Source organism: Ictalurus furcatus, chromosome 19, assembly GCF_023375685.1.
Source record: "Ictalurus furcatus strain D&B chromosome 19, Billie_1.0, whole genome shotgun sequence".
Classification (NCBI taxonomy): domain Eukaryota; kingdom Metazoa; phylum Chordata; class Actinopteri; order Siluriformes; family Ictaluridae; genus Ictalurus; species Ictalurus furcatus.
In genome coordinates this window covers 3,032,409-3,085,889 of record NC_071273.1, presented here as the reverse complement: position 1 = coordinate 3,085,889, position 53,481 = coordinate 3,032,409, and the positions used below count along the sequence as shown (strand labels likewise).

At 42.6% G+C, this 53,481-nt stretch overlaps 2 protein-coding genes across 12 annotated transcripts; one reads left to right on the top strand and one right to left on the bottom strand.

The window, feature by feature from the left end:
* Positions 1 to 20,726: 20,726 nt before the first annotated feature.
* nrf1 (nuclear respiratory factor 1) lies at positions 20,727 to 33,253 on the bottom strand. 7 transcript variants are annotated; one of them, XM_053650730.1, is made up of 12 exons: positions 33,115 to 33,252; positions 31,675 to 32,273; positions 30,292 to 30,532; positions 29,672 to 29,786; positions 29,457 to 29,583; positions 29,227 to 29,370; positions 27,986 to 28,144; positions 27,566 to 27,772; positions 27,056 to 27,157; positions 26,783 to 26,940; positions 25,880 to 26,004; positions 20,727 to 21,448 (listed from the first exon to the last, which is right to left on the bottom strand). In XM_053650730.1, exons 3-12 carry the CDS (start codon positions 30,503 to 30,505, stop codon positions 21,288 to 21,290), a joined length of 1,512 nt encoding a protein of 503 aa, XP_053506705.1. In that variant the 5' UTR covers positions 30,506 to 30,532; positions 31,675 to 32,273; positions 33,115 to 33,252; the 3' UTR covers positions 20,727 to 21,287. The 7 variants fall into 7 exon arrangements, with proteins under 7 accessions (XP_053506705.1, XP_053506708.1, XP_053506710.1 ...); XM_053650733.1 differs by having other exon boundaries at positions 31,675 to 31,764; XM_053650735.1 differs by lacking the exon at positions 31,675 to 32,273 and having other exon boundaries at positions 30,292 to 30,528; positions 33,115 to 33,253.
* A 2,095-nt stretch (positions 33,254 to 35,348) lies between these two features.
* Positions 35,349 to 53,119, top strand: stk38l (serine/threonine kinase 38 like). Of its 5 annotated transcripts, none has more exons than XM_053650725.1 (15): positions 35,352 to 35,671; positions 36,422 to 36,561; positions 40,326 to 40,377; positions 40,524 to 40,646; positions 42,250 to 42,333; positions 42,485 to 42,608; positions 42,817 to 42,971; positions 43,132 to 43,234; positions 43,349 to 43,465; positions 43,565 to 43,626; positions 43,696 to 43,831; positions 47,990 to 48,113; positions 50,553 to 50,648; positions 51,266 to 51,357; positions 51,626 to 53,119. In XM_053650725.1, exons 2-15 carry the CDS (start codon positions 36,434 to 36,436, stop codon positions 51,763 to 51,765), a joined length of 1,536 nt encoding a protein of 511 aa, XP_053506700.1. In that variant the 5' UTR covers positions 35,352 to 35,671; positions 36,422 to 36,433; the 3' UTR covers positions 51,766 to 53,119. The 5 variants fall into 5 exon arrangements, 4 of the variants coding, with proteins under 4 accessions (XP_053506700.1, XP_053506701.1, XP_053506702.1 ...); XM_053650726.1 differs by having other exon boundaries at positions 35,353 to 35,671; positions 43,714 to 43,831; XM_053650727.1 differs by lacking the exon at positions 43,349 to 43,465 and having other exon boundaries at positions 35,353 to 35,671.
* Positions 53,120 to 53,481: the final 362 nt, after the last annotated feature.

Genomic DNA, 53,481 nt, shown 5'->3' with positions numbered 1-53,481 from the left:
ATATTTACTCAACACTATACTAATATTTACTCAACACTATACTAATATTTACTGAATAATATACTAATATTTACTCAACACTATACTAATATTTACTGAATTATATACCAATATTTACTCAACACTATACTAATATTTACTGAATTATATACCAATATTTACTCAACACTATACTAATATTTACTCAACACTATACTAATATTTACTGAATAATATACTAATATTTACTCAACACTATACTAATATTTACTGAATTATATACCAATATTTACTCAACACTATACTAATATTTACTGAATTATATACCAATATTTACTCAACACTATACTAATATTTACTCAACACTATACTAATATTTACTGAATTATATACCAATATTTACTCAACACTATACTAATATTTACTGAATTATATACCAATATTTACTCAACACTATACTAATATTTACTCAACACTATACTAATATTTACTGAATTATATACCAATATTTACTCAACACTATACTAATATTTACTGAATTATATACCAATATTTACTCAACACTATACTAATATTTACTCAACACTATACTAATATTTACTGAATTATATACCAATATTTACTCAACACTATACTAATATTTACTGAATTATATACCAATATTTACTCAACACTATACTAATATTTACTCAACACTATACTAATATTTACTGAATAATATACCAATATTTACTCAACACTATACTAATATTTACTCAACACTATACTAATATTTACTCAACACTATACTAATATTTACTGAATAATATACCAATATTTACTCAACACTATACTGATATTATTAGTCCTTTTTTATTATTTTGTGAACGGTAAAAACAACGAATAAAAATCTGTGGAATGGTGTCTTGTGTTCTGAACACGCATTGGTGTGTGATTAGTTGCTGGTTCCTATCTGAGTGTAAACACTCGGTTTGAGAGTCCCGGTAAAACCCCAGCCCCGGCTCGTGGGCTGCCGGCTGCGCTGCTCCTATTCCGGATCTACTGCGGGAAATTCAGCCGCTTCTCCGCAGTGTTTCCGCTCAAATCCCCTCTGTGTTCCTCCGACATGACCTGAGCCCACTTAGAAGTGTGTTTCCATGAGCCTAAAGAATGTGAAGTGTAACCTAGAGCACAATCAATACAGTCTCTGATCCCCTTGATCAGGTTGTTGAGGTAGGACTTCAGGGCTGAACTGTGACCCGAGTCAGAAGGGGTATCAACTGCCGGAGATGTCGGGTCTGTGTGTCTTTGTTCAGCTCTCCCTCCGTATCACGTAGCTCCGATATCCTCAGCAGGTGGTAAAGGTGAGCATGTCCCGAGCACGGAACCGGACCCGACAGAGCTAACGAACTCCATCTTTAAATATTGATAGGCGTTCCTCATCTCCTCGCGGCTCCACTTTCACAGGTGATCCGCAGCTCGTGGCTCGGGTTCCCACAAGTTAATACCTCCGCGACAATTTCCACAAAGACCTAAACAGGCTCATTTTCGTCGTCGATGAAACAACAATGAGCCCCTGGGATTGATTTCACCGTCGCGCTCATGTTTGTAAAGGTGTAACCTGACCCCCATACCCCCCCCCCCTCCCTCCCCCACCCCGGTAACCGCACTCGAATAATTTGGCATTATTGTTTCGTTTTCTTTCCACGACAGGGCTGAGTCTCATTAATCGACAGCAGGTAAGTGGACTCGGCCGGGCCAGCAGAGAGGACTGTGGGTAATGTTTACCAGCATATATAACGCAGCAAAGTGCACACCAATTATATGTGAGTTTAGGTGAAGTGCTCGGTGTGTAGTGACCATCACTCGGGCTGAAGGAGCACTGAGAGAGTGTGACGTCGCCGCCTGAAAGAATGTGGAGGTATTACCGCGGAGGCTGTCGGGACAGACGCGCAGTACGGTGACGTGTTGAACAGAACTGCAGCACTGAGTTTACTCTAGATACTGGTACACTGTTCACTGTAGTGTGTTTCTACACATGGACAGACAGAATACACTGCACCGTTCAGCTTACACTACTGTAAGAGTAATCTGTGTGTGTGTGTGTGTGTGTGTGTGTGTGTGTGTGTGTGTGTGTGTGTGTGTGCAGTATGCATCATTTTAATATGAGTAGTGTAAGATTGTGATGAGGTGTGTGGAGGGAACAGATCTGACGTGTTCAGTCGGTTAAGATTAAACAGGGTGTATACTGAGTGCTTAATGACGTCACGCTTGTTAGCTACTAATAGTGTTGTTTTTTTTTGTTTTTTTGTTTTTTTAAACGCATCATAACGGACAGTTTAACAGCAGAGTCTGCGATCACACAGTGTGTACTGCTGGAGACATTATCAACCTTCATGAACGCGAGAAAGAAAGAAAAAATAAACACTCCTCAGGCCTACTAATGAAATAATTCAGTATTCAGTAATTAAGTGTTAGACCGCGGGCGTAAATCAGAGCATCTGAAAGGTGAGTTCCACCTTAAACCGGTGTGTGTGTGTGTGTGTGTGTGTGTGTGTGTGTAGGAGGGGGGAGTAGAACCTGACCTACAGTGACACCGCAAAATGCATGCTGGATTATTCCTTCGGCTTTATGCTGAACTACTAATGAGCACTTCTACTGGAAACACAGTCTCAGACCAAACGCACGGTGCGGGGTTTATTCGCCGCTCCGAGCGCGCGCGCACGTGAACATGGAGAGGCGAGGGTAGAGCCGTGACCTGAAACACCAGGACCCCCAGCCCGTCGCCTAGGCGCGCACACACACACACACACACACACACACACACACACACACACACACACACACACACACACACACACACACACACACACACACACACACACACACAGAGAGAGAGAGTGGAGGAGAGAATGAGCGCTGAGGGAAGGGGACAGAGAGAATATGAGTGGGGAATCAGTGCAGGTGTTATCTGATACCCAGGAAGTCAGTGACGACGCTTTGACTTCTTTGTTCATTTAAAATCCACAATTGTGCCTGGGAGAACTCGGGAATAGTGTGATCCAGACCAGGTAAGAATCCTTGTGTTGTGTTCATTTAAAAAAAAAAAAAAAAAACAGAAGAAAAGAAAAAGACTTGATCTGATGTGAATTCGTTGTGTCCTCGCAGCTGTGTTTTATCATCATGTTTTAAAGTAATCCAGCTTTGATTATCTTCTCAATCTCACTGATCTCCTTCTGATTTGGGCCCGCAGTGCATCTGTGTATTTAAACGGGTTTAAAACCGGCATAACCTTTAGACTGGAAGAATTAAACTCTTTGTAAGAAAATAAAATAATAATAATAAATAAATATACAAATAAAATAACAAACATAGCATATGAGTGTGTCTCTAAGAAGCAAAAGATATAGGGTCTTCAGTAAAATAAAAAAAAAAACAATAAAACCCCAAATCTCGGCATGTGCTGCGTTGTGCGTTGTTAGATCGGACACAGATCTACCTGCGTGTTCAGCTGTACACACGCATTTCCACAAACAGTCCAGTACAACGTGTTAAAAGTCTTCTTTTCCCCCCCAGATCATTAATATGCGTTAACCTCACAGCAGACTTGTTTATTTGTAGATGTAGGTTTTATATATAGCATGTAGATTACACTGTGAAGCCTTAAACAGTCTGTTTATTTATTTGTTTTAGTAAAGAAATTAGTTTTAATAATTCGCAAATTCACTGTGTGCATGGGCAGTATGGAAGAAAGAGTGTTTATTTATGTGTTTATTTATTTATTTTGACTATGCAGCCAGGATATCTGGATATCTTGTTCAGTATATACCTGAGATGGGAGGTGAAACTGAAAGAAAGCTGAAAGAAAGGATACTTTTAAAAACGGTTTGAAAAGACCCCTGAAGATCCTTTAGTCTGGGAACTGACTTTAGACTAATAGACTACTAGACTGTTAGACTTTAGTCTGGGAACTGGTAAGACTTAATCAGACAAAATGCGATTAACTGAGATGCTTTCCAACAGCCAGTGAGGTGAGCACACGTTGCCCCAGGGTACACAGAGGCTCTGAGTTTACATGAAGATGTTTCAAGACAGAGCTGTTATTTATTACCTTTAGCTCTAATAGATCATAGAAGATGATAAAAGAGCAGGTCGACAAAACTGGAATAATATGAGCCGTCTGTCATGTATACTAGTAAAACAGTTCAGATAAATATTTAGCACTTAAGTGGTTCATTTCCTCTAATTATGCACCGTTTGTGTAGTGATAAATTTGCATCTTAATGCAAATCCTTTGCCTATTTCACTCTCGATACTTTCTAATAATGTAATGCCGCGAAACATGTGGTTTGAACGGTTATGCGAGTGCTCTGTGCAACTTTTCACAAGATGCAACTGTTTTTCTTCATTCATCAGATCTAATCGTAGTTCGTCAACAGAAGAAGAAGCCCAGCCTTTAATCATGTAAAGGAAAATTTCTCAAAATGTATAAGACCATTTAGCTCTTTCCAGCTTTTCAAATAAGCATTTTAGTGGTATTGATTATTCCAGGAAATGGTTGGAGGAGTCATGTTCAGGGAGCCATTTGGTAATGTGAAAAAAATCACTTAGAACATCAGTTTGAGCCGGAATCAATGGGGGCTCCATCTCCTGCAGGAGGAGTGGAAGCAGGAATTAATGGCTGCTACTGAGTCCTTCAGGGTGTGGCCGGGAGAGAGGGGGGGGGGGATTATACCCTATATATCATGTTTTTTCCTCACAATTCATATACAACTATTTATTTATATGTGTACTATTACGAGAAGGATAAGGGGTTTAGCATCCTTGATGTGCCAGACTCAGCTAACGCATGTATGTTAGTATGGTGGCTTTTTTTGGTGGGGAATTACTGGTCAGTATTTAGGTCATGATTCCAGGACACATCCCAGGGATGTAGATCTTAAGAAGGAAGCTTTACTCAGGCCCATGACCGCATTTGAAAGGCACCCAATACACGACTGGCCGAAATATTCATTCCCTTTTGTGTCGCCATACTGAGACCATATTCTCAGTTTCGTTATACTTTACGTGTAACGAACATTCATGTACTTCCTTGTGAACACCGTGTCGCAAGAATCTTAAAGAAATGTTCATATGACTTCAGCTCAATCAGCTTAACAGCTTAATCAGCTCTTCAGGTAATTAAAAATGTCTAGTTGAGTAAATCAGGACAGATCATGTCAGCAGTGCCCTTATGCTGTCATGTTTATTTGCCATATGAGATAAGATTTTATTTTATTTTTAAAATGTGACTCTTCTTCCTTTAGCTGTTGTTCTTATGTCTGATGGTCCAAAGGTAAGATGATCGCGAGCTGTATTACGAAGCCATGTTTCCTTAGCTTCTGCTTCTTTATTGTCTCTTCATGTTCAGGTCATTCTGACCTAAAAAATAGCAATATGAAATAACATTGTTTAATGCGCAATAGAAATAAAGGTTACTTAATCTGCCTCAGATTCCCTCTATCTCACATATACACTTCCACCTGAGCGCATCTGCCTTTAGAGAGGTCCTGCAGTATGGGAAGAGGTTTTATAGATCCTTAATTACTATATACAGCTAAAAAGTGACATGACAATTAAATATTTAGTTTTGGTTTATTTTAGTTGTGTTGCTATAATGGAAAAAAAATAGATGACCTTGGTGTATGGGACATGCATATGCTGGGTAGAGACCAGAACGTGAAGGTTGAACATTAAATTGGTTTCTTTTTCTCAGAGTTCTTCTCATGCTTCCTTCAGGACCCTTCACTGGTTTTTTTTTTTCCTTTTCTTTTCTTACTGACTCTACAGATGGACTGGCTGACAGATCTACATTCTTCATGTTGTGCACTGGGGTAATGCTGACTCCTGTTCTGTGTATGGCACTGGTAGAATTCACTGTGAAGGCACACTATCAGTGAATTACCATAGGGCCATAAACAGAGCAGAGAAAGAACCACTGGATGATCCCTGCTGAAAGTTTTCCCCCCAGTGGAAACATAGAGCTCTTCTCAACTAAGCTTAATGCCTTTATATAACTCTCTTATCCTGGCCCATTTTGGCACTAGCACATTTTTGCTTCTTTATATATCCATCGAGCAATTATGTGTAGTGCCAATATAGGAAAAGATAAAGTGCAGCATGATTTTGTCCTCCAAGGGAGTTCATTCCCAGTGTACTTGAGCAGGAGACAAAAGGACAGTGACGTGACTGTATCCCCCTTCAGCCTTCTTTTAGTTTTATTTTATATCGAGCGTAACATAAGACATGACATCTGCTGAGATGAACTAACGGCTCGTGCTGCTTAGGTGAAGGTCAGTTTATTTTCAATGACTTTATGCAAAAAAATAAATAAATAAACATAGTAGTGTTTTCAGTGAATGATGTACACTGTGTTATGGTTCATGTTTACTGTGATGAATTTTCCTTCGTCTGTGCTATTTAAAACGATCGTTGGAGACTTCTATTAGATGACCATCATAATTTTGTATTTTAAACTGCTTCTGTGTACTTTCAATACATTTAATCTCTTGAGGTCAGCCATGTTTAGAACAAGTATCTCAACCGTGTTCTGCGCTTTCGTTTCTGCATTAAAATCACTAGGCCTGTATTCGTTCTCCAAGTTTGTGGACCTGTTTCATCCATGTTCTTCATTTTAAGTGTCCTAGTATTATAAATACGGATATCATTTTCGACATTGCATGCTTTTTTAAGTATGGATGTCATATGTTTCTCAGCTTCAAGCTTTTAGGAAGACACAGGTAGCTCTCTGGTGGTATTTGGCAATAGTAGAACTCACACTGGTAATGTAAAAAAAGGATCCGGTGGTTCTAGACTTGCCAACTACTGCTTTAGTGCTCCAGCAGACTCCCCGGTCTTACCTTAGTGCTCCAGCTAAATCTGTACTACTGGGTTGGGAAAAGATGGTGTTTAATGTGCTGTGTTTTCTGACTGTATATGCTAAATATCTGGAGGGCGGAGCACTGTTGTCCTAGAGGGGGGTTTTTTTCCTGAGTGAATGAAAGTGTGGCCTGGACTCAAACCTTCCTCAGTCTCAAAACCCCTGAAGCCTCCCTGAATATTTCACTGCACAAATGGCAGCCCTTAATATGGATCTTCATAGGTCATGTATAGTGATATTTGTATTGTCAGCATCATACGTAACAATACTTGTATCCTTGCAGTAATATTTGTATTATAATTTGTGATAATATGTGTTTTATTATAGAATCATGACAGAAATTATTATTTTGGACTGAAGAGATAAAAGTTGTACTGTCTTTGCTTGTGATATTTGATTATAAATGCCCCACATCTGTCTTACGCATGCAAAATGACTTGACCATGTTTTATTAACAAAAGACATTTTTGTTAATGAAATGAAAAATGAGATTTTAAAAATCCACCAAACAGGCACTGGTGTTGTGTTAAAGCAGGTGATGCTTACGGATGATACTGAGGAATAAACACGTTATCGCTTATGTGTTTTACATGAATAAATGTCTACAAAATGAATACAACATGTGTGAAAAATGAGATCATTTGATTCTGACTATCCATAACCAACATGCAGCACATGTACATGCAATCACCCTGGGCCAGAGGTGTGTTATATGTGCGTAGTAAGGAGTTAATACTACTCAGACCTACCATGTTGCTACAGATTAGTTTAGTTAGTTTTGTGGGAATATTAAAGAATAACAAAAAACTATCAAGTATATGTGATATAGCTTATGCTTTTTAAACTTTTTGGACAGATTTTCTTTACAGGAAAGTGTGACTCAAATTAACAAAAACGTTGGCATTATTTTATTAATCCAAGAAATTTTCATAGACAATCAAAGGCATGATAAAATAACTTAAATTCCATGACCGTGTATTAGTGTCTCATGAAACGTGCGTGGGATTTAAACTTTTTAATCTATTTACTATTATCAATGACACTGGATCAGTGCAATTTTATAGTCTGCCAAATAATTTGGGTGGAAGCCAAATGTTTAAATTAAGACACTAATCAGATATTTACATCTAGGTCTATACATGTAGCAATATTCAGGCAGTATATTTGACACCTATTCTTGGCTGCAAATTTAATTAGATGAAATCCATTACCAAAGGTGAAGACCCTGACAGTATGCTTCTGACCAGCTTGAATGGACCTCAAGACCAAGTCCACGTTCTACAATAAAAATGTTGTGTTTTTTTTTGTTTTTTTTAAAAAAAATCACATTTATTTTCCTCTCTGCCTTCACATTTTTATCCAATGAATTTATATCAGTCATCAATGGATCCAGAATAAAAGAATAAATATTTTACTGTTCAGTTCACTACCTGCAGTTTCAGCAGAATATATATATATATATATATATATATATATATATATATATATATATATATATATATATATAATTCTATAATATAATATATAAATCTTTTCATTTTCAGCTTTCTGACAAAAGAAATAGAATAAAAACCCAAAATAAGTTATTGAACTTTAGAGAAATAAAAATAGCTCACGGTTCTTTCTTATCCATGAAATGATAATTAAAAAAAAAAAGAAAGAAAGAAATTTGCTGCAGAATGAATAGTTCTGACTGTGCCAGTTTGCTAAAAGAAATCCACACCACAGTAGCTGACACTGCTAATACCAATAAGCCATCTGGTGATTTAAATCGGCTGTTACGCACCGGCCAGTGTTTACATCCATATTAATAATTCTTTTCACAGTAATTCTGCTTCAGATTGGTTAGGTCTAGCCCGAATAAGTAAAACACAAGACTGATGGATGATACAACAGAATTTTTAAATAAAAGATATTTATAACTGCTTTTAGTAGAAATATGTGTATGGGCATGCATCCTTAATTGTGTATTGTTACAGCCCTTTTTGTTCATGTGTAGAAGCAAAGTCAACGTCGGGAGGGTCATAATATAAACCAAAGACACCAGACACCAGATTAGTCGTTTGGGTGCAAACATATTGAAAGATGGTATTGAAAGGAGCTTGCTGCAGGAGAATAAGCAGCAGGGTGAGTAACGCTCAACGTCTGAACATTTTACATTAATGTCTATATGCCAAGGGAAAATGAAAGAAAAAGACAATTCTCTCCTCTCTAAACAAAAAGAGGGATAAAAAGGCTGGAGTCGTCCGTCCCCCCTTCTTAAAAAAAAAGCACTCACCCCTGCAGTCACCTGGCAGCTCCAATAGACACGATTATGTATGTAAAAATGTGCATGTCTGATATCAGAGGAGGTACGTACAAAGAAGCTGATGTGAAATCATTGACATATTTACACATGTGCAATATACACAATCATTCAGTTTATACTCCATTCCAAAAGCTAGCCTAACGGTGGATTAAACAAAGTTCAGTAGCTGGAATATTGTGTATAAGTAACAAAAGGGAGAGAAGCTAGTGTTATGTTGTATTATCCAAAGTTTAAAGGATGTCATAAGTCTGAAATCTAGCACTAGGACTTTCAGCAGGACTGACATGCTGGGCTCGAAGCACGGCCTCCGCTAACACCAACAGTCTCCCTTTTATACTCTTCTAAGCACTGACGTCACTCGGGCCAATCCCCATGCTGGATCAGGTTCTCTCCTGGGAAATCCTAAATGCGTAGAGACAGAAAGAGAGACAGAGAGAAACGTGCATGCGCACACTCACACACACACATACAGAGAGAAAAAGCCAAAAATATGCTTAGGGAGATTATTATATATCATTAACATGCAACATTTTACAAATCCAAGTACGGTCGATAACAATTTCATCACTGTCAGCAAGGTTTAGCAAAAAAAAAAAAAAAAAAAAAGGGGGGGGGTCATGCACCAGCTTAGGATGTTCACTGACTCATATCTGCTCTGATGAGAGCATCCTCAATCACTAGCTTCTCTGCAGCTCCACCTTTTAGACTGATTGTTCTGTAAAGAGGCTTGTTTAGCTGACATTACCATTATATACTTCTTTTTTATTTGAGTGTGTGTGGAGGGCGGGGGATTGGAGAGGGGAAGGGTATCCCCTCCCATTTTCAGCTTAATTTGGTCTTGGCCAGTTCCCACCTGCCAGCCAGGTATCCTCAATCATGCGACGTGCTCTCCACCCTCTTCAACATGCACAAGATCACAGATGCCCACAACTGGCTAGTATCAAACCAGCTTTCTTGTATGCAGGAACTGCTTCTCATTCTGATTTGAACATGGGCTGAGAACCGTATAACACGATTTACACATAATCACGGGCCATATAACATTTATTTAAGTCCTCCTTCATTGTTAGCAGCATCAGATTCAGGTGATCTAAACTGTAACGATGTGTAATAATCAGATAAAAGAGACTGTAGACTGGAGAGATGTTTGAAACATATTGAGAAATTCACTCTACACTGAGTGAGGCTTGTATGAAGCAGCTGGTTTTTCTGTATGATGAGGGCTAAAACTATATGTGGGTCATTGCTAATGTAGGTGAAAGAAGGATCTGCAGATTAAAGTCGGTAAATCTGATTTTGCCCAAATCCAAGCTATACGCTTGTCACGTGATTTGCACTGTTATAACCGTTCACTTTTTTTTTTAAATGCATTCGCACATTTTAACTATGCAAACACAGAATATTCTTAAAGTCAAATTCGAACGAAATCCAGTTTTAGAGTGCTACACTGTACATTTGCTGTTTTGCACATGATAGAATAAACAGTAGTGAAAGATAAATGATTATCTATCTTTAAATGAATTATTATTCATCTGTAAACGTATCTTTACCAGTTCTATCAAGTAACATGAGATTTTTGGTTTGTTCATAGCATTTTGCTTGCTAGTTGCATTTGTACAAGCATTTTGTTCTCTTTATGCAAAATTCAAGCTCTGGCAGGTAAAAATGTTTACGTAAAAAGAAAGGTTATGGCAGATGCCACTTGAAACTTCATCTGCTATAATTGGTTTGTGGGAAATCTCTGTTGATGTGGCCTTCTCCAAATGGGCTGCAGAGCTCAAATTACTCCCCTCCCCCAACCCCATCCAGCCCCACCATTTCTGACTGTAGAGATCCGTGTATAAGAGTGTGAGAAAGAGCAAGATGTAAGCAATGCTGATATAGTGAAAGCGATAGATCTAAACAACGCATGAAAAACATTTCATGAACAAAGAAATCGAAAGGTTTCTTGTTTGTGATTTCCAATGATAATGCGTTGCCTGTCCTGTAATAATCAAGTAATCATTAAGAGACTGAGATTAGTGGCCACCTGTTTCACATACCGCCTACAGCATAGACGGGATCAAGCACATTTCCTTGTGAGAGCATTTTCTAATGCGACGCACGAGTTCCTGAAAATTCTCAAGGAGTTTAAAACCAATTTTATAATGAGAAAATTCCACCATTAAAGAAAGCACCGTGTTATTATGAGCCACAGATTCCGTTCAGATTTTCACGTCTGTAATCTATCATTTTTTTGTAAATACTTGTGAGAGCAGTAAATACAGCATTAAACAGTATTTATCTTAATATATTGTATATAAATATAGAGAGCGAGCAAACGAATAAAGATCCTTCATATACAGTCAAGAGTTCCTATTAAATCAATCCTTTGAAAAACAGCATTGCGTGGAATTTCTTAAATAAGCACACAGATATGCATCTGTCTTCTTTTATCATAAAAAAATAGTCATAGTGGACTGTACAGGTTCATTATGTAAATGAAAATGATGAACCGGATCGTTTTTCATTAGCCGTTTAGCATGCCTTGCAATAGTTGTACTGTTCGTCTTCAGACTTTACTGTTGGCTTTCCAAAGAAACATTTCTAATGATCTGCAGTGTTGTAATTGTTGCTGTTAGGATTGATCTTGTTTCTATCATATTTTATACAAATGCCTGTCCCTCTGAACGTGGAGGTTATTATGGGATTTAATGAGCTACTGATAAAGCATTCATAAATCCGTGAATGTTCAGGCCTTAAGCTCGAAACTTGAAGACGGCCTAAGTACGTGAGATTATTGGGGTAAAAGCAGGCACAGAAGGATTAGAGTGTATCACTGCTGTGTGCTGCTAGGGAGGGCTATCTCTTGTGATAAGGAATATGAAGACTATACATGGCCTTGGGTATTTTGGAAGGGTTTTGCAGAAGGGAGGTATTTTTTTTTAAGCAGAACTGAAAAGGTGGTGACTTCAGACTGAAATCTTGGCTGTATGCATTGGAACTTTAATAAACCCATCTACATTTCTTAGGTTTTTGTGCATGTCATTTCTGAAGGTTTATGGGAAAGCCTCAGGAGTTAGTCTCGATCTTTCAGTCAAGGCTGAAGACCTATTTGTTCAGACAGGATTTTTGTTAATAAGCTTTTATCTTGGGTAACGCCGCAGATCTTGCGGGTTCATTGGCGTAGGGAGTTTTGGTAAACTATGATGTTTGGATGCTGTCTCCCCCACCATTGTCACTCAGGTTTGTTAAGGGTTAAGTGGCTGGCCTCCCATCAGCGCAAACAACAGTAAACAATACTATCTCTTCCTGCCTAGATCATATCTGGAGTTGTTTCAGTTCATCGAGAGGAGTAGAGCTCAAGCCTGTGAAGACTGTCTGTGTGTGCTCTGAATGAATGGTGATGCAGCCCTTGGAAGAGATGTCCTTGCGCATGCAGTTTGTGCATTGTGTGGTCATAGATCCTCTCTGAATGAGTCCAGGTGCAGCATGTTTGAGTTTGTCTTCATGAGTATGTGCAGTTTGCGTGCTCAGTCACGTCCTGGGATGTCATTTAGTGAACGAAAAGCAGCTGAAAGCAGCTGTTTTGCCAACAATTAAAAGTGAAAGTAAACTTGCACAAAAACTGTGGGAGATATGGTGCCTTCTCTGTGAGGTCCATCAGCAGAGTGTCGGAACAGAGAGAGAGAGCTGTGAGCCTTCTCTTCGGCGTGACGTTCAGTCTGAGTGAGGCATGGTAATCAGCCTGAGAGAGCGAGACAATATTTTTTACGTCCTTTTGAATGTTTTACCTGTGTAACGTAACAAAAGGGACAAATCTGCAGACAAATCCATTAATAAAAAATAGAAAGAATCACAGAAATCTGACTGCCTCGAAGAGGCCATCCAGCAAAAGTCAGTGAGCAGACAAGAAAGCAAAAGTAAAGCAGCCACAAGGCCAAGGGTAACACTGAAGGAGATTGGGAGATCCATCGCTGAGACGGGAGAAGCTGTTCAAAGGACAACCATAGCTAGGACACTCCAAAAAGCTGGGCTTTATCGAGAGCGATGAGAAGAAAGACATTATTGGGAAGAAAAAAAAAAGCCATATGAAATCCCATTTGAGAGAGTCTTAGGTTCTCTGGTCTGCAAGAATCCCGAAACTGCTGATTACCCTGAGAACACCACCCCTACAGAGAAGAACGCTGGTGGCAGAAGCATCATGCTGTAAGGATGCGTTTCATCAGCAGGGACAGGGAAACTGGTAAGGGAATTAGGGCAAGACGCCGGATAATCTGGCATCTCCATGAATATCTTACAGACAAATGTTTGCAATAACACTCTCTATCCAGACAAGTCCTATGCTCTCAGTACCTAATCTTGTAAACTTGCAGGGATACACTGTTGGTTCATTTTTAATGCCTGTTACTGTACATCCCTTTAATATTCATATTGATGGTGAATGTACATCAGTGTTCACATTTTAAAACAGAACAATAATACTATTCTGAAAGACATGGCTTTTTAAAATATTTTTCAGCAGAGTGTCCAGATATGTAGTCTCAAGTTTTCCGTCCTGACCCTGGGTTTCCACAAACGTTCCTGAGAGACAATGTCAAGATGTTTTGGTGGAAAAGACATGAAACTGGTGTGGTAAGTCCTGTCAGTTTAATGACTGATCCTGGTTCAGTGTGTACAAGACTGTCCACTGTTCAGACATTCAGTCTCAGATTTTCCACAAGAGAATCTTGACATTCAGATTCAGGTTCTGCACAAGTATGTCTGAATATTCAGTATTCAGAATCGTCTCCAGTTTCCACACGCGTGTCCTGACATTCAGTCTCAGGTTTCCACACAGCCCTGGCCTGACATTCTATCTTAAGATTTCCACAAGGCCTTTTTTGATGGTCCGTTTTCCACAGCATGACCTTGCATCTTTGGTTTTGCTTTCATTTTTTGCCAGTGCTGATGCCAATCTGACTTAGGTTGTCTCAGGTCTTATGTGGCATATACCGTATTTCTAATCTATCATGTAGAATGTTTATTAAAATTCATTGGCCAGTAAGGAGCTTGGATTCCTTGATTTCACAGCAGAAATCAGAAATTAGTGGAATGTCCAAGACAGTTGATATTCCGTTTATAACAAATGGTACAGCACTGTCCTGTAAGATGTTTAAATTCAGTTAGAAGAAGTTTGATCATAGTGATGCAGGGATTTTGCTCAATGGTTCAATAAATACATGAATGTTTGCATTGCAGTCTCTGTGTCTTCTCATGGATAAATGCCCCTTTGAAGTGTTTATGAGGTTGCACAGCTTACGTCACTATGCTCGTCCTGTTGCAATTTTAATTGACACAACAGCCTTTTCCACTGTGAGCCCTCCTGGGCTTAAATTCCCTTGTGAACAGTGCAAGCCCAAGAGAAAACTGAATGCATGCACTACCACTAGGTGTCACTCTCTCTTTTACTGGTTCAATTGGTGTTTCTAATTCTAATCCAGATTTTAAGCATTTTTTTTTTTGGATTAAATGCATTACCACATGTTTTGTCATTAAATGTAAGATATAGTCTTATTGGTAATGTATATTCAGAATCAAAGCACACTTTAATAGCTGTACCAAATGAACACGTCCACCTGAAACACCAATGTGTTTCCAATGTGTTTTAGGAAGCATGACAGAATCATTAACTCAGAATCATACATAGGATCACGGTAAAGTGATTCCGACAGGCGTGTACTGTAAACCTTACCATAACGTCCAGTGTATGTCCGGAAACACCGCAAACCAAGGTACGTGTTTAGCTCGTGCTCTTTTCTCTTTATAACCTCATGTTTCTCTGTGTCTTTGCGAAGTCTTGTTCATGTTTATGTGCATCTCTGAGCTCACATTTCACAGTTCCGTAGATTTGTATTTATAGTTTAACTTCCTGTTTTTGACCCTGGTTTGCCCAAAATAAATACATTGATAATGTGCACTTGCATTCTGTTGCTTCTTCACACACTTTACAAAAGACTTTGTCCAAAAAGATTCCTGGCTTCGCTGAGGTTGTGGACCCTCTGCCTCCTGGCTTTGCCAGCGTTGGTTCCTCCCTGCCTCCTGGCTTGGCTCACGTCAACTACACTCTGTACGGCCTTCTGGGATTAGTCATGTTGTTGTCTCTCCTCCTCCTGACTTCAATGCCACTGCCAAGGAGGTCATCACTCCACTTTTTCCTGACTCAGCTGAGGAAGATGGCTCCATGTAGGGCCTGATAAGCAGCTTCATCACTGGTTGCATAAATGTGTAGATTAGCACTGTCCTGTTTCACATATTTTAAACATATCTTGCACCGAATGATCTTTTTTCTGTTTCCTTATGCGATTGACTAACAGTAACAAAGAGCAAGTGGTGACACTCAGAGGAGTGGTGAGGATTAAGTGCAGAAAGTATAATCCACAATACAACTTGCATCAACAACAGGCATGTCCGGGTCGGACACATAAAAGCTCAGTTAAACACGATCCAAAGAGAAGACTCTGCCTCGAAGGCATTGTTCATGGTGGATGTGGCAGAACGTCCCCTGATGGGTGGCTCCCAAAGCTGAACCACCCTTGTGACGGGGTCTGTCTCTGGGTCAGGGAGCTTCCTTGTGGAATTTGCTGAATAGAGACACTCCTAGAATGTCTTTGGCAGGAACCCAGGACTTTTCTTTTGAGCCATAGCACCTACAGTGCACCAGGAAAAGCATGGTGTTACACTGCAGCTTGGAGTGAAGAATCTGTCTCATGCTCCCTTGACTTCCAAAGGTGGCAGTGTTTCAGCTCCAGTTACCTGGTGAAACAAATGGTTTTAACAGAGATATATGAAATGTAGGTGCAATTCTGTATGTGGGTGGTAGTTTTAAACTGTACTTAATTGACTTGTTTAATCATTTTAAATGTAGCGCTTTTATCCAAAGCGCTTTACACTGGTTCTCATTCACCCATTCACACTCACACACCAACGGTAGCAGAGCTGCCATGCAAGGCGCTAACTTGCCATCGGGAGCAACTTGGGGTTCAGTGTCTCGCCCAAGGACACTTCGGTAAGTGGAGTCATGCGGGCCAGGAATCGAAACTCCGACCCTACGATTAGTGGACAACCTGCTCTACCACCTGAGCCACAGTGAGGGAAATAGGGGTTGCTAATAGCTGAGCACACAGTGAAATGGAGTGATCTCATGGTCGAGGCGTTCAGTTTGGCCATTGCACTGGGGTGATAACCCGAGGACAGACTGACGTTAATGTTGAGACGTAAACATTCTCTGTCTCCCAGATTCGGTGATGTCAATCACTCTCTGCCTCCATGTTGGCTCCTCTCTGCCTCCTGGCTTTACCCACATCGACTACTTTCTGTCGTCTGGCCTTGACCATATCTTCTCCTCTCTGGATCAGACTTGTTTGTGAAAGGCCGCAATTGCAGCTCTGTCCATTTACTGTCCATCCAGGACTGATGGAACCTGTGTGGCTGACCTGCCAAAGAGGTGGGCCCACCTTAATTTAGAGGATCTCCATCCTAATTGTTTCTTTTTGTCTCTAGACTCAGAACATTGTATTCTCCTGTGTAGATCCTCTTCGGCCACAGGCCCAAAGACTGACCCCCACACACATGGTAAACCCCTTAGGGTTGCCTTACGTGCCTTTGTAAGTTTTGAACTGGGCTAAACACAACTGCCAAAATATCACATTGGCAATGAGTCACCCAGCATCCTGGCCCAAGTGCCCTACCATCAAGAGCGAGATTTCAACACGCATTTCAAAACATCAGCCTCATAGCTGAGGGGTCCACTGCTGTGGAGTGGAGGCACTGCCTTAATGTGAGCAACACAACTGTTAGCGTACATCCCACGTGTGTGCTGACCTCCAAAATCTTTGTGAGAATGGAATCCAAGTTTAGCCATTACTGGTGGCATTTTATACTGGGTCATCATGTGACTTAGTGTCAAAGGTTCTTGGCATGTGTGTGCATGTGCAATGAGTATTTTGAGATACTGGTTTTTGATTTCCATGAGCTGTAAGCCGTAATCATCAAGATTAACCACTGCCCCTATAGGTTACTGTGTAATGAATTATAGCCAAGGTAAGTTATTTGATGTATTATACACTCACCGGTCACTTTAATAGGAACACCTGTACACACGCTCATCTATGCAGTTATTTAATCAACCGATCATGTGGAAGCAGCACAATGCATATTTTTCATGATTTTTCATACAGATACAGGTCAAGAGTTTCAGTTAATGTTCACATCAAACATTAGGATGAGGAAACAGTGTGATCTCTGTAACTGTAACCGTGCGCATGGTTGTCGTTATCAAGATGCACTGGTGCGAGTATTTCAGAAACCGCTGATCTCCTGGGATTTTCACGCACAACAGTCTGTAGAGTTTACACAGAACGGTACGATAAACAAAACAGCATCCTGTGAGCGGAGGGTCTGCAGGCTGGAACGATCAGACTGATCACTCTTCACAACCGCGATGAGCAGAAATGCATCTCCTCAGCATGCACAAATCATTGACCCCTGTGGTGGATGAGCTTCCACAGCGGAAGACCACATCAGGTCAGCAGTTTCTGAAATAGTCAAACTGGTGCCAACATCCAAGGAACGGAGATCAGACTTTTTCTTCATTCTGATGTTTGATGTGAACATTACCCGAAGCTCCTGAGCTGTATCTGTATTACATGTTTGGCTGATTAGATAACTGCATAAATAAGCACTCGCACTAGCTGAGAATCTACTCTGTGGTGAATTCTTCAGTGCGAAGAAACAAATGTCATGCACGGTACAGTAAAAAAAAAAACAAGTTCAAATGCTGCTCAGTGACGCAGCTGCCCTCAGAATAAAACGATGCAAAGGAGTTTGCATTTATTGTAATATTTATATTTATTTATAAATATATTTTACAAATAAATGTATTTGGTTAGTATTAAGTAACTAATATCTCATGAAAATGAAGGTGGCCCATAATATAACTTATTCACGGCCTGCTTGTCTAAGAACTGAAACAGTATGTCTTGTATGAGGACTAGGAGTATGCGGTGTGTGTTAGGAAATGATCAGTGTTAATTAAAGCTGTTCCCCTGAGATCTATGCAGTTACATACAGTGGTGCTTGAAAGTTAGTGAACCCTTTAGAATTTTCTATATTTCTGCATAAATGTGACCTAAAACATCAACCGATTTTCACACAAGTCCTAAAAGTAGATAAAGAGAACCCTATTAAACAAATGAGACAAAAATATTATACTTTCATTTATTTATTAAAGAAAATGATCCAATATTACATATCTGTGAGTGGTAAAAGTATGTGCACCTCTGTTTTCAGTATGTGGTGTGACCCCCTTGTGCAGTAATAACTGCAGATAAACGTTTGGGGTAAGTGTTGATCCGTCCTGCACATCGGCTCGGAGGAGTTTTATCCCGTTCCTCCGTACAGAACAGCTTCAACTCTGGGATGTTGGTGGGTTTCCTCACATGAACTGCTTGCTTCAGGTACTTCCACAACATTTCTATTGGATTAAGGTCAGGACTTTGACTCGGCCGTTCCGAAACATTAACTTTATTCTTCTTTAAGCGCTCTTTGGTAGAACGACTCGTGTGTTTAGGATCGTTGTCTTGCTGCATGACCCACTTTCTCTTCAGATTCAGTTCATGGACAGATGTCCTGATATTTTCATTTAGAATTCGCCGGTATAATTCACAATTCATTGTTCCATCAATGATGGCGAGTCGTCCTGGGCCAGATGCAGCAAAACAGGACCAAACCCTGACACTACCACCACCATGTTTCACAGAGGGAATAAGGTTCTTATGCTGGAATGCAGTGTTTTCCTTTCTCCAAACATAACACAAGTTCTACTTTGGTGTAATTCATTCACAAAACATTTTCCCATTAGCCTTCTGGCTCGTCCATGTGATCTTTAGCAAACTGCAGATGGGCAGCAATGTTCTTTTTGGAGAGCAGTGGCTTTCTCCTTGTAACCCTGCCTTGCACACCGTTGTTGTTCAGTGTTCTCCTGATGGTGGACTCATGAACATTAACATTATCCTCAACAAAGTGAGAGAGGCCTTTAGATGTTTAGAAGTTATCTTGGGTTCCTTCCTGACCTCATGGTCTATTGCACATCTCTCTCTTGGAGTGATCTTTGTTGGTCTCCACTCCTGGGGAGGGGAACAATGGTCTTGAATTCCCTCCATTTCTACACAATCTGTCTGACTGTGGATTGGTGGAGTCCAAACTCTTTACAAATGGTTTTGTAAACTTTTCCAGCCTGATGAGCTTCAACAACTCTTTTTCTGAGGTCCTCAGAAATCTCCTTTGTTCTAACAAACATGTGATAAAGATTCAGATTAATGAACTAAGCTGATATGTTGAAGGGAAACTAGGACAGCTGTTTTTAATAATAATAATAATAATAATAAGCATGAGTGCGTTTATGCATTTACACAATACGTGTGCCGAGCTAGGGCCAGGTTGCTCTTAAAGACGGAACTGTCTTTTATGTCACAACAACAAAAGAGACTCAAGGCCTAGGATTTCAGATGGAACGTGACCAGAGCAAGGCAAGAACCTCAGAACGTATCTGAAGACTCACCAACAAAGCTATAGACGCCACGCCACGAGAATGCTGGCGTGCACTCTACCAGCATAAACATATTTTTACAACTGATCACAAATCACTATATAATCTTTGGTTAAGTAACACTGAAGAGAAAATAAAATGATTTTTGACACTGATCTGCTGCAATTACATGTTTCATTTACACGATCTACTGCAGTTAATAATCAGGATACAGAGCGGGACTTTATTTGGATATACTGCAGTGTTAGGCCTCTATGCATGCTATCCTCTTCTCCTCCAAAAGAGCAGAATGACTGTAAAATCAGGAACTCTCCAATGGATCACGGTTTATAAAGCAACTAATTTGCTCCCTCAGATCAACTGTGGACATAACGCGAAGGTTATATGGTTAACAGGTGTGTTGGGAATGTTAGAGATGCCCTCACTGCAGGAAAAACTATGCAATAAAATGAAATCAATTTTAAAGATACAGCCAGTGATTCATTTAGCGTGTACATCCATGCATTAAGTGAAAAATACACATGGGTGCATGACAGCCATACACACGACATTGATCCATAACAGGAGTCATAGAATAATCTTCATCTTTATGCACAATAAAACACAACTGTGGAGTTATTTCTGGCATGGAAGAGTCATGAAAGTGGACTTGGGGAAAATGTTATTTAAATGAGCAAATAAGCATTATGTAGTTGTGGAGGAACACTGTTACATGATTTAGATTTACAGGATGAAAAGATGAGAAAATGCGTGAGAGTACACCTACATATACTCCGAATCACACTGAGCATTGATAAACGCTTTTAAAAACAGACTGCTGAGTACTGGGGTCAGCGGGAGTTTTTACGTTAGTTTAACATTAAACGTGTCCGTTTAACGCCAGTGAAAAGGCATTTCAGTGACCTTCCACTTGTAACATAATACTCAAACTCCACGGTAACAGATATTCGGTGCAACAAGAATACCTCAATAAATTCAGAGAGACATATTTGTATTCTGTAGATTCACTCGTGACATGCAAAAAAACAAAACTTAAAATAAAAAAAAAAAACAACAACAAAAAAATACCCCACACTTAAAGTACATGTTTTTTTCTGCTGGCCTACATCAGATCTATCACAATGCAAGCAAACTAGCACAATTTATGACTTTTAGGACAACAGAAGTGTAAATAAAATGGCACAGACACATTGTTCGGAAATCAACGTGCGGATAAAATAAATTCGGCTATTAAAACAGATGGAAAAAAAAGGATTCTTTTGGCTAGGACAAATGTAGAAGAATGGTATTCAGGGGCTGCTGCTGCTGCCACACTGACGTTGGTCCATTTATTTATTTGGTCTATTTATATCCTATGACTAGAAACACAAAGCACAACAACAACAACAACAAAAAAAAAAGCAAACATTATTTGAAACACAATGATTACACTACTAAAAAACAAGCATGAATCCTGGAACATTTTAATTCCCTGTTAAAAATATCCATTCATGGAAGGGCACAGGTTTTTTTTATCCAACATACTGGCAGGAGAGTCATTGTTCTAAGGTTACAACCTCCACAGCCTGCCCGTCCAGTGTTACGGTGTTGTCGATGCGCGTGGCGATCGGAGCCATGGCGACTTGCACAGGCCGATTTCCCTGGGCCAAACTGGTAACTACAGTCTGATACATACTCACAGGAATCTGGACTAAACCTTAGGAAGGAAGCAGAGGGAAAGAACACGTTAAAAAAATACGTGTGATGATTGAATAGCACTTCTGATAACGTTCCTGATTTCAGGTTTACAGAGCTCTGACCCTCGGTGCCGTGATGTGCCTGTGCTCGGTTTGTGTGCCGCGTGTGCATTATGAGTTCAGGTAAACAGTTTCTCTTTAAGATGCTCGCTACAGGGTGAGCTGCTGCTCCACACAGCCGATGGAGACCACATGCGGGCACAGGGCAGCATGACACAGGCGACTAACTCCCAGGGATATACCAACTTGGTACGAGAGGTTCGGTTCAGTTCAGAGGGGTGGGGGTGGGGATACTGAGGGGGTGGGCTTAGGCACAAATCAGGTAATGGATATATATAATACATAAGCATTTAAAAATACCATTAAGAACGTCATAAAAAGTGTCTGAAAGAGAGAATTTGCCCGGCATTGGTCCCAGGAGCACACTGTCCGCCTCCAGACAGTGAGGAGGATGTAGACGTAGGACCGGGGGGTGGAGCCCAAAGAGTTTTAGAAGTGTACGGTGTTGTTGACTGTTGTGCGTGTCAAGTTTCATATAAAGCGTTAAAAGCCACTTTCAAAACAACAAGCTGTTTGAAAGCACTGCAAGAATCTCCTTCCTGAGAGCATCTCGCAAAAATTTTATTTCAGCGAGTCGAGTCTACACTTGGCACTGGGTCATGTGGTCAGATGAGACCAGAAATCAAACTTTTTGGTCATTCGGCATCTTCAGCAACAGAAAAGCAACGGTGGGTCTGGGGCTCTTGTAATTGATGACTGACGGCATCATGAATTATGTAAAGTACCATAACCTGGCTGCCTCTACCAGGAGGTTCATCAGCTTTGGAGACGGAGAGCCTGGCAGTGTGCATGTGAACTCCCTGAGACACTCGCCTGTCTGCGCGGTCTGCTCACCCATCACAACACACAGAAACCTCACTCATATAAAGTCAACCTTCAGCAAAAAGTCTCGTCAGGCCCCGTGTCCTTTCCCTGTCAGTGACCGGGCTTTCTCCACATCGCTGTAGATCTCCGTCGCTCTTTCAACAGTCAGGGTAATCTTTGCTGTGGAGAAGCACGTTTAACGTTTCCCCCCCCACAGCACGTCCGCAACTGCAGTCTTCTACCAGAGAGACCGAAATCTTCCACAGATCATCTTTAACAATAGCTCCATATAGCGAGGCTATTTAAACTACATTTTAACGCGAACACTGTAGATGAAACCCCGAGTGTGAACTTTACAGGCATTATTAATAAACCACTACTGAATGATCAGCTCACACCAGGACGGACTTTTTGTTGTTGTTTTCGGTTGAAATATTTTGACTCGCCTTTTTAATTTGTATTTGATGATTTAAACACAGCATTTAGACGTTTACTTTGAAATAATATGCTTGGTTCTATCGTGTTAAACGCGTTTGTTTTTTTTCTTAAACGGTTATATCATAGTGGAGAGAACCTAAGTGAGGCACAGGTTCAGCAGTCAGACAAACGGCCTTCAGTTAGCCAGTCATCTGAGAACGTTAGAGAGAAGGCAGACTGGGTATGTGTGCTGTGCGACTAAGTGGTCATGTTGCACTTCGGTTTGGGAGTCAGCGCAGTAAAGAGGGGGAGAGAGAGAGAGAGAGAGAGAGAGAGAGAGAGAGAGAGAGAGAGAGAGAGAGAGAACTGATGCAATAGAGAGAGAGAGAGAGAGAGAGAGAGAGAGAGAGAGAGAGAGAGAGAGAGAGAGAGAGCAGTGGGCAGGGCTACTCTGCTGCACTGCAGGGACAAACAATAGGGCAATTTAGTCATCCGCAGCCAACAGCCAGTTCTTCTAGCGCGGTTTCTCTACTTCTGCCCCTCTTTACACACACACACACACACAACGTTTCCTTTCTCTCCCCTGCTGTGTGCGGTGTACATTACAAAATGACGTTTCATAAATATTAGCGGCTTCAATAATATACACAACCTAGGACCTCCCTTGTTTTTAAAGTCACTGTGACCACGTTCTTGGCTCTTAAGGATTAGTAAAGCACGTTCCTTCAGTAATCGAGACACATTAAAGTGTACCAATAATGGTATGTATGTGGTTTTATATATATATATATATATATATATATATATATATATATATATAAAATGTATGAAGAGCTGTCAGAGAAGGGGACCCTGTTTCTACATCACTTCATCCAAACAGCAGTCAAATCAGGAGTGGTCGACTCAGCTGGACTGATTTTTCTTAATTACACCGTGTGTGATTGTAGTGGTTTATGTGAAGCATCATCATGGGGTTGAGTACCGCCATAACCCCCCCCTCTAAATCATCGACTGTTGAGGACGGCTAAGTGGTGGAGAGAAAGGCGCTAAGTAAAGCAAATCAGTCGCAGCCACCTCAGAGAGGCCACTTCAACGCTGGTCTGTTTTTTATTGATTAAATAAATAAACTGCTTATGAAGTGTCTGCTGTCGACTGAGGGGAGGGGGAGGGGGGGGGGTCGTCGCTCGGTTACAAAACAGTTCATGAGAACAGAGCTAATTTGTGTGCTATGTATGCATGCAGTGACGTTGTATAAATAAGTGATGTACGATGTGGAAAAACTTGCCATGTCATCTTGCACCTCCTGTGCAAAGTCTTTCCGCTAAAAAGATTTTGCGCAGCCAGTCCACCAATCTGCAGATTTTTGGACAGCGTGAGGAAGCCGGTAACCCCAGAGGGAAACCACATGAACGCGGGGAAAGCAGATGAAACTCAGCACATAGAATGACTACGCACAAAACAGAAAAACGAAAGGAAAAAAAAGACCAGACTCTTAGGAAATAATCAGAGCCAGTTCAATGGAGGCAGCCTGAAATTTGGGGGGGGGGGGGACGCTTCACACACCGCGCACTATATTTCCTGAAATTAATAAATAAATAAATTATTTAAAACCACAGAGGTGTGAAGGCCAGAGTTGTCGTCTTCTTCCCTCAAACATAGCCGCATAACATATCAGTCTAACTTCCCCCCAGTTCCTTCCGAGGTTTCGTCCGCATGCTGTGTAAGAGGAGTAAGGGCTTCCTGATTATATCTATTGTAAGAACTGCTCCTGTATATTAAGCACACACAAACACAGACTCTTTTTTTTTAAACATGTCTCCCTGAGGTGCCGTGTGAAAGACCCGAAGATCTGAACGGTTCACGTGCGGTTTAACGTTAAAAAGAAACATCTTAAATATCTTTGCGCGAGTACGCGTTAGATTCCTGTCGCTGCCTTGGGCGAGCTAGCCGACAGCTGGCCTTGTGATTAGCCTATGCACTTATAATGGAGAGGATCAAAGCCCTTTAAGAGGGCTCCATAGGGACTGGCCTGTGGTTACAATGGATTGGGGGGGTCCACTAAGACACCAGCAGGACTGCTACTACTAATGGTGACCGGGCAAAATAGTGTGAGATGCTCTTCACTGATACTGCAGCTTAAAAATACAAACATTGTCATCAACAAATGTTTCATAAACGGTGTAATTTAAAAAAAAACATTATATATATATATATATATATATATATATATATATATATATATATATATATATATATATATGTTTATTTATACACACACACACACACACACAGAGTAAGAGCATAATACACATACATAGACGCTTAGTCATTGCTGCAATCATGGATTAATTAGAATTGTGAAGGATAGAGTGGGTGACATGGATCTTACATGCACATGCATGCGCGCGCGCGCACACACACACACACACACACACACACCATCTGTTCCATAAACACCCAAAGGATTATTATAGACCAGCTTGCTCGGTCTGCAGATCTCTCTCTCTCTCTCTCTCATCTCCTGTGTCACCTTATAATATGTACTCTACCGACATAATCACTGAGCTTAATAATGAGCAGGCCTAGGGGTCAGGGTATACAGGCCTATATACAGTTATATCAACTTATTACATTATAATATCTGTACTTGGACTACGGTGTTAGCGTCGGCGTCTCGTGCTCTTGCACAAAAGGGCAGAAATAGACGAAACGGGCCGATACCATCAGCGACGTTATGCTAACGCTTACTGCTTCAGGAGACAAACTAGCACAGGGTTGAGACTTCACTGACCACAGAGGGAACAGATGATCATAATAAACTGATTACTACATAAATAAATGACAATAAATCGATTATAAAAGGGAAATAATCCGCACACCCGTATGCAAAACTGTTTCTCCTCACGCGACAGACGGAGTGAACGTGTGGGGCCTATTTTACGAAGCGGGAAGCAAACAGATTTATCTGTAAATCATTTGCAGGAGCATTTCAGCATGAAAAATCAGGTAATAAACTTTATAAAGATTAAGATGCTGAGGCTTACGTTGGAAGTGCAAAAAAGTGATGCGTCTCTGTGTGTGTGTGTGTGTGTGTGTGTGTGTGTTTATACCATTGGCATCTTGCACTCCAGTGAGAGCTCCGACCGCAGCTGCCGTCTCTCCTGCTAACACAATCTGTCCACCTCCTTGAAGAGTAGCCTCTGCTAGCGTTGCCACAGCGTGGGCCGCTGCCTCACTAGAACACACACGGTCATGTGTTAAGGAGACTTTTATTCCACTTCGGGTTATCTCCCGTGAGCAATTACTCTTTCAACTATCTTAATTTGAAAATGATTCGTACAAAAACCAATGGTTCTTCCTAACGAGCTTGGACAGAACTGAGGTTTGTGCCATGATATATACGAGGTTTGTTCTATGATATTAGTCGCTGTGTGAACCGATAACGAGTAAAATCATCATGAGGCCAGGGTTCTGACACACATTCTAGCACATACTGCCCCCTGGTGGAAAATCCACCCACTTAAAAGCTCCAATTCCACCAAAATTGGGCCTCGTTTATTCAAGCTGGTTTACAAATGGATTTATTCCGAGTTGTGACACAAGAATCGTGGCATTCGTGAAAATCCGGTCGTTTTGGATAAAAAACTAAATCATATAACGTGCACCTGGGTACTGCACGTTTAATACACAGACGACACCGAAGCACCCAAGCTCCTTTTAATGCCGTACCGCACTTTAGAGCCAGGACTAACCGAATCGACGGGAAGATGCTGTGTGTGTTCACAGGGACAGAATGTTCCATCAGCGCTCCTGCTCTCTGCTTTGCTTGCCTGAGATAAACAAGATGTAAATGGGCTCAGGTGAGCTGTTGGAACAAGTCCCTAAGGGACAGGACGTACACCTGAGGAGGAGACCTGGCTAGGGACTGAATCTGCTTCGAATGCTACACACAAACTCCCTGCCTCATCTCGTCAGTTTCCCTTACTCATTCGTTCCCTCTTTCCCCTGCGCACCTGTTGAGCGCCATGGTAACGGTCGCTCCTGGCTGCATATCTTGGGAGGCGGCGACAGCGGCCTCCGCTAAAGACGCTACCGCCTGTGTAGCCTCGGATGCTTGCGTGGTCTGAATGGTCATCTCACCTCCCTGCAACGTTGCCCAGTTCTGCTCGACCTGAAAGAATGCCGGAAAAAGCGAAAGACAGAAGAACGTGAATATCGTATTGGAGGATTACGTCATTACGTAGAAACACAGCTGAGTCACAATGCACTTGTTCACTTGGTCTTACCTCCCCGTCGGTCACTGTAGAATAGTTGACCTGGGCGACAGTAACAGTGCCTGGCAAATCGGATGCATCAGTAAGTGTGGCTACAGTCGCCCCAGTGCCCACCTGTCAGGTCAGTCACACGCCCGTTATTCAACATTTACTATTACGTCCAATATTCACTTATTACCGACTACGTGAGACCCCCAGACTAACTCAAGGTGACGCTATTCCACACAGATAGTTTTATACATGTGTATATATATAGTGCACTAAAAAAAGCAGAGACGGTGCTTCAACCCTATTGTTTTTCACATGATCTTTCTCTTCCTGCTTGTCTTCATTAGGATTTTTAGGGGGCCCCAAACACCAGTTTTTTTTCCCTTCTGCTCTTCCTCCTCGTTTGTTAAAACGAGTCACGCACACCAAACCCGTGCATGGTACAGACATGAAACCAAAGCTAAGTGAAAACGTTCACTGTGGATGCGACTACACTGCACAGCCTGGGGGGCGATCTGAAAACAGAGCGCTCACCTGTATGAGCGAGACAGTTCCGTCGGGGTTAGTGATTGTCTGAACGACTGTTTGTGAAGGCACCAGGTGTGCGATGCTGTGTGCTGCGGCTGCAGCAACCTGCTGAGGCGTGACCTGCTGGTCTTCAAATGCATAGAGTAGGTCCTCTCTCCCGTGCTGCTTGTAGCAGTTCTTAACGATCGTCCTCAGGGCCTGCGTCCATGACACCTGTCGCCAACAGCAAACAAACCCTCGTGAATGCAGACACTACAGCGCTTGCCTCAAGAACAGTAGCCTCAGGTGCCTCAATAATAATAATAATAATAATAATAATAATAATAATCCCTAATTCCTTACTAAAGGATCTTTAACTGGGAAACTCGCAATCTCTCAATTAAAACATCAAGCACATATCGTGGACAGTAATTTCTACGACCGTACCCGCTGTTTCTGGTCCTCGGTACGCACGTCACTTCGCACGTTGGCCCAGGGAATGTCCTCAGGCCACCAAATGGGCTTGCAGCTCTCCTTCCCCCAGCCAGGTTTCCCCCGGCCTGTAGAATATTTCAGCATCTCAGGAATGAAAGCTCGGAGTTGAGCCTGAGGACGGGTATGAAAAAAAGACGTACAGGTTGAGAATAATGATGACAAGAAATAAAACACATTTCACGTTGTGGAAATGGTGAGGTTAGATGATTGGGGGTTTTAATATCGAGCGACTGCAACGGGCCCTAAAGTCACGCTTGATCTGAAGCTGTACAGATGGGCCTAATTAAATAAATGACCTGAACACTCCACTCAGCTGCTTCCTTCATCCTACCGCTCCTAATCCACCTGGGAGTCAATCAGGAGCCTCGGAGCTTTCCTCGACCGACTGCATAATTACATACACACACATGCACAGATCCGAGCTCTTACATGCCGATTCCTGCAAAGGCCTGCCTCTCGAATCTACAATCCCCCCAGAAGGCGTGCCTGTGCTCTGGGGGCTGTGTTTACACTGCAGTTAAAATGGACACACAGTCTTTCACTTCATACCGCACACAGTTTTCATCACAACACAGCCCACAGCAAAACATATCCGCTCTGCCTCGACTTACTCCGATGTCAGCCAGGACGGAAGCTCAAGTGAATTCTGTACTAAACATGTTCTGCTAAATGATATCAGCAAACAGATTAGAGGACCGGGAGTACCCGTTGTTAGACGGACAATTCTGTGAATATACACGGTCGTATATTTCGTCATGTTGTTTAGACGTTTTTTCCGCTCTGTAACCCGGTCGGTTTGTAGCCTTTACGATCCTGAAGCTCGCAGCCAGAAAAGTGTTCACAGGTTTTGAGATGCTCTGAGAGCATGTGGGGTTGAGACAGAAAAATAAATCCATTTTCTTATTTTACGTTAGTGTATAACTCTGCCTCGTTTAAATATTGTGCTCGAAATTAAAAAATGTTTAAAAATCATGTGGTAGTGTCAGTGCAGTGGTGTAAATACACTCGAGTTGGTGTGAGGTATCCGGTCTGTTTTGAAAACATACATTTAAGCTTTCGGAAAACTAGAAGGGGCGTGCATTTACAACCTGAGCCGTGCTGTGCAAACTGAAACAAGAAAGGTGTGTGGGGGACTGGGAGAAACGAACGCCTGGCCTGCAGTGCCCTCTGCTGGTGTGAGCCCGTCCACCCACCTGCGTCATTTTATCCACAGACACCGGGATGCCGTCGATGGTGAGTGGAGGCAGCTCAGAGCTCAGGTCTCCACCTCCGGGCGGTGCGTGTTCAGCTAGGGCGTTCTCCAGATCCTCCAGGATCATACTTTTATACTTTCTGACCTGACAGAGGGCAGAAGAAACCACACCATTTGAAACGAAAGCTAAAAGGCATTAAAGACACAAGAATGCAGAGACGGGACACTTACCACGTTCTCGAGTGGAGCGGCACCAAACACCTTAAACACGGCGTTAGGCTTGGACGGAGAAATACAAAGGACGATGGCCTGCTGACCGACGCGCGTCGTGTATTCATCCAGTGTTGCCCGCAACTTCCTAGAGATAAGATAATCTCTTTAAGATTCTCTGTTTGTTGGTGTTTAAGGGATCAGTCCCGCAGAATGGATCAATGCTGTACTCTCACCTGAGCAGGCGAGTCTGCTGTCTTTTGCGTATCGATGGGTTTGACTCAAAGATGTGTGGCCTTTTGCGTTTTTTCCCTGTTGCCACAGCGGCGGCGGCGGCCATGCCGACCGGACCTGAAGGTTTGATATTAAAACAGTTTATCAACAGCACACTTTAACTCCTTTATCAACACACACTGGCTGGCTTTGCTCCCACAGACAGCTCTCTGATCTTCATGTTGGTTTATCCTTTTTTTTTTTTTTTTTAAACAAAAAAATGCAGTCTTCGCTGTGTGAAAGCCAGGGCTCGAACCGAGAGTAAGACACTCAGAGCTATTATTTCTTTAATAAATCAATTTTTGATCACTTGAAAAATAGAAGGGTTCAAACAAAAGGGGCCCGGTTGTAAGTTGTTTAACGCGTCCAGACGTAAATATCAGCCTTGGTACGGATTCTCAGTCTCTGGGACTGAACTGGAGGGATGAAACACCTCCTTCCAAAATATACTGCCTCAATCAGGATGGTACTAAGTACGTCCTCATTTCAAATGATACGACATCCTCTTCTCTCACTAACACTGGACCGAAGTTTAAAAAATGACCATTTTACTGATTTATTTTCCCTTGGGAGTGTGCTGTACCTGCAGCTGCCAAATGTGCTGTGACCTCATCTGTTCCTGCTGAGTTCAGGATGTCCGAGTCGTCATACATGTCGTCGTCAGGGGAGGAAGGCGAGTCCTCGTCGGCGCTGAGCATGCTGTGCTCGGTGTAGGTAGACACATGGACCTGTTGAGAAACAGCGTGGGCCTCGATGGTAGTCATGTGCTCCGTCTGATGCACTGTGTGGTCGTCCATCACTTCATATGGCTTTCCTTAATCTAACTAACACACACACACACACACACACACACACACACACAGCACAACTGAAATAGCTTTAAGGAATTATTGAAAGACAGAAACTTTCCAATTATTACCCTTGAAAGCTAAAATACGTGACGGACACTGCGTTACGTACCTCTAGCTCTTCCATTACCTCCCACATATTATGGCGTGCATTCCAAGACTGTACTTAAACATTTACCGACACGGTGCATTATGACCACCTGATTCGTTCTCACAGGCTCGTATTAGACATGAGTTTAGCTCAACATGCAAATCTGTAAGGTGTGAATAACTGCGGAGACTCGGGTGCGGTTTATGTCGTCCTCCGGTGTTGGTGCAAGACTTAAAACCAATTCATTACACAATCCCTCGCACTTATTCCAGAAGACGTGTTCGAGTAAATTATACGGGCAACCAAAACATCAGCAGAAACCCAAGAAAGCCTGGTCCAGGAGAACCCTCGATCCTGCACACGCTTCATCCCACTTCATCTAGCGGCGTGGTAATGAACAGCCCTTCCCGAGTCGGCGTGAGTGTGGTACAGCAGGCTAAACGCTAAAACACGCAGGACCACGCACATTTTCACTTCTGAGCAAATCTTGACAGAGATGACCGAGGACTATCTTCTTTTCGTTTTAATGCTAGGATATTTATGAACGTCCGGTTTCACGACAGGTTTCTATCAGCTCCTGCGGAAAAGCCTGACGTCCTCTCCCTAGAACTTTACACTGTAAATGCAGATCTTACTCGACCACACTGGGTTTACACGATCCACAGTGAATGACGGAGTAAATCGGAAAACAGTTAGTTCTGGGGAAATAAATAAATAAATAAATAAAGCTCTGCAGGAATTAGATCAGAAATGAATACACAAGGCGTCGCAAAAGGCTCAACGTCTTCTGAAAAATGTTTCATATTACATTCGATATTTTCAGAGAAACGCCTTTGACAAAAGAAGAACGTATTGAAATCGCCCTCGCGGCCGGAACAAACCGGGAGCCGAAACTCGGGAGTGTGTGTGTGTCTGTGTGTTTACAAAGCAATCTGGGACACAATGTTTTTCACGATTATACCATATTTAAGTATGCAAAATTATTTCATATTTTCATACAAACAAACAAACAAACAAAAAACCCCACCCTGAATGTCAACAATCTGTGTGAACATCAAACCCCAAACTGTCCGCACTTCATACAGGACAAGGTTCATAATACTGCCTCGTTTTAATTCTGTAAAATAACACAATAGTGCAGCAAAACATTACAATGACAATAATTTAGCATGAATTTATCTTCAGTAAACAGTACAGATGGGGAACAGCCTGGATTTTACACCCCTCACTCTCACACACACACACACACACACACACACACACACACAGACACAGGGGCAGTTTTGCATAGTCAATCCAGTGACTGGTGTGTGTTGGGAAGGTGGGAGAACAGCGGAGAACTCGGAGGACGACATGCCAAGCTCCACATGGACAGAGCCGCTGGAGCTGTGAGGAGCATCACGACCATCGAACACACATCTCGCAGCTGACGGTGCGAGCGACCCTGACATCTACAGGATGATTTACACATCATCACATTCATCATTTCAAACTAAACATCTTCAGAAAAAGAAAGAAAGCCTTCTTCTGATTGTTAAAACTGTTCCTCCAGACACTCCTTTACATTCCCTCAGGAATCCAAGCTCTCCTCCTCCATCACTGACATCCATCACTCATATCAGCCTTCTGAAATATGAAAACAATGGCCATGTTATGGGGAGTGAACTTCCTACACAATACAGCCATTAATAACGCCGTGGCTCTCGCCTGTCACAGCTGAAACGACTGGGATAACTCCCTCACACGCCTTCATGACCTGGACATGAACCTGATCTCCATCAGGAATTCAAACACAGCCACCAGGTCTCCTGCAAACTCACTAGCTCGGGCTAGTCCACACGGAACAACCCCGCGGGCTTTCCTAAACACGCTCTTCACCACCGAAACCACTCAACCCCACTGCACCGCTCCCCTCCGGACCCGTTTTCACCAGAACCAGCGAGAACACACATCAGAACCGCGCACAGAGATCGAACTGACCCAGCTTCGTTAGCCTTTAGCTTGGCTGCTAGCATGCTAGCTAGCTGGAGAAGCTGCACACGTCGTGTATTACACTATACATTCCGAGTTAATCCTCTGAAACCGGACAAGTATTTAGTAAAATATATCTCTAAAGTCCCGAGTGTGTGAGTGTGTGTGTGTAAAAGCCGTGTAGTATCCCTCAACAGGACGGGTATGTACAGCAGACCGCTCCTGCTAGCGTTATCCGTTTCAAACGCGCCATCACAGGAGTTTAATCCCAGGCCGAGGCCTACAAACTCTACACTGGGTTTTATTTCTGCTCTATTGCCGCTGAAACGCGTGCTAATCCGTGCAGGAGAAGAAAAGCCCGACAAATCCGTCATGCTGGCTTCAGCACGGCGCTAACGCAGCCTGCGCCTCTGTGAGAGGAGTGTGTGCTGCCGGGTGTGTTGGTGCGGCTGCGCCGGGGCTGAAATAGCTGGAGATTGCGCGGTAGGGTACTAACCTCAGAGCGGCTGCGCTACTCCGGGCCTGCGCGGTACAGCGGAGCTCTGACTGTGACCTGCAATGGCGGACAAAGAACAGAGGACGCACGCGCACACGAACGCGCGCGCTCACTCACACTCTCACACACACACACACACACACACTCAGTTTGAACTAGAGGAGCAGTATGGAAGAAATCCCGCCCACTCCTAATTCTGTACACTCTATACTCTTATTAATGATAGCTAGTGTTTATGGAGCCATGTTCTTCTGCTGCCGGGGTTTTCAGGGATGTGGACGTGTGCAAGAGCAGACACAGTGTTCTTAGAACAAAGTGTATTTGCTGACTGTTGCACAGCCCTGTACAATGTACTACACACTCAGATACATAAACCAAACTAAATCCAGCTTTACAGGAGAAGCAGAGTAGTACACACACACACACACACACACACACACACACACACACACACACAGGGTTTCTGGGGCCCCTGGATAATTTGTACTCCGGGCCCCATGCCCCCACCCCTCAAGTATCTTTCCTTATTGCCTCTGTTAAAAACAATCCTCATGAATAAGCTTAACAATTATTGCATATTCAATAAGAGACTATAAAGAACTAAATTTGAACAGTTTATTAAATTAACTGAAATGCTGCATTTATATATATATATATATATATATATATATATATATATATATATGAGTTACTTGTATGTAGTTATAAATGCATAATATTATATTCATATTGTATTTAATAATTGTTTGTAAAATCCTTGATGTTTTTAAGTGGTTGAATTTATTTGTGTGTGTGTGTGTGTGAGAGAGAGAATTTTTTTTTGTCATTAAATATACTGTAAATATATTTACTTGTTATTTTGTTGTATTTAAAAGTGTGTTGTTAATAAATGTTCGTGTTGTAGTGTATTTTTTAATGTTTAATTAAAGCCCTTAATCTTATTAAATGGTTGAATTTGTGTTTCTCTGCTAAAATGAAGTACATTTATCAGTCTCTGGGCCACATCTGGCCCGGGGACCAAGCCGATTCTCGGCCAGATCTGTCTTACAGTGTCTGGGCCAGACCCGGGCCACGTAAAACAATATAAGTCACTTTATAGTGTCTGGGCCAGATGTGGGCCGGAGGAAATCGTATGTGTTGGTTTTCAGTGCGTGGGCCAGTTTTGGGTCGGGGATCCAGGCGTATACTGGGCCAGAACGAAACAAGTATGCGGCCCACAAGTGGACCAGACAAATTTTGCTATCTGGGATCAGTCTCTCCTATATTTTATAATTGACAAATATGATATATTAAAAAATCTTTTTAAGAGCCATATTGCATTAGACATAACGGTTTATTTATATTATGTAATCTTCAGATCTTTAGATTGTAATCTGTGTAAAGAGCTTCAATCTGACAGAGCCAGAGTAATGTTTGCCAAGAAGAATGGGCAAAACTCAGTATCAGGATGTACAAAACCCATAACCTGGATTTGAAATGGAATGACTCCACATGCCGAAGTGTCCTTGGGCAAGACACTGAACCCCAAGTTGCTCCCGATGGCAAGTTAGCGCCTTGCATGGCAGCTCTGCTACCGTTGGTGTGTGAATGGGTGAATGAGACGCAGTGTAAAGTGCTTTGGATAAAAAGAGCTATATAAGTGCACCATTTTTCACCTGTCTGAAAACCTCATCTGGTCCCTCAACACCAGCTCCATAACCAAGAAGGCCCAGCAGCATCTCTACTTTCTGCGAAGGCTGAAGAAAGCCCATCTCCCACCTCCCATCCTCACCACATTCTCCAGAGGAACTACTGAGAGCATCCTGAGCAGCTGCATCACTGCCTGGTTCAGAAATTGCACCTCATCGGATCGCAAGACCCTGCAGCGGATAGAGAAGACAGCTGAGAAGATCACAGGGGTCTCTCTCCCCCACAGACATTTACACCACACGCTGCATCTGCAAAGCCACCAGCATTGTGGATGACCCCACACACCCCTCACACACACCCCTCACCCTCCTGCCGTCTGGAAAAAGCATGTGTTCTTCGTCTACTGTGCTGTCATTTCAAGCCATAAACATTTAGCCTTTTATTGTTACGCTTTAGAAGTTATAAGCTGGTGTTGTAGGGTTTGCTTGTGTACATTATAATCATGTAGCACGCGTGCTACAGATCTGGCAGCAGCATCGCCACCTGATCCGCGTCTCCCGCCCGATTTGCGTCTAGGTAACCCGAGGCCATCAGCCGGAAATGTGAAGGGCTTTACAGTAGGTGGCAGTGAGAGGCTCCTCGGACTGATCCGGCATGAAGTGGAGGAAGAAGAGGAGGAGGAAGAAGAAGAAGAAGAGCAGTAATCCGCGCACCATTGTGCAGATCTGAGGACGTGTGTGTGTTTGTGTGTGTTTGTGTGTGTTGTGAGATTACAGCACGGCTTTACGCCGAACATTCAGCACATCTCCTGTGCTCAGTTTGGGTGAAGGCCCCAGCACGGAGGTGGTCAGGGAATCGGCTGTGCTTCTTGTCTAAACATTTTCTGCTGGTTGCCAGCAAACTGTCTAATCTACAGGAGGACAGTGAGGTAAGCGCGCGCTTCATAATAACCCACCCGGGTCTAATGTGTGATGGAGCAGGCTTCCCGAGGGTGTGTGTGTGTGTGTGTGTTAGTTAGGACTTAGGTGCGTGATTGCATGCATGCATGTGTGTGTGATTGCATGCATACATGCGTGCGTGCGTGCATGCATGCATATGTGTGTGTGTGTGCGCGCGATTGCGTGCATGCATGTGTGTGTTGGGTGCGCGCGCAAACCTCTGCGATGTCGCACTGACTTCTTTTGCTAATCGGTATAACGTCGTCGTCGTTGTTATTGTTTTTTTTTTTTTTTTTTTTTTTGGTAACGTCTACTACCTTCAGTGTTGAGACAGCGCCCCCTGTGGCCATGATTATCTCCACACGCTGCCATGTAATCAGCAGATTCCTCTTTTGTTTCCGTGTTTAAGCTGGTGTCATAACTCATGATCTTCCCTCTCTGGATGCATCTTCTGATCAAATTATTCTGCCTATAGTTTCATTCTGACACGACCATTTACACCTAAAATATACTACCTGTATATATTGTGTAGTATAAACCATAAATACACAAACAATGAGCAAACTAACATAAATAAATAAGCAGCTGCACTACAGTAGGGAAGGTTGATTGGACAGTTGCATGAAAGAGCAGATGTATAATGATTTGTCATAAACAGATCCACACCTCAGATGATTGGTCCTTCATTGTAAGCACTGTAGTGGACTGAAAAATGTAACTGCTGTCTCTCGCCTCTACAGAATAGCTTGGCCATGACAGGAGGCATGGCAGCACCGCTCCCGATGAGTAACCACACGAGAGAGAGAGTGACTGTGGCCAAACTCACACTGGAGAACTTCTACAGCACCCTCCTTACCCAGCATGAGGAGAGGGAGATGAGGTAGGTATTTATTCTGTTAAGGCTGCACGATTATGGCCAAAACTATCATCACGATTATTTTGATCAATATTGAGATCTCGATTATTTATCACGATTATTCGTTGATTTTAGGGACAACATATTTTTACTGCCCTTTCACATTTAAATAAACAGACCTCTGCTTTCACCTCCGTGTTGTGCTACATTCCTGCTCATGTACAAATCTTTACATCAAATACGACTGGTCCTTAAAGTGCACCATCTCGTAGAAGCAAAATATAAATACAGTTGTACCCAAAATATAGGATGAGTAAAAATAAAAATACCATCAACCAAATGAAAATACGCATCAAATATAAGATCATTTACACAAATCAACACGACTTTTCTGAAGTTTGAAGCCTAAATACAATCTCCAGAAATAAACAGCTAACCGTACGCTATAAACGATCTACACCACGGTCGCTCGACTTCAACGTCACCATCACCGAGCTTCCCACAACTTCTCCAAACTTTATTTAAAACATTTTCCATAATACGGATTTACTCTGTGGATCCACGTTTCGTTTTGGGAATTGTGCACAGCAAACCTGAACCAGTTTATCTGCACAGACTTTTCCTGTTTGACGTGATGACGTTTAATGTCCCCGGAAACCTCTGTAGTGTCATTTAGCAACATGTTAGTGTCACGGTTTCCCCTCACGCAAGCGCTGGAGCACGAAGCGAAGCTGGCAGCTCGAGCACTAAAACGCTAACTCGTTTCCGGGTTTTGGCGTTACAAAATGACGTCATCCCTCCGCCGCTCTATGGTGACTGGCTGTAAGTTTAGGAAGCGCTTGATTTGCAGCGGAGTTTTCTATGAGCGGAGGACGAACTTTAAACTTCAGTATCGCAGTCGATCATGTTCATGTAATCGTGGGCAGTCAAAATCGTAATCGCGATCGATATTCCATTAATCACGCAGCCCTACTAACTGTCTACATTTAAAGCCCCAGTCATTTTTTATTATTTTTATAAACCTAAAGAACAGGTTCAGTCCGGAAGCCTTATAAGATTCTGTGGTTGTTCCTCTGAGGGAACTCTTAAAGGTTCTTCAAGGAAACGTACAACTGAGTGTATTGTGAGTGCATCTATTTCGAACCCAGAGAGGGATTACATATACACTATGTTGCCAAAAGTATGTGCACCCCTGACCATCACACCCACATGTGCTTCTTCCACAAACTGTTCCCACAACGTCTGAAGCACACAATTGTATAGAATGTGTTTGTACGCTGTAGCATTACACTTTCCTTTCACTAGAACTAAGAGGCTCAAACCTGTTCCAGCATGACAGTGACCCTGTGCACAAAGCGAGCTCCATGAAGACGTGGTGTGTTAGGGTTTGGAAGAAGGTGGAGGAACTCGAGTGTCCTACACAGAGCCCTGACCTCAGCCCCACTGAACACCTTTGGATGAACTGGAACTGAAGCCTCCTCGACATACCAACATCACTAATGCTCTTGTAGCTGAATGAACACAAATCCCCACACTCGAGTTCTTTCACCTTCTTCCACCATGTCTTCATGGAGCTCGCTTTGTGCACAGGGACATGTTTTACACTAAGCAGTAAACCCTGCTCCACTCTACAGCCTGTGGCTTTAAGTACGAGTTAGCGTTCTCTATGTGGGCTTGATGTAATCAGCACTCTGCGGGTCGGGATCCCATTCCTATGGTTCAGGCAACTTGTTGTGAGCCAAATCTGTGGGAACAGTGGAAAAAACCATTTATTTGGGAGAACAAAGCAGCTTAAATGATTTGTCTCTTTCTTTGTCTGTTTATCCTTTCTTGGATGAGCTGTCAGCTGGAGCTGTTTGGGGTCGTTCGTAGCCTCCAGCATTGTGCGTGTGTGCATTTTAAAATACAGTTTTGTGGTCTGTATTTGTCGTGGTGTGCGTTTCTGACCTTGGTTGGCTGTTCTCTCGGCTCCTCAGAGCCGTCATGTCGTATTAGCGTTGAAAAATAAACCAACAACAACGAAAAGCACAACTAAGTCCCATCCAAAACCACATGCTGAAGGCTTTTTGGTAAAATTCACAATATTTCTTTCTTTATGCCTACCAGAATTTTCATGTTAGCAATCAGTCCTAATTTAGACTCGGTATTAACGTCTGTCTGGGGCGATGCCGTCATAAATGGACAGCAAGGACATTCAACTGTTTAGACCTGGCATTTTCATGTCTCAATTGCATCTCCAGTGAACACTTAGGATCAGATAGTTTAACTAGCAGGGTTGCCAAATCTTTTTTGGGGAAAACAGCAGCAAATCAGCACCCATAATAATCAATACGTCTTTCCCCCAGCAACAGATATGCAGTGATTCAGCAGTGGTCTTATTCAAGTAAAGCTTTATATTCCACATTTGTTTTTATAGGTCTGTTTTATTCATGCTGCACAAAGGGTTTTGTCTACTGACTATTGAAATCTACAGTCTAAGTATACAGTATGTGTTTAATGAAAGTACTGGGAGGAAAACATGACTTCTGCAAAATTAGTGAAAAATCTTTATTTCAATAAATTACGGTAATGAAGCATGCCTGAACTTTGGGTTTAGACCGAACCACGAGCATCTAAAGCCTTTACAGTAGACAGGCATGTGAAAAAATAAGTGCACCCCATGGAAATTGTTAGTTTATTTAGACGTATTTGGACAAGTGAACATTTGATCCTCTTTGAAACCGTGCCTATTAATAAAGGTGATGCACTCTATCAAAGGACATACAATTTTGTAGTAATTTTCACAATTTAAATTAGCACGAAAAAAAAAACAAAACAGATCGGTCACATGGAAAAAGTAAGTACACCCCTACATTTATCACACCTTCAAATCCGTAAAATTAGAATCGGGTGTTGAAGATTGGGTGCCAGTGATCAGAACCTGCATGGGAGGCGTGCCAGGAAAAAGCTTTTGCAAGATTACAGTTTGCCGATGAGCATATAGGCAAAGACCAGACCATTTGGAATAATTTGCTCTGGACAGACGAATCAAAGATATAGCTATTTGGCCACAGTAACAGCATACAGATTTTCAGGAGAAGCACCTCACACCAACTGTGAAGCACGGTGGTGGAAATGTTATGGTTTGGGGTTACTTCACTGCCTCAGGGTCTGGACAACTTGCGTTCAACTCTGAATTCTGCATCATATCAAAGAGTGCTTGAAGATAATGTGAGGCCATCTGTCCGAAAGTTGAAGTTGAACCGAAAGTGGACCTTTCAACAGGATAATGATCCTAAACACACGAGCAAATCCACCAAGGAATGACTCAAAAAGAAGAAATGGAGGGTTATGGAACGGCCGAGTCAAAGCCCGGTGAAATGTTGTAGGGGGATATGAAATGGGCAGAACATGGCCGAAAACCCTCAAACATCTTGCAAATGAAGGAATAGTGCATGGAAGAGTGGTCAAAAATTCCAGCAAGCCTGGTGCACAATGATGCAAAACACCTATGAGAAGTTATTTTTGCTAAAGGGGGCAATACTAACTTCTGAGGCCAAGGGTGTACTTACTTTTTCCACAGAAGGATATAACCTCTACTAATAATTCTGTTGAATGAATGATTGAAAAAGCTCATTTATCTTGCGGTTTTGTTCAAGTATAGCAGCTTCATTAATAGGCACCGTTTCAAAGAGGATCAAACGTTTGGTGCTAAATGATGTCAAAAAAGGAAAAAATAAGCACCAAATTATGCCGTTTGCATACTAACGTTTACTGAAGGTGTAACAGCGAATTAACTTCGTTTTCAGGCAGAAGAAACTGGAGAAGGTGATGGATGAGGAAGGCTTACCCGATGAAGAGGTGAAATGTTTCAGTGCAGTATATTAACACCTTTTTTTTTTCCCCCTAGATGTTATTTTTGTTGAACGATATACAACGTGCATGTACAATGTTACTTCATCATGATATGAAATTTCTGCTGGGATGTCTCTGTGTTCATACTGCAGAAGATCACGAGGCGCTCCCAGCATGCGCGTAAGGAGACCGAGTTCCTGAGGTTAAAGCGAACTCGACTGGGGCTTGGTGACTTCGAGTCACTCAAAGTCATTGGAAGGGGAGCTTTTGGAGAGGTTGGTAGGGTTACTGACCTCTCGAACAATGTGCTCTTATTTCAGAACAGTTCAACACGTGCGCAGAGATACTCGGACACACAAGGGGACATAATTGTTATATTACCGTTGTGATAAATGTTTCAGCCCTACATGTTAGCCAAGTCTTTTTAACACTACACGTAAAATGCTTCTTTATAGAAGTTTTGTCTTTCCACAAGGTGTCGGAAACATTCCTTTGAGATTCTGGCCCATGGTGAGATGATCGCATCAGGCAATTCCTACAGGTTTTTCAGGAGGACTTTGCTGCGAATCTCCCGTTCTCCCACATCCCAAAGGTGTTCTACTGGATTCAGATGCCGTGACTGGGAAGGTCTCTGAAGAACACTGAACTCATTGTCATGTTGATGAAACCAGTTTGAGACGACTTTTGCTTTGTGACATGGTGCATTATCACGCTGGAAGTAGCCATTAGAAGATGGTACATTGTGGCCATGAAGGGATGCACATGATCAGCAACAATGCTCAAATAGGCTGTGGCACTCAAGCCATGATTGATTGGTATTAACAAGCCCAAAGCATGCCAAGAAACATTCCCCACACCATTACACCACCTCCACCAGCCTGGACTGGTGACACAAGGCAGGTTGGGTCCATGGATTCATGCTGTTGGCGCCAAGTTCTCACTCCACCATCTGTGTGCCTCAGCAAAAATCCAGATTCAATAGACCAGGCTACGTTTCTCCAGTCTTCACCTGTCCAGGTTTGGTGAACCTGTGCTCACTGCAGCCTCAGCTTCCTGTTCCTGGCTGACAGAAGAGGAACCTGATGTGGTCTTCAGCTGTTGAACATCAAGGTTCGACGTGTATTCTGAGATGCTTTTCTGCTCACCATAGTTGTACAGAGTGGTTATCCGAGTTACTTTAGCCTTTCTGTCAGCTCCAACCAGTCTCCGTTCTCATCGACACGATGTTTCTGATCACAGAACCGCTGCTCACTGGATGTTTTTTGTTTGTTTTTCGCACCATTCTGTGTAAACTCTAGAGACTGTTGTGTGTGTGAAAATCCCAGGAGCTCAGCAGTTCTAGAAATACTCAAACCAGTCCATCTGGCACCAACATCCATGCCACGGTCACTGGGATCACATTTGATGTGAACGTTACCCGAAGCTGCTCGCCCCTGTAGCTGCAGGATTTTGTTTCACGTTGCTGCCCCATGATTGGCTGATTTAGATAAGTGCATGAATGATGATGCTACAATTGGTATTGAAGTTAAATCCATGACAGTCCATACATTTGTAATATAATCCTTGTACAAATTGGTTGTTTATGTCCCCATGGCTGAGATTTCCTCTGCTATTCCCCTGCTATTCAAAGAGTATGAACGCACCCGAGTATTGACCGCTACAGACAAGAAACACCATTTTAATCACGTTCTAATCATCATCACCATTAACACCGTTAGATTGGACGTTTAGTTTTTGACATTTTTGACCGAGTGTTGTTTTCGACCATTTTTGGCGAACCTTTTTTATTTCATATCAAGGAAGTCAAAATATTCTGCATTTCCCTTTCAGGCTTTCAGGCGGTGTCGGTTAATATTGATCGCTTTAATTTGTCCTCAGGTGCGTCTGGTGCAGAAAATTGACACCGGTCACATCTATGCTATGAAGATCCTGCGAAAAGCAGACATGCTAGAGAAGGAACAGGTGTATTTTATTATTATTTTTTTAAATAATTTTTTGCCACAAAATTTAAATTCTACACTGCGCGCAAATCATCAATGTAGCATTTCACCTAAAACCTTGTCCCTGGCTCAGTTAGCATTTAGATTCACCTCTGTCATTTTTTCCCGTGTAGGTAGCGCATATCAGGGCTGAGAGGGATATCCTTGTGGAGGCAGATGGAGCATGGGTAGTAAAAATGTTCTATAGTTTCCAGGACAAAAGGAACCTTTATCTCATCATGGAGTTTCTGCCAGGAGGTAAGATCAGAAAATGACGGTATCGCTTGGACTTTATTTAACAGAATGTCACGTCATGATACTTATTGAAAGCACGTAACCGGTTTCCTACAAAGGCTCCAACAGACTTGTTTATTTGATTAAATTTGCATGCCTGCTTAAATGTTCCCAAACTTTATATGACTTTGTTCCAGCGGTACTTTTGATTTATTTGTGTATGTGCGCTCAGGAGACATGATGACGCTGCTTATGAAAAAAGACACTCTTTCAGAGGAGGTCACTCAGTTTTATATAGCCGAGACAGTCCTGGCTATTGACTCCATTCACCAACTGGGCTTCATTCACCGGGATATCAAACCAGACAACCTACTGCTTGACTTACGGGTAAGACACACCTCCACGTATATATATATATACGGCTTCCTGCAAGCGGAATACTATTACAATGGCGTCGGCGCTGCTACGTTGCGTTTTCTTTTTCTTTGTTTCTGGTTGAATCCTGTTGAATCGTACTCCTAAGCTACTGTATACTGCTGAATCCTAGGGCCATGTCAAGCTGTCGGACTTTGGCCTGTGCACAGGCTTGAAGAAGGCTCATCGCACCGAGTTTTATAGAAACCTTACACATAACCCTCCAAGTGACTTCTGTAAGTATCACCTTGTTTTCCTTAATGTTATTTAAATTCTTTACGAAAAAAGAAAAAAAAGACTGATCATGTGCAACTCATCCCTGTTTACCAACTGCATTGAAATGCCCAAAGCTAGTCTGAAATCTTGCATGTATGGAGTGGTTTCAGCTTCATCCACCTCTACATCTATCTGCACGTACCGAGACGTGGAAATATACTGGTCTAAAGGAATAGAAGGCAGACTTGAAAGTATTTAGACAGTTCAGTGCTCTATAAAGATCATAATAATCTACCAAATACTTGGATGAAATGTTTACCTCTGTTTGTGTACTTGTATGTATTGATCAGCTTTTCAGAATATGAACTCAAAAAGGAAGGCTGAAACATGGAAGAAAAACAGACGACAGCTGGTAAGAGTGTGTGTGGGTGCGTGCCAGTGTCGGACAATGTCATCCATATACTACACTAATTTAATTCAGTCCTGTTTATGTGCACAGGCATACTCAACCGTTGGCACCCCCGACTACATCGCCCCTGAGGTCTTTATGCAGACGGGATACAATAAGCTGTGTGACTGGTGGTCTTTGGGAGTCATCATGTACGAGATGTTAATAGGTATGCCTGTGTAGTTATCGTATTACTCACTCGGGAGCGAAGCAGCATGAAAGGCGAATGTGCGTCTGCCAGATTACTGCAAATCGAGCTGCTCACGTTGCTGTGTGTAAGGTGATTTGACGGCCTTGCTTATTCACGCTTCATCTATAAGACTTTGTCTCGCATTTCTTAAATCCTCTTCAGTCCCTCCAAGATTTTGCGGTCGCAGAAATGAATGCAAAATCGAGGAAACTCCGCGATAGTCGGAGGAGCTGACGATTTTTTAAAGATTACCGCAGATTTGGGCCGAGATCATGTGACGTCATCACGACGCGCATTCAGCCAAAGCGCTCTTCGATTCCCGTGCGTCGAACGCGAGTACAGCTGAAAGGTTTCCATCACTGCGAAAGAGCACGCAAAAGAATTTTGTGCAGTTGAAATTTCAGTCAATCGATTCAAGAGTCTACGGTGGACCCCTCAGAGTGTATTCTTGGTACTCATTCACTTCCTCAATATTGTAAGGGTTTTTCTCTTTGCCATATTTAAAGGTTCTATAAACAAGAAAGTGTTAAAAATGCGAGAATTGGCTCCTCAGGCCGTGCTCCTGTAGGCAGAGCTGTGGGACTTTTATACCTAGCCTCACTGTCTACTGTATACATCCCACCTTTACTGCTGATTCTGCTCACATTACACACCCGCAGAGTACAGTCCCCGCAGAGTACAGTCCCCGCAGAGTACAGTCCCCATAGAGTACAGTCCCCGCAGAGTACAGTACCCGAGTACAGTCCCCGCAGAGTACGGTACCCGAGTACAGTCCCCACAGAGTACGGTACCCGAGTACAGTCCCCACAGAGTACGGTACCCGAGTACAGTCCCCACAGAGTACGGTACCCGAGTACAGTCCCCACAGAGTACAGTCCCCACAGAGTACGGTACCCGAGTACAGTCCCCACAGAGTACGGTACCCGAGTACAGTCCCCACAGAGTACGGTCCCCACAGAGTACAGTCCCCACAGAGTACAGTACCCGAGTACAGTCCCCACAGAGTACAGTACCCAAGTACAGTCCCCACAGAGTACAGTCCCCACAGAGTACAGTACCCGAGTACAGTCCCCATAGAGTACAGTCCCCGCAGAGTACGGTACCCGAGTACAGTCCCCACAGAGTACAGTCCCCACAGAGTACAGTCCCCACAGAGTACAGTACCCGAGTACAGTCCCCACAGAGTACGGTACCCGAGTACAGTCCCCACAGAGTACGGTACCCGAGTACAGTCCCCACAGAGTACAGTCCCCACAGAGTACAGTCCCCACAGAGTACAGTCCCCGCAGAGTACGGTACCCGAGTACGGTCCCCACAGAGTACGGTCCCCACAGAGTACAGTCCCCGCAGAGTACAGTCCCCGAGTACAGTACCCACAGAGTACAGTACCCACAGAGTACAGTACCCGAGTACAGTCCCCACAGAGTACAGTACCCGAGTACAGTACCCGAGTACAGTCCCCACAGAGTACAGTACCCGAGTACAGTCCCCACAGAGTACAGTCCCCACAGAGTACAGTCCCCACAGAGTACAGTACCCGAGTACAGTCCCCACAGAGTACAGTCCCCACAGAGTACAGTACCCGAGTACAGTCCCCACAGAGTACAGTACCCGAGTACAGTCCCCACAGAGTACAGTACCCGAGTACAGTCCCCACAGAGTACAGTCCCCACAGAGTACAGTCCCCACAGAGTACAGTACCCGAGTACAGTACCCGAGTACAGTCCCCACAGAGTACAGTCCCCACAGAGTACAGTCCCCACAGAGTACGGTACCCGAGTACAGTCCCCACAGAGTACAGTCCCCACAGAGTACGGTACCCGAGTACAGTCCCCACAGAGTACGGTACCCGAGTACAGTCCCCACAGAGTACGGTACCCGAGTACAGTCCCCACAGAGTACGGTACCCGAGTACAGTCCCCACAGAGTACAGTCCCCGAGTACAGTCCCCGAGTACAGTCCCCACAGAGTACAGTCCCCGAGTACAGTCCCCGAGTACAGTCCCCACAGAGTACAGTCCCCACAGAGTACAGTCCCCACAGAGTACAGTCCCCAAGTACAGTCCCCACAGAGTACAGTCCCCACAGAGTACAGTCCCCACAGAGTACAGTCCCCACAGAGTACGGTACCCAAGTACAGTCCCCACAGAGTACAGTCCCCACAGAGTACAGTCCCCACAGAGTACAGTCCCCACAGAGTACAGTACCAGAGTACAGTCCCCTCAGAGTACAGTACCCGGTGTGGGATCTCACCCAGTGCAGGATGCCAACTGAAATGGGTCTCTCTTTTACGAGTGATCACCTCAGGAAAAAAGTGGGTTACAGATGCATTGGCAACAAATTGGTGTTGCATATGCTGGCAGGCGGATGATTCTGGAGCGGCCTTGTGTTTGAACCCAGCGTTTCTGTCCAGGGTCATAAAACCAGTTTTGTTAACCAAGTGACTGACCTCACAGCATTCAGAACCTGCAGAGCGCCCCTCGTTGTGACCAGTACGCATTCTGCAGTACTATTTGGAATAGCAGATGGACTGTTTTGTGATGGAGAAAAGACAAGAGGAGCTTCCCTAGTCTAAACAGAAACTGACCCACTGGTTGTTGGAAGTTCTGGCATCCACCGTAACTTGCGTGTGACTCTACAAGGAACATCTAGCACTGCTGCTCCCTGGGCATCACCTGACCCAGTGGCATGAGTGCAGGGTGCACAGAACACCTGTGCAGTCCTAAGGTGGCAGTTAGCAGGGGTGAGATAGATTGCTCGATACGTGTGTAACTGTGGTTCTATGAGTACCAGATAACCGCCAGGGTTCTCTGTCATTAGGAACCAGCACCAATCCAGTAGGAACTCGGTGAGAAGGATGGAAGGAAAGAAGACTGTATCACAGTTGTATTTATTGCAAATGAACAAATCCAGGCAAACTTCAGCACCCATGCTGTTCATGGAACAATCTTATATATCTACTGCCTCAAATGTGGAAAGGAAGCTTGTGTAAAGTCATTAGTTATCATGGCGAGTAATCCCATGTGCTACTCTGCCTGGGAATATCTTCATACCTTTAACCTGATAGCCATTTACTGGGCGTGAGTTTACTTTCGGATTAATTCCATTTGAAACTTAACCCTGTCCAAACTCTTGCAACCATACTGTATCCTCATTGGTTTGCTTCATGTATTGCTCCTGCTAAGGAGTGATTGTTTAGGTTACATGCTCTTTAATAAAGTGAATTAACTGATTATAGTTTGTTTTTGTTTTTATATTCTGGATATATAGTGGTGCTTGACAGTTTGTGAATAAACTTTGCATAAATATGACCTAAAGCTCATCAGATTTTCCTAAAAGTAGACAAACAGAACCCATTTAAACAAATGAGACAAAAGTATGTGCACCTCTGCTTTCAGTATGTGGTGTGAGCCCCTTGTGCAGTAATAACTGCAGATAAACGTTTGGGGTACGTGTTGATCAGTCCTGCACATCGGCTCGGAGGAGTTTTATCCCGTTCCTCAGTACAGAACAGCTTCAACTCTGGGATGTTGGTGGGTTTCCTCACATGAACTGCATGCTTCAGGTTCTTCCACAACATTTCTACTGGATTAAGGTCAGAACTGTGACTAGGACATTCCAAAACATTACCTTTATTCTTCTTTAAACGTTCTTTGGTAGAACGACTCGTGTGTTTAGGATCGTTGTCTTGCTGCATGACCTTTATGTTGACCTTGCATGTTTTATACTTTAAATAAAACAGGGCTCACGACTGATCGTCATTGAAAACACCTGACTCAAATCAACTGCTAATCCTAGAGGTGCACATACTTTTGCCAGTCACAGATCTGTAATATTGGATCATTTTCCTCAATAAATAAATGACCGAGTATAATACTTTTGTGTCATTTGTTTAATTGGGTTCTACTTTTAGGACTTGTGTGAAATGATGTTTTAGATCATATTTATGCAGAAATATATTAAATTTTAAAGGGTTCACAAACGTTCCAAGCACCACGGTATGTGTACCTGTTTCTTAGTACTCTTTCACGTCAAGTCGGGTCTCTGCCCTTTCAGTTTGGCTGTATATATATATAAAAAAAAAAAGTGTTGATGCTATCGGCATTAAAATGTGTTGTGCTCTGTCTTTCTGTGCTAGGATACCCACCCTTCTGTTCTGAGACACCACAGGAAACATACAGGAAAGTCATGAACTGGCGAGAAACTCTGATCTTCCCCCCTGAGGTTCCTATTTCAGAGAAAGCTAAAGACCTGGTCCTCAGGTTAGACACATTATTGGCATATCCATATATATATATATTGTCTCACAAAAGTGAGTACACCCCTCACATTTTTGTAAATATTTGATTATATCTTTTCATGTGACAACACTGAAGAAATGACACTTTGCTACAATGTAAAGTAGTGAGTGTACAGCTTGTGTAACAGTGTAAATGTGCTGTCCCCTCAAAATAACTCAACACACAGCCATTAATGTCTAAACCGCTGGCAACAAAAGTGAGTACACCCCTAAGTGAAAATGTCCAAATTGGGACCAAAGTGTCAATATTTTGTGTGGCCACCATTATTTTCCAGCACTGCCTTAACACTCTTGGGCATGGAGTTCACCAGAGCTTCACAGGTTCCACTGGAGTCCTCTTCCACTCCTCCTTGACCACATCACGGAGCTGGTGGATGTTAGAGCATAATTATTATAGCATAATTATTTATGCTTATTATCATTTAGAATCATTTATGCATAACTGGAAGATGTTCGATTTCCGCTCTTAACTGGGTGCAGTAATAATGTTCAGAATATCATTAACCCACTGAACAATTTTCCATGAAGACTGATTTAGCTGTTTAAGCACAAGATGCATCAGTATACATCCTCACCATCACACTCACTCTTTGTCTCTTCATCTCTTTCCATTTTGTGTCTCATCACTCCAGCCTCTCTCTTCTCCACTTCTTCTCTCTCCGAGCCTGTACATTCTGCGTCTGACTTGTTCTTCTCTTCGTATTTAATACACATGGTACTGGATGTTATAATCCTTCGTAAGATCTTTATAAGATCTATTCCCAGACTTGCTGCAGTTTGGAAAGCTACGATAGGGGCTAGATAGATCACGTTGTGGTCCAGCTCGGGACTTTGCCCGCAGCACATTGCAGCCACTGATGTTTCTTTGACGGTCTGGCGCTGGGCTTGACCATGAATCCCCACGTCCCTCAGCAGCCTAGTCACGGATGTTACTGTAAAGCCTTGACACCCAACCTCTACTGGACAGACAGACACTCTCCAGTCCTGTTGCTGTGAGTCAGCTTCCAAGACAACCAGCTTCTGCCATTCAGATAAGGTTGCCTCCTTCCGTAAGGGTCATAGTCAATGATGTCATCACGCTGGATGGCTTATCTAACCTTTTTTACCGCTTCTTTCTATGTCCTGCTTTCTTACTGTTCCCAAGAATGGTTGTCCTTATTGCTGCATCCCACGATGATGAGTGGGTCATCTCCAGCCTGGGAAATTTGGGCATTTGAACTCCTCTGCTAGACTCGAGTGCTCCTTGTCCTTTTAGGCCTGTGCTGCTCAGACACTGTGGACCTCCTTCCATTTCCTCACTTTGGAGCTGATCATTCTCGCCATCTTCTCAACCATTGTGAGGGGGATGTCATAGATGTTTAGTGGCTACATCAGGTGGGGTATCAGGCCACGTTGTAGGCACCAGAGCTTCAGCTTGCCAGGAAGCATGGATTTATTGATGATTTCCAGGCCTCTGACCATGTCCTGCCATTGCTTCTGAACCAAGTTACCAACTTTGAGATGTGCCTCCTATTGCCTTCCAGGGTTTTTGATGGGTTTCTCGAATACTTTTGATATTGGCAACCTTCATTTTAAAAATCCTTTGGGTCAGCTTCTCTTTGACAATGGAGAAGCATCTTGATTTGGATGAGTTAGCCTTCATCCTTGCACATCCGTGTGATGTTCTGCAGAAGCTTTCCAAGTAAGCACCTGGTAGATTGTGCTGTTGTGATCAGTGGTAGCCAGCCCTCAGCCTCTAGCTGCTCTCTACTTTACTTTATAGCCTGGATAATCACTTCCACTTCAGCTGTGCCCATCAATCTTTCCAAGGTCTGTGTTGATTGACAGCCATTTGGTCTCAACATGGGTAGCTTTCCACTGCAAGAAGAAAATGGGGGATTACGGGTGGGAGAGATGGACTCTGTGCTTATCATGTAGGAGTGCCTGGATTTCAGATATTCACTCCAGTCCTTGTGCTTTCTTTTAGTGAAGCTGAGAGTCTTTCTCAGCCTGTTGTACCACTCCTGGCACCCTAGTGCACTGATATTGATTTTTTTTTTTTTTTTCTGTGTGTGTTGGACGTTGGCCTGGTCAGAATTTGGACGTGATTAGTCAGTGGTCAGGCCAGCATTCAGCACCATGCAAGACTTGGGTGATTGAGATACAGCTGAGGTCCATTTGATGGATAATAATATAGTTGATTAAGTGCTACAATCAAATTGGGGAGCATTCAAAACGTTTTAAATTTGTTTATCCTTTGAAAAATATCGTTGGCTATAACAGCCTGAGCCTGTGACTGGACATTTTGAGAGAAAAATCTGCCCTTGAAGTTGGATGCAAATGAATGCAGCCCTTAGTTCTTAAACTTATGAATACAGGATGTGTGTGTGTGTGTGTGTGTGTGATTTTGTGTGTATTTCAGATATTGCACAGATGCAGAGAACAGGATTGGGGCACTGAGTGTGGATGAAATAAAGTGCCACCCTTTCTTTGAGGCAGTTGACTGGGAGCACATCAGGTATGCTGCACTCACTCACTATTTATTTATGTATACACGGTATAGGGCAGGATATAAGGATGCATCTAGACGTAACTATGAGGAAATTAAAGCTGAAATTCTGATCTGTCGACTCTTTCGTCTTTGGATCTCAAACCCAAATGCATATAGTATGTGTATAGCGAAAACAATAGAATTGGCCTTGCTGTTCCAGTACTTTTGGAGTCATTTTTCAGCTAAAGGACATCGCTGCGCAGTGTGTTACCTTAGCATGGAAGAAGTGTGCAGCTAGTGCAAAGCTGATTTTCAGTGTATTACGGATTTAGAACGACTGAACTCTCCACAGAATAGGACTGTCCACTGAGATCTGATTTATATTGAGATATGAACGGAATGATATGGGAGCAAAAAGAGGAAAATCAGCAAAAACGTCTGATACAAATGGATAGAATGTCTTCTTTCTTTTTTTTTTTTTTTTTAAATTAAAGCTTTGTAGATATATTACAATATTACGAAGATAACGAGAGTGTCCGCTACTGTCGTCCAGCCCGTGCAACCTTTTCCTGAGGTTATATTATGAGGGTATAAGCTAGATCTCTGTCTGGAATATAACTGGATGTTGTTGTCTCCACACCCAGAGAAAGACCTGCTGCTATTTCCATTGAGATCAAGAGCATTGATGACACCTCCAATTTTGATGATTTTCCCGAGTCAGACATTTTACAGCCAGGTGAGGATCAACCATGGACACTTTTTCTTTTTTTTTAGTATTACATTTAGAACTAGACATGAGGTCATGGAAAAACACATCTTGTTTGTGTAGTTAGTAATGCAGTAATAACTTTTAGCTACCGGCTGCTATTGCTAGCTACTTATTGTCCCTGAACGGGAGCTGATATGGACAAGGATGATGCGTTCATGCAAGTTTTTAGGTGGCACACTGACACAACTTGCTGTAAAAACAACCAACACCACTCAGTATTTTTTGTTTGTTTCAGTGACGAATCTAACGGAGCCGGACTTCAAGTCTAAGGACTGGGTTTTCCTCAACTACACCTACAAGCGCTTTGAAGGACTAACACAACGTGGAACCATCCCGCCTACACAAAGCTGGGCAAAGCATAAGACTGAAAGCTAAAGAAGAGCTTAAACCCTTGTCTTACCTAAATGCTCTGTGTGTTCCCTTGGCTTCAGAGGCGCTGTAAATATAAGGTGCAAAGTACATTTGCATCGGCATGAGCCCAGGCAGGGCAATAATAATCATAAATACTCGTGTATCAGTATCAGTATAGCTACCCCTGAATTACACTGGTTTGTATTTGCTCAGGTAAGAGGATGCTCGTGATGGACATCCTTTTTCATTGTCCAAACACTGTACTGTAGACTTGACAGTGAATCGAACAGGGTCTTTTTAAGTTCTTACCTCACCTCAGCCTTATGTGCAAATCATACAGAGCAAAGGTTGTGTCAGTAATTTTGAATAACGCTAATGTTGGTGGATGCGAACTTAAAAGTTCTTAAAAGTTGCTATTCATGCCTCCATACTCCGCATCCAAATCAAATTCACAGTGTTTTGCACAGTGAGGACTAATAACTACCATAGAGAGTAGTTCATTAATGCACTCACCTCAAGCAACATGTAAGGGTTACGTTCATATTTATATATCGGAGAGAATTTACTGCACAGGAAGTGAGCACTACTGGCTTTCTCTTTCTTACGTACGTTTAACAAAACGTTAAAGTGTCTGAAAAGAGTGCGTTATTTTCTATTATATTGCCAATACTGACACACTGGTAGGCATTTTTATTCAATTCTTTTGCGATCGGTAAACATTTCAGGAGTAATCTCAGCACTTGATCTCTCTTAATAAAGTTTATTGGAGGTCATAGAATGCATCTTTTTATATGACTTTGTCGTCTTGTATCTGGATACAGCCGATGTGTGTTCCTCAGACTAAATATGTCGTAAAGGGACAAGCAGTGTAGTCAGCAGCGACAGCAACTACGAGCCTTCTTTACCATTACAGGAGGTGACAAATGAAAGGGAAAGTCCGACGAAACACGCCGATGTAGAGTTTGGATCCGTTATGTTGCTGGCAGGGAAGAACCACTTCAAATCGAGGTCTGTTCCAGGAGGACGATGTTCTTGGTCAGCAGGACACGAATGGTTTGATATGAAAATGATGTAAATCTTTCAAATGAATTAATAAAAATGATGTACTGTATGCTGTGACCTTCGGGGTCAGCAAATTGAGACTTGTAGATTTAATTCTGTAGAATTGAAGCTGATCTGGCAGCTTGCAGTGACTTTACTATGGCACTTTATGTTGTTGTTGTTTTTGTTTTTTTCTTTAACTTGTCATCTGTCTGTGTGTAAAATAAGCTCATCGTACTGAGGGATGTATTCATGATGATCTAGTCACTGTAGAACTTGGTTATTTATTGCTTCTAAACTGATATCTTGTGAAAAGTAAACAAAAGACATAACCCAGTCCTGTGCTCGTGACTGACTGTGTTTCACTGTGTATCTGCTACCATCACACCTGCGTTGGCTTTTGGGCCGCCGGATGCTGATTAGCTGCCACTGTAAGGCCAATCACAGGATGATATTAACGTGCTTATTATAATACATTCTTTTGTAATGTCGAAGGATGGAGACTGTTGCGCTTAATGGTTGCTCGGTAACAAGCTTCATTTTTTTTTCTCTTGTTTACATCAAGAGGTACGACTGTGAGGGAACGACTATTTATAGCTGCTATAATGGAAGTGATAACAGGAACTAACTTGTTTTGTGGATGTGACTATAAGTGGGTAAAAAGTAACACGGCGTTCTTTAATCAATAAAATGTAACCA

Excerpts from the sequence above, each read along its gene's own strand:
- nrf1 (XM_053650735.1), bottom strand. The coding sequence starts at position 30,505 with ATGGACGACCACACAGTGCATCAGACGGAGCACATGACTACCATCGAG. Across the intron at positions 28,145-29,226 it reads CTGTGGATAAAATGACGCAG|GCTCAACTCCGAGCTTTCAT; the intron begins GTGGGTGGACGG and ends ACCCGTCCTCAG. Across the intron at positions 21,449-25,879 it reads TGGAGTGCAAGATGCCAATG|GTTTAGTCCAGATTCCTGTG; the intron begins GTATAAACACAC and ends TTCCTTCCTAAG.
- stk38l (XM_053650725.1), top strand. The coding sequence starts at position 36,434 with ATGACAGGAGGCATGGCAGCACCGCTCCCGATGAGTAACCACACGAGA. Across the intron at positions 42,334-42,484 it reads ACATGCTAGAGAAGGAACAG|GTAGCGCATATCAGGGCTGA; the intron begins GTGTATTTTATT and ends TTTCCCGTGTAG. Across the intron at positions 43,466-43,564 it reads AATAGAAGGCAGACTTGAAA|CTTTTCAGAATATGAACTCA; the intron begins GTATTTAGACAG and ends TGTATTGATCAG.